Consider the following 72,089-nt stretch of genomic DNA (forward strand, 5'->3'; position numbering starts at 1 on the left):
CATATTTGATGATATCTTGATATTAAATCTGTAACACCCCGAATTTTCTACTAATACAATGTTGATTATTATTTATTTTTATATATTTATTTTAGTTAATTTAAAGGGATTTTTATAAAATATTTTAAAGGTTTGTAATAATTTAAATTATTTATGAAAATTTTTATAAAATTCTGTCTTTTACGCCGAAACGGGCTGTTCCAAAAGTGGAACGGGCCGTTCCAACAAAGAAAATATACTATTTTTGAAGCAGCAGAACGGGCCGTTCCAAAAGTGAAACGGGCCGTTCCAAAGTAGAAAAGAGGCCAATTTTAATTTCTCCAGAATAGGCCGTTCCCAAAGGGAAACGACCCGTTCCGAAATTCTAAAAATACCTAGAAAGTTAAGTTGGAAAAGGGGCGTTCTACTTATGGTCAATCAGTGTTAACATGGACTCCAGAACGGGCCATTCTGCTTTTTGAAAATGGGTCGTTTTGATTTTAGAACGGGCCATTCCAGTTGAAAATTTTGCATATATTCGAAGGATCCGGAACGGGCCGTTCCGAATTCAGTACGGGCCATTCCGGGTACACTAGGATGCCTATAAATAGGAGGCATGGGGGGTGAAAAATTACAACTGAGAAGGGTGAAAAATTTTAGAGAGAGAAGAAAGAACTAAAGAAAGAGAGAGAGAGAGAGAAAAAGAAAGAGAGAGAAAGAGAGAAAGAGAAATAAAGAGAGGGAAAGAAAGAGGGAATCCAAAGGAGGAGGTCCTGTCCAAGTTCCAGCTCCTGCTTATCCAGGTAAGGGGGGAGTGAGAAACCTCGCTCGGGGGTGTGGGGATAATTGTTGGATAGTTTGATTGTCGGATTGGCCCCCAATCCCTTACCTGTTGTTCTGTTTTACTTTCTGTTTGCTCTACTTTGTTCCTTGTTGGAAGTAATAAATGAATATGTAATTAATGTTAAAAATAAATAAGTTTTAATATGAATAAGAATGCTCTCTGTGAATTCCTGTGCGGACCTTATGAGGAGTATTTATGACATGACCATGTGAAATATGCACAAATAACATGAGACATAAGAATGGACTATTGAGAAAAACTATGATTATGAGACTATGAAAAATGATGACATGATGTATTAAATGAAATTTTGTAATAAGTTAAATGTTGAGTCAATAAAATAATGAATATATGACATGCATCATATACATATATTACTCCAGGTGTGCCGTTGAGGCCGTATACCAGTGATGCTAACAAGGTGTACCTTAGGGTCACCCACGACTAACAAGGTGTACCTTAGGGTCACCCACTATGTAACATGCTAACAAGGTGTACCTTAGGGTCACTAGTGATGTAACCAGGTGTACCTTAGGGTCACCAGTGATGAATTGTGAAATTTCCTTATGGCACCACATGCATGCATTTATGAGTCGAGTCCATGATATCATTGCATGATAAATGAGTGTACATGTAATATTAATTATGTATGTTGTTTCCATGTGACTTATATTTGTTGTGTGTGTGTGTACTATCTAACCTTTATTTCTTCATCTGAAACTGAGTGAGATGTTTCTCACTCCTTTGTTGTTCTTGTATATGTTTAAATTATGTTGCAGGCGATCATCATCATGAAGATGTTGGTGATGAGGCTTAAGGCTTCAGTTGGGCATGCTCTGATAGGATGTGACATCGGGGCATAACTAGCTTAATCTAATATGTTATTGTTTTAATAACTTTAGTTTATTTTCTTTTGTAATTTCTAGCGAAGAAATAACGTAAATAAAGTTTATAATCTTTCTTTTGTAATTTTAAACGTTCTTGATAAAAAGACCAAAATGTGTATCTTTGTCATATTATTTTTATTATATGATTTGAAAGTTATAATTTAATTCCTAACTAGGAGGCACTGTCACCTTTGCTGGAATTAATCTTTATTTTCCTTTATATGATTTCTTGAGTTTTGATACTGATATGTTGACTTCTTATGATTTATGAGTTACGAATGTGAATCTTCTACCTTATGATATGAGACAATTATTTTATCCATGAAAGATGTTATCAAACTATGAAAGGTTTTATTTACTCAAAAAGAAAAAAAAATTATTGTTTACACTTATTGTGTATTAATGTTGGGGTAGAGGGTGTCACAAAATTTATTTTGAAAAATATGATACCTCCTCTAAGTTGATCTATTAAATCATCTATTCTAGTTAAAGGGTACTTATTATTCATTATTACCTTATTTAATTGTCTATAATCTACACACAATCTAGAACCTCCATCTTTCTTTTTAACTAACAAGACTATGACTTTTCATGGTGATACATTAAATCTAATAAATTTCTCCTCTAAAAATTATCTAATTGTTTATTAAGTTCATCCATATCTAACAATGACTTTCTATAAGGTTGTATTAAAATGGTCTAGTACAAGGCATTAAATATATGCAACATACCAATTATATAAAAGCTTATATTACTTAAAAAAATGTTTTATTTTTATTATTATATACCAATTATATAAAAGCTTATATTACCAAACACAAAATATTATTATTATTATTTTTATAGAACTCATTAGTCTTATTCAAATAATCTCATAGTTTGTTTAAAACATATTTATTACCTAAAAACAATAGAATTACTTATAGATAAATATATAGATAAGAAAATTCTAAAACCTAGGGCATTGCAATCTTCATCCATGACTTCAAAAACTTGACAACAACTTCAAAAATGAAAGAGGAAGGAGAGAATGTAGTGCCACCTTCAAGTCAAGAGATAAGCTAAGAAGTGATGTTTTTTTTTTTTTCCAATAGGAGGAGTTCCTTGATGAAAGAAGTTAAAGAGTCACACTCTTACGAGAGAACTCTAAGACCTTTTGAGAGAAGAAAATCAACTTTCTTATTCAACATCAAAAAGTGACAAAATTACATGGAGGATACACCTATATATAGGCTACGATAACTTGTGATGCAAGTTAAGTAAATTATGACAAAATAGACCATAGTTTAGTTGTACTCAAGCTAATTGATCATGTTTTTCCAAATTTGAATTTGAAATTTGAAATTTGAATTTAGGCTCCATAATTATTAGATCCACACTAGCCATTGAAAAAAAAAATATGTGCTAAGGTGTGGTAGGTGTGATGGAGGTGTGGTGGGAGTAAGAAAGGGGGTGTAGAAGCAAACATTTAAAAAGTATTAAGTGTGGAACATGTGATTAGTTGGGGTTGTGTATAACAAATATGATGATGTAGAGAGCTCAAAAGTGGACATTCACTCTTCCAAAGGATATGTTTCTCCCTCTTTTGACTAAAACAAGCTCAATTAGTACATTTTCCAAATTACTAGTTATACCCTCCTAAAGGAAAAATACAAGAAAATAAATTCCTATTTTAATTGACCCAAAATACAAGGTCAAAATAAAATAAAGAAGTATTTACAAGAAAGAAGGTATGGACTACAATTAAGTAATCCAAAGCTCAACATGAGTTTGAGTCTTCCTCCTTGATACCTAACACACTCTTGGTTTTTTTGTACTTGACCATTGGGCATGATTCCATCATCCCCTCCCTCTTCAAGAGAATTTGTCCTAAAATTATAAGTCTCCTCTTCTTCTTCAACACCTACAATAGAAAGTATATTACAAGTATTAGAGGTATTGTTTTCTTGATAATGATGAAAAAGGTCTAACTTATTTATCCCCTTTATTTGTAAGGTGGACCAATCCTTTATGATTTTTATTTTCTTAAGGTCCTCTTGAACCCCTTTGAAACTAATTATAAGATCTACATCTCTATCTAAACCAAAACTATATTTTTCTAGTTTTTCAAAAAGATGTTTTCCCCTAAATCTACAAAAACATGCCTAAGGTATCCTATATAATCACCTAAGCTCCTATAAAAATTAAACTATCTGCAACAAAATTTCCTTGCCTTCCTAAACTATCTACAAACATCCTATCTTTGTGTGAGTTATATTTAATTGGTAAGGTCGTTGTGCATGAATTTCTTATCAAATTGTCATGCTAGTCTTCTAAAAAAAAAAAATGACAAGCTTCCATGGGAATCACATCACACAAAAGTCTATCTTCAGAAATCTCAATGGAAAACTTGATTTTTACTTATTGGTCGACTACTATATCCTTGTTCCCATTTAACCCTTTCTCAAAAATCAAAAAATACAATCAAAAGTTTCAACATTACTCGAACAAGAATTTTCCAGTAATTTCTAGATGATTAGCACGCTAGCGTTGACCACCACTTCTTACATAAGCAAGAAGTAATCAACAAGCAACAAAAAAATCAAACAAACTAAGGAATCAAATCTAGCAAACAAACAAATCAAATAGAGTGGACAAAGAACATAGCAAGCACATAATACACTTAGAGTACACACAAAATTGCGTAATCATGACACATAACACATAATTCCGGTTTGAATCATCTTAACTTTGATACCACTAAATATAACACCTTTTATCCCATACATAATATATTTTCTTAAAACTATTTAAATTGTGTACTTTATTTTAATAAAATGACATAACTTATTTTTTCATTTGTTATCACGACATTAATCTTTCGACATATTAATTGACAATTTTCTTACTTTGTAAAAATATTCTTTAGTTGAATAAAAAAGTTATACCAATTTTATCCTTCACATTTTCTAAATCAAATATTAATACAATTTTTTGCCTTCAAATCCAATTTTTTAATTGTTGAGTGTTAGAGAATCGGAACATTATTAGTGAGATAACAAACATTACTATAAATTAAACTTCACTAAAGTCCGATACATCACCTATCCCTTGCCATTCGAAGAATAAAAGGTTCGGTCTTATTCTTTTCCTCCCATATATTTTTACACTGTTTTATTTTTTGAGAAAAAAGTAATTTAATTTAATTATTTATTATATTTGTTATAAAAAAATTATTAAAAGTATAATGTTTAACGTAAATTTTTATACTTACATACGGTGTCAATGGATGGTGATTCATATATATATATATATATATATATATATATATATATATTACATTTTTAATAATATTTATTATTAATATTATTGAATTGAAGATCTCCGGTTTAACTTGATTTCATTTAAGAATGTTTTATTAATTACGTTGTTGAATTTAATATTAGTTTAATATCATTTTAAAAAATTAAAGTAAGAATACAATCATGAAAACATCTTATATTCTATTCATGCACGTTATTGAACTTTTAAATTAATAAAAAAAATTCAGAATTTCAATTAATATAAATAATATTTTTTTTAACTTTTTAATAACATTTATCATTAATATTATTGAGTCAAAGATTTCCAATTGAAATTGATTTCATTTAAAAAAAATTATATTTTTTTGAATTACATGAAATTAAATATAACTAGTATGATGCATGGGTCATTAATTTAAAATAAAATTTATATAATAATAAATATAATAAAAAAATAATTTTTTTTATTAGTTTCATGTTTTAATGTATATTGTATTTATATTTTAAAACTATTGTTATGATTGTTTTATAATAATAGAAAAAATTGATTATATGTACTATCTGCATCGCCGCGCCGAGCTCGAGCTCGGCAATTGCGGAGAACGACCTCGGACACACATCGCATGACGTCAGCTCAGCGCTTAAATAGATCATAACTGATCTCAGGAGATCTCGGTCTAGACGAGATCCGCTATCTAATCATATCATATCTTATCTAAGGCCCAAGGCCCAACGCAACCCTAACTCACACTAAGGTACGTGCATTACTTATACGAGACTTATACTCATACAAACCCTAATTTTGGCATCGGAGTCTCTTTTGCAGGTACCACCCTCATCTTGGAACATCAAGCGTACCAGCGAAGGAGACTCACCAATCTTACTCGGAGGATCATCTCTATGGCAGATTTTCGGTAAGAACATTTGGCGCCCACCGTGAGGCCGATCAAGACAACTCTTATCGACCACACTTATGGTATTCACTAGAAGCCATAGCAGATGTGCAACAGACGACGCAGATCATACAACTACCATGGATAACGAAGCCACATTGAGGAGACTGATCGACCAGGTTGAACAAATGCGGCAACAACACGACGCCGATCTGCGAAACATGCGTGCCCAGCACGAAACCGACCTAGCGGCGATGAGGACCACCAATGAAGCTGAGCTAGCGGCACTACGTGCCAAAAACGAGCGAATTCGCGCTCAGCTCCCTCGACGCCCCTCTGATCATCAGCCTCAGCCGAGTCATTTGCACGAGGAAAAAGGCAATTCGGTTTCTCAACTGCCAGCCGCGACTAGGGTTCCAACCCCCAGACCTGCTTCACATCGGTCTCATATGCCGATGCACAGGTCGGCACAGGATGTCAGCAACATCCCTGCCTTTTGGGTGGAAGCCTCTCCACATCGACCGTTACGACGACACGACAGACCCGGATGAGCAGATCGACATGTACACCACACAGGTAAACCTCTATACTAATGAGGATGCTATACTGTGCAGGGTCTTTCCGACCTCACTGAAGGGGGCCGCGCTCAACTGGTACACCCAGCTTCTCGCTGAGTCAATCGACAGCTTCACCACTCTGGTGAGGCGGTTCATAGCGCAGTATGCAATGAGCCGACCTCACCACATCACTTCGGCCGCCCTGGCCAGCCTCAGACAGAACGACGAACCACTTCGGGCGTTCATGGAGCAATTTGCAGCCACCTCGGTTAAGATCAGAAATCTGAACCCCGAGGTCGCCCTACATGCCATGCTTATGGCACTCAAGCTTGGGCCCTTCGTCGACAGCCTATGCCGTGAGGCTCCTCACGACATGGACGAGCTTCGCGCCCGGGCAGCGGGCTACATCCAGATGGAGGAGCACTCCGCTTTCCGTGACCAGGTTTGTGGCAAAGGACCAATGAAGCCAGAACAGGGCCACAAAGACAAAATCAAGGTTAACAACGATAGCCAGTTCAAGAAGCCGGCTAGGGCAAACAGAGGGGGGAGATATGACTTCTACACTCCCCTGAATGCGCCCCGCGTACACATACTGGAGGAAGCCAGCAACAACAACCTGCTCACTCTGCCATCACCAGGTCACACCCCCAACAATGCCGACAAATCCAAGCACTGTCGGTACCACAAAAATCACGGTCACACCACTGAGGAGTGCCGCTCACTACGGGACCGTATTGAAGAGCTCATCCAGGCGGGCCACCTCGGCCAATATGTCCAGCGACAATAGGGTCACCGAGGAGGCTGTGGTGGACGAGGACGAGGCAGAGGCCGTGGTTCAGGAACTCGCACGGACCAACCCTCTAGCTCTCAGCAGTATGCGGGCAGAGCAGTGCAAGCTGAGGTAAGCCAAGAAACAGGATCAGCTCCCCTACGGGGAGTTATCAATACAATTGTAGGTGGCTTCGCAGGCGGAGGTGCCACCAGTTCAGCCTAGAAGAGACACCTGCGCAATATCAACAGTGTCCATTCCGCTACCTCGGTTTCGCACCAAAGTTCACTGCCAATCACCTTCACCGACAGCGACTATGTCAGCGTTAGTCCCAACCAGGATGACCCCGTTGTCATAGCAGTGGAGGTAGCTAATTGGGAGGTGCACAAGACACTGATAGACCAAGGGAGCTCGGCAGACGTCTTGTATTGGCCGACCTTCCTCAGGTTAGATATCCCCCACTCTCTCATCCAGCCTCACACAGAGCCCCTAGTCAGTTTTGTAGGAGAGCGAGTACACACTCGAGGATACGTAGACCTGCTGACCACCTTCAGAACCTCTCCGGACACAAGGAGAATCATGGTCCGATACCTCCTGGTGGAAGCCAACACCTCCTATAACATCATCATTGGGAGGCCGACGTTGAATTAGCTTGGTGCAGTAGTGTCCACTCCACACCTCACCATGAAGTTCCCAGGAAGCGACGGAAAGATCATCTTCGTCAAAGCAAATCAGAAGACAGCTCGGTAGTGCTACGCCGAGAGCCTGAAGATATCCTCGACCAGCGAGCAAAGTAAGAGGGATCCCCCCACCGTGGCTCACATCACCCACGTGGAAATCACCGATCTCGATCCGAGATCCGACTCCCATGATGAGAGGCCAAGCCCCATCGACGAGCTTGACGACCTCCAGATCAGGAAACTTCCCGAACAATGCACAAAACTTAGTAGACAGTTGAGCCCGAACTTGCGGCAACAGCTCGAAGCTGAGATTCTCCAGAATGCAAACCTTTTTGCCTGGTCCAGCGCCGACATGCCAGGTATCGACGCTGACTTCATATGTCACAGGTTAGCAATCCACAAGGAAGCAAAGCCAGTCGCCCAGAGGAAGAGGAAGTTCGGCGGTGAAAGGCCAGAGGCCATCATCACCGAGACACAAAAACTATTGAACGCTAGCTTCATCCGTGAGGTCAGATACACCACATGGCTGGCAAATGTGGTCCTGGTGAAGAAGAGCTCGGGGAAGTGGCGCATGTGCGTCGATTACACCGACTTGAACAAAGCATGTCCCAAAGACTCATACCCCTTGCCGAGCATTGACAGGTTGGTTGACGGACCATCCGGGCACGCCCTCCTCAGTTTCCTCGATGCCTACTCCGGGTACAACCAGATAATGATGTACCCACCTAACGAGGTACATACGTCCTTCATCACCGACCACGCCAACTACTGCTACCGGGTGATGCCCTTCAGCCTCAAAAACGCGAGGGCAACCTACCAACGATTGATGGATAAGGTTTTCCACCAACAGATCAGGAGGAACATGGAAGTCTACGTCGACGACATGGTAGTCAAGACCACTTCAGCGACTGACCATGCTGCCGACCTCGCCGAAGTATTTGCCCAGGTGAGGAAGCACAACATGCGCCTCAACTCGGAGAAGTGCATCTTCGGTGTCTAGGGAGGCAAGTTCCTCGGTTTCATGATTACCAGCAGAGGAATCGAGGCCAACCCCGAAAAGTGTAAAGCCATCATCCAGATGTAAAGTCCGCAAACGGTGAAAGAGGTCCAACGCCTGGCCGGACGGTTAGTCTCACTGTCCCGTTTCATCCCCAAACTCGCGGAGAAGCCAGGGCCAATCTTCAGTCTGCTAAAGAAGCCAAAGGACTTCCAGTGGACAGATCAGTGCGAAGAAGCTTTCCAAAGCTTCAAAACCTTCCTCACAACTCCACCAATCCTACAGAGGCCGGATCACAAAGCCCACCTCCTCCTCTACTTGGTCGTGGCAGAAAGCGCTATCGGCGCAGTAATAGTACAAGAGCACCAAAAAGTGCAAACTCCAATCTACTTCATCAGCCGAGTCCTCCAAGACGCTGAGAAGCGATACCAAATGATTGAGAAGCTGGCACTAGCGCTTGTCACCGCAGCCCGGTGCCTCTGACCCTACTTCTAGAGTCACCAGGTGGTAGTCAAAACCGACTACCCCATCAAGCAAATTCTGCGGAAGCCCGAGCTCGCCGGACGAATGATTGCCTGGTCAGTAGAACTGTCTGAGTTTGGCATCCAGTACGAAAGTCGCGGACCTCTAAAAGCTCAATGCATGGCCGACTTCGTAGCCAAGCTCACGCCCACTACCGCCGAGGAACCCCAGGTATGGACTTTTCACGTTGACAAGTCCTCCAACTCTAAGGGTAGTGGTGCAGGTATCATATTGGAAGGGCCAAACCAAGTCACTGTGGAGCAGTCCCTCAAGTTTAGCTTCAAGGTGACCAACAACCAGGCGGAGTATGAGGCACTCCTCGCAGGACTACGGCTAGCCCGCGACCTCGGAGCTCGAAAGGTGAGCTGCAACAGCGACTCAAAACTCATGGTGGAGCAGCTCAGCGGGACGTACCAGGCAATGGACACCCTTCTGCAGTGGTACTTCCATGTCGCATCCCAGCAGATCTCGTCCTTCGACGATTTCACTATACAGCATGTGCCGCGAGAACAAAATACCCGAGATGACCTCCTATCAAAGCTCGCCAGCACCAAAAGGCCTGGACAGCACCGAACTATCATCCAGGAAACCTTACACTCACCCATCTTGGACGATAAAGTCGTCAATGTCAATGACAACGAGGACCTGGGGTGGATGACAAGCATCTGGAACTACCTGAAAGAAGGGACCTTGCCCAAAGATAAGGACGAAGCTCGGAAGATGAGGATGAGATCGGCTAAATTCGTCATCATCGGGGATGAGTTATTCAAACGTGGTGTTTCCACTCCACTACTCAAGTGCCTGACTGCGTCTCAGGCAGCCTACGTTATTAAGGAAATTCATTAGGGGATATGCGGCATGCATTCCGGAGCACGCTCAATGGCGACCAAAGTACTCCGAGCTGGGTACTACTGGCCCACTCTGAAGTCGGATTGCCAAAGCCACATCCAAAAATGCAAAGAGTGCCAGCAGTTCGGCAACACACACCGTCAACCACCCGAAGCTCTCCACCACATGATGTCGGCGTGGCCTTTCTCCCAGTGGGGAATGGACATCCTCGGGCCATTCCCCCCTGCGAAAGGTCAACTGAAATTCCTCCTGGTGGCAATCGATTACTTCACCAAGTGGATTGAGGCATGCCCACTCACCAAGATCACTACTGAGAACGTACAAAGATTCACCTGGAGGAACATTATTTGCAGATTCGGAATCCCTCACACCCTCGTTACTTACAACGGCCGACAGTTCATCGCACAGGGATTCGAGGACTTCCTCTGAGAGCTCGGTATCAAACATCTTCCGACCTTGGTAGAACACCCCCAAACCAATGGCCAAGCTGAAGCAGCCAACAAGGTCATCCTGCGGGAACTCAAGAAGCGGCTGGGAAGCGCCAAAGGATAGTGGCCCGACGAACTCCCCAGCATCCTCTGGGCATATCATTGCACCCCCCAGTCAACCACGCAAGAAACGCCTTACAGGCTGACTTACGGAGCTGACGCAATGATCCCAGTGGAAGTCGGAGAGACATCCCACCGACGTCAAGTTTTTGATAGCAAGCAGAACGCTCAAGAGTTGGAAGCTGACCTCGACTTGGTTGACGAGCTTAGAGACGAAGCTCAAATCCACGAAGAAGCATGCAAGCTCCGAGCTTCTCGAAGATACAACACCCGAGTACGAACTCGTTCTTTCCGAGTTGGTGACTTGGTGTGGCGATTGCTAGGCGAAGCCCGAAAAGACACGTCAGATGGGAAACTTGCTCCCACTTGGGGTGGCCCATTCCGAGTTACAGAAGACTTGGGAAATGGAGCGTACCGATTAGAAGAACTCGACGGAAAACCTATACCGCGAACTTGGAATGCTACGCATCTCAAGTACTACTTCAACTGAATTTTGTACAAATGAGTTGTGCACTCTTTTCCCGCCTCAGTCTTTTGTCCCAAAAAATAGAAAAATGGGTTTTGGTTGAGAGGGTTTTTAACGAGGCACACTGACATTATCAATAAAATAACTCATTCTATTCAACTCATGTTGTTCTCGCATTATTTTATGTTTTGTGCTAAATCTGAGGTCGAGTTCGAACCTCGGTATGATTAAGGTCGAGTTTGAACCTTCACAAAAATTACTTAACGAAAAAATCTGAGGTCGAGTTCGAACCTCGGTATGATTAAGGTCGAGTTCGAACCTTCACAAACGTTACTTAACGAAAAAATCTGAGGTCGAGTTCGAACCTCGGTATGATTAAGGTCGAGTTCGAACCTTCACAAAAATTACTTAAAGAAAAATCTGAGGTCGAGTTCGAACCTTCACAAACGTTACTTAACGAAAAATTTGAGGTCGAGTTCGAACCTCGGTATGATTAAGGTCAAGTTCGAACCTTCACAAACGTTACCTAACGAGAGACCGAGGTCGCGTTCGAACCTCGGAATGATCAACTCAAGGTGAAGTATCACCAAGCATAGAAGCATACAACAGACATCGAACGTGTGTCTCAAAACGCGCAAACAACAAAAATCAAGCCTAAACACAAAGGCAAAGAAAAGTGCAAATGCAAATAGCCAAAGAAAAATATACATATACAAGCAATGTTTCACAGTTCCACACTTGAATTCAAAATAGGAAAATAAAGCAGAAAAAATATAGCTAAGCTATTACAAAATTGGCCTACACAAAGGCATTCTCGCTGGAGCTTTCCTCGACATCGTCTTCCTTGACAAGCTTCCCGAAGCGGATGACTTTCTCCACATGCATGGCAGAAAAGTCAGATCCTGGCGCGAGGAGCCTGGCCTGGCGAGCCGCCTTGAGGAAACCCCGCTTATGCTCAATCAGAATCGAGCGCTCGGTCTCCTCAAGCTTATTCCCCAGCGCCGCCCTCTCCGCCTCCAACTTCGCGAGGTCTGTTCTCAGGGCGGCGATCTCCTCTTCCCTGCCACCGAGAATGACCTCATCGCGGAGACGCTCCTCAACCGCCACCACAAGCTCGCCCCTCAGAAAGGTCACCTCGTCCTCTAAAGAGCGAACCCAGCCCCGGGAAGACGTCACCTCATCTTCCAAGCTCCGCACCCGACCTCGGGACGACGCGACGAGCCCTTGCAGCTCGCCCACCTGAGAAGCATAATTCTCGTTGGAGCACAGGGCAATCCCCAACGATTTCTGCACCCTGGCGAGATCTGCCTTCGCTGATTGAAGCTCGGCACCCTGCATCTTTGCCTCGCCAAGGGCGGCACTCAGCACCTTATTCTCCTCCTTTAGGACCTTGTTCTCGTCCTTTAGAGGCTGAACTCGGTTCCTCAACCTAACCAGCTCCTCCTGTTGTGTACCACTTATGCTTCCAGTGGTCCGCAATCGTCATAGTTCTCTGCAGAAAAACTTGGGCAGCGTTGAAGCTTTCCACAGGCCCAGCCCCGTCGATCAGCCCCTGGTCATCTAAGGTCAGCGAACCTCGAGGGAAGAACTTCTCGGCGGTCACCCCAGCGCTCCACAGCGAGTTCACGTCGGCCGACACACTCACATGGTCCAGTCGCACCTGGGATAGGCCCTTCCCGAAGCGGTGAGCTATGTACTGGCTCCGGGAAGCCCCCTGCGACGATCCTGACAGCGCCGCCGAGGTGGCAGGCGTGGCTGCAGGGACCTCAGGACTCGGCCCCTTACCGCGTGCCTTAACAGAAGCAGAAACGGGCTTCTCCTGCTCGGCGACAGGGGGGTCCACGTCTGACATCTCCAACCTCGGAGGCATCTGGACCTCAGCAGCGCCCCCTTCCTGCAACAACCGACCGCATGTCAAGAAACAAGAGACTAACATAAGATAGACAAAAAAGCAAAAGGCGAGGTACTCACCTTGGAAGCCTGGGCGACCTGCTCAGTAACCAGGACCTCCACCTCGGCAGCTATCCCTGCCTGCAAAGAGAGACAAAACTTCAACAAATCAAGCCAAATCAACATAGAAGATAAATTAAAACACAAAACACCTACCTCGGCAAAGGGAACAGCTTGCTCAGCAGTCCCTACAACAGCCACATGGGGAGCCTCCCCAAGCGGAGGGCTCCTAGTGAGATCGACTGCATCAGCATCTGCAGCCTTGGAGGTCACCTCCTCCATTCTGCGAGGGGCAGAGGTCCCCCCGACCTCTTTCTCGCCCCTCTTTCTTTTTCGGTTGACCTTTAAGGGGGACATTTCCTCCTCCTGAGGCTCGGGAACCTCGAGCTCAACAATGTTGTAGCGGTGCTTCAGCTCCTTCCACTTATTCTTGCCCATTATGCCTGAAAACACAAAAAGCAAAACACATCAGCAAAAGAGGGTTTTGCAAACCCTAACAATCTAAAGAGGACGAAATACTCACTCTCTAGGCCCCTCTCCTTGTATGCTGAGTTTGCAAGCGACAGAACGAGCTTGCAATCCAGCGGACGAGGAAGCGCTGCGAGGTTCTCGACGGCGGCCGCCTCCGAAGCCGTCAGCTTCAATTGGCCCACCCCATGAAACCTAGACGGTTTGGGGCACCAATAGAAAGGGAATTTCGGCAGCCCGCCGAAGTAAAATGCCCTATCCTCCAATGGGTCGACATTCACAAGAGCAACTCAGAAAAACTCTTGTTTGAAGTTTTTGTATGACTGGGAGTAGAGAGTAAACAGACCCTCATCCCTACTCCCACTCAGAGACAGTATGTCGTATGGCGGAACGCCTATCTTCAACTGGTAAAAATGAAGAAAGACGGGAAGGGACACCTCTATCCCTAAAGCTGAACACAGGACTTGAAAAACCCTCAAAAAACCCCAACTATTGGGGTGCAACTGGCAAGGGGCTGAGTTGACAAAGTTCAAAAAATCACACTCGAACTGAGTGAAGGGGAGGCAGACACCTAAATCCCTAAAAAAAATGGTACATATAGAAGTGGGGAGTGTCGGTAGACTTCCCCATGTACACACCCTCACCAGCCTGACAAGGTTCAAGCCGGATCATCTGGGTTATGGAAGGGTCACAAACCCTGCACGATTTCAAGATCCCATTAACCTCAAGAAAGGACCGAAAAACGCTTTGGACCCCCGCCATCTCACACCGAACCCAGTCGTACCCAGGAACACCTGGAACGAGGTCCGCTGGCAGCGCCACCTCCTTCTTTTTCCCGGCGGCAGCCGTTCCGGTAGCCGCCGCCTTGCCCCGCGCTTTGCCTTTACCTTTGGCAGGCGCGGAGGAACCATCACCACTTCCACCAGCCATTAAAGAAACAGAAAGACTCGAAGAAGGTTGGGAAAGAAGGAAAAAGAAAATTGTAGAAAGGAAGTACCTGGTACTCCTCCTCAGAAAATAGCCCTAACAACGACTGGGTTACCGGAAGCGATGACAGAGACTGTGAAAATGGAGACGAAAGACGAACGGAAGCAAGAAGGCAAAGAGAATTATCGTACTCAAGAAGCCAAAGCAAGAAAAATGAGTAAAGTGAAAAGGGAAGAGGGGCGAGAGAGAGAAAAAGGTCCTTCCCAAATCCAAAATGGTCACGCCTCGTGTCAGCCTAGGGGCAAGTCTGACGTCACATTAATGAAAAACCATTTATGACAAATATGAACCATCATTGCATAACCGTCATTCCCCTTAACGCACCACTTGCACGTTTCCGGGAAACGAACAGTTGTGACATATGGCACCTCAACAACCAGGCGTGCGCGAAAGGTTGCTGCTCCCTGACGAGCTCGGTTTTAAACTCCTCGACCTACGGTCTTCGAAGCTCGGGGGGCTAATGTACTATCTGCATCGCCGCGCCGAGCTCGAGCTCGGCAATTGCGGAGAACGACCTCGGACGCACATCGCATGACGTTAGCTAAGCGCTTAATTAGATCATAATTGATCTCAGGAGATCGCGGTCTAGACGAGATCCGCTATCCAATCATATCATATCTTATCTAAGGCCCAAGGCCCAATGCAACCCTAACTCACACTAAGGTACGTGCATTACTATACGAGACTCATACTCATACAAACCCTAACTTTGACATCGAAGTCTCTTTTGCAGGTACCACCCCCATCTTGGAACATCAAGCGTACCAGTGAAGGAGGCTCACCAATCTTACTCGGAGGATCATCTCTACGGCAGATTTCCGATAAAAACATTATATAACAGTTATAAATTAATGTATATAATAACAAGTTTATATAACTAATATATATGATATTTGAGAGAATTATTAAATAATGTTATCTTCAACATTTAATCTTTGATAATGAAGATTTTGAGACCATAGAAGTTAGTTAATTTACAATTTTACTTACATTTGTGAATATGTGTTGCTTTCTACATTGCGGTATGTAATATTTGGTCTATGTTTCATTCTTCGAAACTTCATTACGTGATAATGAAAATATCATTTTTATACAATTAATGATTTATATATTTTGAAGCATTAAATCATAAAATTATATAATTTATACTATTAATAATTAATATTGTCTTAAGTATTTGTTTTGTTATTAAAAAATTGATAAACTAAATGTAAAGTTATAATTTATTTGAATATATAAGATAAAATAAAAAGATTAATTTAAATTGTAAAATTACCTTTAAATTGTATCATAAAATATTAACCTTTTAATTTATTATAAACATTTCAATGTTGTTAATTTGATCAAATATTTGTATTTCAGTAATGCTCATTGATGAATTATGAAAACTTTTAGCTTCCTTTGAATCCCATTAGGGACAATGTATGATATTAAATTAAGTACGTTTTTTTTTAATGCCTATGAGAGTAATGAAAGGTAAACATATGATATTCAAAAAATACTTTAATAGATAGAATGAAAAAAAAAAGCTATTTATAAATTATGACAAAAAGAATTTAAAAATTTAGAACTTATACTAAATGCTACCACGAACTCATGAATGATTTAGCTCATTTTGAAATTGAAACTTACCTTCTATATATATATATTTATTTGCATTCGAATAAAAGACTTTATGCTTTTTTATTATTGAAACGACTGTATTTATTATTTTTATTATTAATTTTTGTGCGTTTCAATTTTGTGACGTTTATCAATTGATAACACTGTTTTAAAAATTCAAGAGCCATTCCAGGCTTTAGTGTTAAAATTCCAAGGAAGACGTTACGAGATTTAGGATTTAGGCTTTAAACCTTTTTTTTTTTTAAATATTTTTTTAATTTTAGTTTTTAAAATTTAAATCAATAACTAGAGAAATAGATACTTCTGTCAATAGTACTATTAAAAAAAAAGTGGTGTCAAATATATTGAATTGACTTGACCTAACTTGATCTGTATGGGTCAAATGTTATTTTAGGTTAAGTTACTCTAACTTACATCTTTTGTTTTAGTTGTCATTTTTTGACTCAACTTAACCCAACGTTTTCTACGAATTTTTCATAAAAATTCGTATGAAAAATCGCATATAATAAAATAAATTCTAGTAGTGTATGTTATGAACTTTTAAATTAATAAAAAAAATATTTAAGAATTTAAATTAATATTAATAACATATTTTAAAACTTTTTAACAACATTATTATTAATTAAATCTTATATATTAAACACTAATCTCTATCTTGTATGAGTAGTTTTAGATACTTTTCTTCAATGAGAGAATTTGTAGAGATTTTTTTTTCAAATATTTAAGAATTAAATATTAATGTTTTAAAATAAATTATTAATAACTAAAAATATATTTTTTTATAAAGACAAATTATTTATAATAAATGTAAAATATAATTTATATATTTAAAAATATTTATACATACTAATTTTAAATACAATTTATATATTTAAACATAATATTTATTTTTATATATTATCATTATAACTTTGAATCATATTATATATAATAAATATATATGTGAAAATACTAGTATTATTGAATATAAGAATTTTTGTTTAATTTGATATCATTCAAAAAAATATTTATACTTTTAGGTAGATTATTAAATTAAATATTAATTTAATTTCGATTAAAAGAATTAAATGTAAGGTGGGCATTTGGGGGAGAAAGGAGAATATTTCAAAAATATTAATAACTTGAAATATATATATATATATATATATATATGTGTGTGTTTTTTTTCTATTTTAATTTAATATTTTAAAAGTAAAAATACACGCTATAGTATTTAATTTAATTTTTATAGATAATATTAATAGTTAGTTCTTGATAAACACATATCATTATGAATTAAAGTGTAAAATATTTGCAGTTTTTATATAATGTTAATAAAAATAATTAATATTTAATTTGATGTATCACGGAATAACTGTAACGCCCATTTTATATAATATTAAATATATATATATATATATATATATATATATATATATATATATATTATACATTATTAACACAACTATATTATTAATAATATTTTACAGAAAAATAAAGAAAATTTTATGAACTTGTTTACGTATTGTTAACTTATATTTACATCATGTACATTTCTAAACTATTTATAGTAATGTATTTATTTACAAACTTTTTTTTTCTCACACTCTTACTACAATATTTACATGTTAGGTTGATACATGTTTACTATTAGATTAATGTGATTGGCTGGGGTAGAAAAAAAGTAACTACTATTTGGCCATCTACAATTATAGGATATTGTTGGGTTGGTGAAAACACAAATGACGATACTCCAATGCCTTGAAAGGTAACAACATTTGTAGTGACGTCCATACTCCAAGTGGTACCCGAAAAATGGTAGTGAAAGGGTCTGGTATGGTTGGCAGGTCCATCTATTTTCCATTATAAATAATTCAATTTTTTTTATTAGAAGGAGAAAAAAATAAGGAGTGAGAATAATTATCCAATAAATATAAATAAATAAATTGAATGTACAAAATTATTTATAACCAATATTATATATATATATATATATATATGAATATATATTTTAGATTTTTATGTTATATTAAAATTTGAATTTATTTTAGTAGTGACTAATCAGGATAAATGAGTATAATAATATCAACCAACAAAAGAATATTTCATCTTAAGTCCTTATTCATTTCAATCCCCAAAGTCAAACTTTCGACTACAAATTAATTCAAACTTTATTTCTTACGGTCATAGAATAACATTTATCTTTATAATGCGTATGAAGAAATAACAACAAGATGAACTTAGGATATTTTAACAAAATTATATTATAGTTAATATTAATATAAAAATAATTAAGCTAAATAAGTTTGAGCATTTTTAATTATTTTAAATTTATAATATAGTTTACGTAAATGAAATATCTTAAAAAATATTAATCAAGTAAATGACAGTGATAAATATCATAAAAGAATTAAATAACATAAACTAGCAACACCTTGTTAATTATTTAGAGTAAAAAGTATCATAAATTAAGCAAGTAAATGAGGTTAGAGATACTTCACTATTATTAAATATAGACAACATAAAATAAATATAAACATATATGAAATAAAAATTTAAAAGAGATAAAAGTCTTCCCCATACCTTAATAGAAAAGTAGAATTATTTTAGAAAAAATTTAAAACTGCCTACAAGAATTCTTTTTTCCTCATTTATCTTCTTCTTACTCTTTCTTTCTCTTCCTTCACGTTCCCACTCTCTCTTTTTATCTTTGTTTTTACCTTCTGATGGTCCCCCTCCCTCATCCTATATATAGATTAGATTTTTTATTTTTACTTTTATTTATCTATTTATTTTAAACTTAGTTAGAATATAACTAAGCATTAACTCTTTAGTTAGTAGGAGATAAGCCTTATCTTTAAAAGATAAGGTCTGTGCAGATTTTTATCTATTGTAATTATTTTTATTTTTTTCCGGATTTTTTTAGAGTTTTTTTCTCTTTATTTTACACTTTCATAATATATTTAAAATAATTTAATATAATTACTTATGTTAAATATTTGAAATTTTAACAATTTTAAATAAATATATATATATCATAATAATTAAAACATTATTCTAAAAAAATTATAATAAAATTGAATAGTAAATATTTTTATTTTAACCTGCCGGAAAAAAAAATTATAAGATATTCAAAATAAAACATCTGTATTTATCCATTTATTTTAAATATGGTAACTAAAATTTAAAAATTATTATTTTAAAAATAAGATAATGTTAAGAAAATTTATAATACTGTATCAAAATTTTTAAAATATTACATTAACTAATATTTCGAAGGTCAATTCTTATTAATATTATTGAATCAAATATTTTCAGTTTAAAAGTAATATTATTTAATAATTTTTAAGGTCTAAAATTAATATGTTAGTATAAAATAAATAATGTTAGTTTCATGAATTTTTTCTCTCGTACATTACACAGATTTATATTCTAGTATATAAGTAATATTAAACTTGACATTTTACTGATAGTGTATTGTCTATTTTTCTCATATTTTTAGAAACGCATCAATGAATTCAACAATATATTCTTCTGGTTCTTTCATATATGATATATATTTATCATTTCTCTTTGGATGTATATTAAGCATTCAAGAAATATATATGCACTGCCCACAAAATGTATACAAAATCAATTAAAAAATAGGTGATTAAAACACGTAGTCTCGTCTACATGAAAGCTTCTAAAATGGACAATAAATTGGAATAAAAAAATCAGAATTTAAGAGACACGGATGATTATAATTTAGTTAAGTAATCACTAAGATAAAAAAAAAAAAAAAAATCTGCACAGTTAATTATCTGCATGCATTCCCTAACTCTCATACATGCATAGAATTAATTGTAATGAATCGGTTTTTACTGAATGGAATTGGAAAAGATTACTCATCCTTTCAATCACCAACCTTTAATCACACTTTTCCTTTCCAATGCCACTATATATAGTGTTTTAACCATAACCCTCATTTCATAATCCATTGAGTTCCACTCATTCAACTCACAACATGGCTTCTTACCACAAAATTCTCTTTGTTTTCTTAACACTCACATTCTCAACACTATGCTTCTGTAGAAAATTCCCTAATGATACAATGAAAGGTGGTTTCAGTGTGCAACTCATTCACCGAGATTCTCCAAACTCTCCATTCTACAACCCTACCGAAACCCCTTTTCAGCAACTTCACAAGGCTTTTCAACGCTCCTTTCATCGAGTGAACCACTTTTATCCAAAATCAAAAGCTTCCCAAGAGACACCACAATCTGTGATAAGCTCCAACCAAGGAGAATACTTAGTGAAGTATTCTATTGGAACACCACCTTTTGAAGTGATTGGAATTGCTGACACGGGGAGTGACCTTGTTTGGTCACAGTGCAAGCCCTGCGATCAGTGTTACAACCAAAAGAGTCCATTGTTTGACCCTTCAAAATCCTCAACTTACAAACCTGTGTCTTGCTATTCTAGGGTTTGTGGATTGGTTGGTGAAACCTCTTGCCACTCTGATAGTGATTCCAGTTGCGAGTACACTATTTCATATGGTGATGGATCGCATTCAGAAGGAACTCTTGCCTTTGACACACTCACGTTGGACTCTACTACAGGTTTGGAATGGACTTTGCTTGATGTTTCATTTGCTTGTATTGTTATTATTTATTTATTTGTTTTTGAAGAGATCTTAAGAGTCTAGTTTAAGAATTACATGAAATTTTTATTAAAACTATGATATTTATTTGGAATTATGATGATTGGATGCATTAATAATGAAGAATATTGGATGTTTATAATTTTTTCGCTTAAAATTGTTAATTGATGTATTTTGGAGTCACAGGAAGATTTCTGATCAACCATGGTTAAATTCTGATATAACACTAATGGCATAAAAAATTTGCTTTGGGATTAGAAGTATCATATCATTCATTGATTTACAATATGATACATGTACCCATAACATTTGTACTAAGTATAATTATTCTAAAATAATTTTCTCAATTGAGCTATCATGTCGTTATTTTATATTGTTTCCTCAAAATATCCATATATGATATTACGGGAAATGTCTTAGACTAAAGGAAATTCTCATATATTTTATAAGGTTGCAGTTGTTTAATTTATATTAGTGTTTTTTTTCTATATATTTTCATATATTTAGACTCATGCCAAATATTTCTTCTTAGTTTACAAATACAAGATCACAATTGGATGCTTTAAATATATTATATTTTTATAATGTTATAAACCTTTTATTTGTTGATGTCTTTAGAAGTTAAACTTTGCACAATTTTTATATTTATTTTCAAATAATTTTTATTAATAGAAAATTTTAATGTAAATCAGAGTTATTAGGATCACAATTAGACTCATTCAAGCTATTTTATATTTTAATACTTTTTTTCTCTTAAATTTGTTAATACAAGTAGTCTTTAAATAGGCTTTAATTTTTTTTTTCATAATTTTTATGAATTTCATTTATTTAATGGCTAATTTTTTAATTTTAGGTTCTGCTATCGGATTTCTCAAGATTCCCATTGGCTGCGGTGTAAACAATGCCGGTACATTTGATTCTCAAGGGTCAGGCATAGTTGGTCTAGGAGGTGGTGTTGTTTCACTTATCACCCAAATAGGTCCTTCAATTGATTTCAAATTCTCCTATTGCTTGGTACCAATGTCTGAATCCAAAACCACAAGTAAATTAAACTTCGGAAAAAATGCTGTGGTGGCTGGTCCTGGAACAGTGTCTACTCCAATCATAACTGGTTCTGTTGAAACATTCTATTATCTAAGATTGGAGGGAATGAGTGTTGGAACAAAAAGGATTGAGCTTTTAGATGATTCAACAATCTCAAATGTCACTGACGGTAACATAATAATCGATTCAGGGACCACTCTTACCTTATTGCCACAAAGTTTTTACTCCAAATTGGAGTCAGCAGTGGCATCACGTATCATCTTAGAACGTGTTAATAGCACAAACGAAATTTTAAGCCTTTGTTACAAGTCTACACCAAATAGTGTGATTGAGGTTCCACCTGTTACAGCACATTTTACTGGTGCTGACGTTGTGTTGAACTCTTTGAACACTTTTGTTAGTGTTTCTGAGGAAGTATCATGCTTTGCTTTTGCACCCATTGCAACAGGTTCAATATTTGGAAACATAGCTCAGATAAACCACTTGGTTGGATATGATTTTGTGAAGAAGACTGTGTCCTTTAAGCCCACTGATTGCACCAAGATCTAATTAATATCCAAATGTGTTAAATAAAGAATACTTACTGTTATGCTTTGAGTTGAATATATATATATATACTTTCATAATTTGGGGCATTTTGTCACTGTTATGCGTGGGAGAGTTTTATTTTAATCATCAAATATCTGTTATCAAATGTGTTCGAGTTCAAATGCATTGCAAATATTGTGATTCATACTATATTATATATATATATATATATATATATATATATATATATATTAAATTTAAGACTATTGCAGTATCATTTTGAATTGTGTAATGAAATTGAGTTAAATACTACTCAAGTGTAGATTTGTATTGAGAAAAAAATTGGTTCAAATCAACTTGACTTAAATATTTTAATGTGCCAAATGAAAAGTATGATTAAATGGCACTTTTTATGCGTGGTTTCCTTTTTCTATATATTTATTTTAATCATTAATTTTTCTTAAGTATAATTTTGGATATTAAATTAAATTCAAAAGGCATCTTCCTGCTAAAGATCCCACTCTTCATTCCATAATTGGTGTAGTACTAATTTTTGAACACTCAGAAAAATAATAGATGAAAGAGACTACTAATTTTATAAAATTATCTTTATATTATTAATTTTATTTGTTAAAATTGATAAAATTTTATAAAAGAACATTATTGACGTACCCAGATATATATACAGATATTAAAATATACCTTAATCTTTTCTATCTTTAAATATATTATTTAAAACACTTTTTAAAATAGAAAAATTCAAATGGAATTTAATATCTGGTGAAAAAAAATTCTCGTCCGGTGTTTAATCAAATTAAATATGAAAAAAAAATTATTTGAAAGATAAAAATTAAAAAAAGAAATTAAATGCTTAATATATGATATTAAGATAAAATTTACTACTCAGAATGATAATTCCTAAATATTCTCCCTTAAGAGAAAAAATCTTTATAACATTTCGAATAACATTAACTCCTACAAGTGTACGTCAAGAGTAAGATTTATAAATAGTCGTATATATTTTTACTTGTTTTTCTTTGTTGTCCACCGCTTTCACTATACCTCTTTTTTTTATTTTATTTTTATTTTATTTTTATTATTATTATTGTAAAAGATCATTTTGGATGCAAAATTGCTGGATGAGATAAAATGCTCATATTTAAAATAAAATAAATTTAATTTAATAATTTTGAAAAAAAATTATTGTGATAGTTAAAATAACCTTATATCTCACTTTAATTTTTTTTTCTTTTATAGTATTCAAAATATAATTTATATATTACAAATTTATTTATATTAAATTTAAATTATACAAAAATGTTATCATTATTCCCGTTGAAATTCATAAGGTAAAATCCACATATAAATAATGACAATAAAAATTTCATTTTTTTTACTCTCAATTAAATATTCTTAATGATTTATCTCTTTTATCCTATGCATGTGCATCCCAAGTATAATCTCGCAACTAGACTTTTTTTACCCGCAACTATTTCAACTTACATTTTTTTTTTGTAAATTTGATCTTATTATCTGTTTATCTCTTTCAAGTTACATTATTTATCTGTTTCTATCCCTAAATAATATTTCAATATTATTTGATTACCGTACAAGAATTCATGTATTAATTTGTTTGATATCATTCTTTTTAAAAAATTTACCTCTCTATTATTAATAAATATAATAAATAATTAAAGAATATAAATACAAAAACGACGTACGAATATCATTTTCAATTTAACATAAATTATTCCCAAAATAAAGTCATACACATAAATTTCGTTACCTAATTGAGGGAAGCTTAACATTAATTAAATGGGAAATGATTACACTTGAGCAAGGATTTATTAGACATTACTTTTTTTTTAAAATATTTAACCAGACACCTTTCTTTCTTTCTTTCTTTTTTTTTTTTTGTTTTTTTTCTTTTTTTTATCACATCATATTACTAGTACTTATCATAGTTATATTTTTCTTTTCTAATAATATTTGAGGTGTGTTAATATAAAAAAATTTAGGTAATTCAAAAGTATTTACACTCCCATAACATGGCGGTAAGTTTTTTAATTTACAAGAAAATATATATCTCTTTTATTTCATTTTGTTTGACGTTTAATTAACAAAATTTTAAAAAATATAATTAATATATATGATTTTATCAAATAATTATGCAATTGTGGAGAAAAGATATATACACTAGAAATGGATGGAGATTGAATAATATTAATAAAAAAAATTCACTTTTTTAAAATAACGAAGTAGTATTGTCATTACAAGGAGTGCAGGTGAATATACAAGAATATGAATACAAGGTATTTTTATATATTAATTCATATCACCGAGATTACATCTAGTTTTTGATCTAATTAGATCAAGTTCATCTATTTTTATACAAAGATACAAGTTTTTTTTTTTCAACTCACTTTTGACTCAAACTTAATTAAGTGTTCTTTGACTTGCCTTTTAAAATAATTACTGAAATATTCTCTAACATAAAGTCTATCTAAGTTTCAACAACCAAGTATTTTTTAACAGATAAGTCTCTCTCAGTTCAAAGTAATAACTCAGTTATATCTAGGTATGATAATAATGTTGTTTTGTCTTAGTTTCAAGATACGATACAATCAATATAATACAAAATTGATTTACAAAAAGAATGAATATGTTTAAATGAGAAATAACAACTCTACTTTGTAAATCATCATGCTTTCTTAAATAGATGTCTTAATGAAGATGACCATTGAAAATATTTGATCATCGATCTCTCACATGATTGTTTTGCTTATCTTCATCTTTTTTCTTTGTGTAAAGTGTAACACCCAATTTTTCATAAAATATAATATAAGTGTTTTATTAATAATTTTTATATATTTTTTATTTTATTAGTAAAGGTTGCTAAATATTTGTTTTAAATATTTAATTAATATATTTTAGAATATAATATATAGAGATTTTATTAAAGGTTGTTATAATATTTATTAAAAGGGAAGGAAATTCGCAACTGTGGTGAAGTGTTTTAACTAAAGAAGGATTAAGGGAATGTTTAGGTTTTTAAAGAATATTTTTCTGATCAAACCCTCTTATGCCTCTATTTTCACGTTCTTTGACGCTTGCGTGCTTTAAAGAGAACACATTGGAAGAGCAATGAGAATGGATCACCGGAGAAGAGGAAGAAGATTAGGCTTGTACGTTGCATCACTCCAGGTAAGGGAGGAGTACAAACACTCATTTTTAGGGATTGGGTGTATGCATGAATGGTAGAAGGATTGACCCCAATACCATAAGTTTTCTGTTTGATGAGATGTTATGTGCATTTGATGTGATTTATTGAGTATATTTTGAATATATAATTTATTTGATGATCAGATATTTTTAGTGTAATTAATTGAGTGCTCTATAGAAAGAGGTTAGAACCTTAAGGAGAGAAATTTGTTAAATTTAAGGGGTAAAAGTTGTAAATGATAAAATTGGTGAATTTCTAGATGTAAAATGAGTTCTAGGATATTATACTTTGTATGATTGATCGTGGAAACGTTAATTTCAAGATCTAGGAATTTTGATGTTGATGATTGGGCGTTGGATCGCACGCGATGTCGGGCTTGAGTGCTCAAATTCGGGCATGCCTTCATGTGTATGAAGGCCTTGTCTAAACGTGTTGGCACCAGGTGGGAAAATGTCCACACCGAGCGCAAGATAAATTTGGTGCTCTCTATCTCGGCTTAAAGCTGGGCTTTTAAGTTGGGCTTGAATTAAGCCAAACTTGTTATTTTTAAGCGCTGGCGTAATTACGGGCTTGTTATTTTTAAGCTGAGCGTAATTAAGTCGAGCTTGTTATTTTTAAGCCGAACGTAATTATTAAGCTGGGCATGAGTTGACTAGAATGCTCTCTTTCTTGGCTTAAAGTCGGGTAAAATGCTCTCTTTCTTGGCTTAAAGTCGGGCATGGGTTCCCAAGCTTGACGTACGTAGATTATCAGGAGATTCCTTTATGATGTTTTATGATGTTTTAAATGCTCTCTTTAAAATGCTCTCTTTCTTGGCTTAAAGTCGGGCATGGGTTCCCAAGCTTGACGTACGTAGATTATCAGGAGATTCCTCCTCGCTACGTTGGAGGCACCTCAAAAGGTGGGATAACTGACCCCAAGATTTAACGCGGCTGCATACACAAGGTAGGATTCGAACCTCTAACCTTGCTTAAGCATGGATCAACCCCTACTGCTGAACCACACGCTTGGGGTTTAGTGATGAATATGTATATATGTATATATGCATTTATGCTTGATGAATGATGATTTTCTATCTGAATGGATGATATGATGATCATGATGTATTTATATAAAAGCATTGATGGATGATAATTGGTGTGAATGAGTATAGATGTTTATGAATGATGATGATATGATGATCATGATGAAGTATACAGAAGCATTTCCATGGTTGTGATATGCATCATAATTGCATAATTCTGTGGTTTTGGCCATGGCGGGAACCTATTGGTGTTCTAATGGTAACACTTCTATTTTGGTAGCCTAAGGTTAACATGGGAATCAGGTATCAACTGTATATTCTTGATGATGATGGCTGGTGATGGAATCATATACTTGGAAATGCAAGAGGTGACACACTCAAAGATCCAAGAGGAGTGGGCTAGACATGGAAGATTGGGCCTGTCAAGGCCCAATGGGCCTTATGGGCTTGGAAGGCCCAAACCAAGTTTCAACATGGGCCTATCTTGTTATTAACATTCTTATAATATTTTTGTTAGCATAGTTTGAATATATTTTGGTCTTGTATTTTGGACCACATAGAGTAGCATTTTAGGTTTTAGGCTAGTTGGGCCTAGTTTTGGGCTTCATGGGCCTTTGGGCTTTTGGTACCCAATATTGGGCTCATTTTTATTCTTGTAATTTGTCCTTTCCATTGTAATTGTTTGACCAATGTAATTAGGTCATTAGAATAGGAAAATACAAGGAATACTAAAGTATGCTAATTAGGTTAAATTAGGTTTAATTTGGAAGTTATTTAAGTTAAATTTGAGTCACATGTTTAGCACCATGGGTGGCTGAACATGTGCCACTCAAATTAACCCTAAATGACTCTCAAATCACACCTAAATGCACCTTGGTACCTAAATTTTCAGACTTACACATGTGCACCAAAGTTTGAATTCAAATTTCAAATTTGAATTCAAACTTTAGGCGCCATTTTGTGAGGCTTTAGTTTAGGCACCTATGGGTCACAATTCCGTGCATACTTAAGCCATTCTTTCACCTTTTGTATTCACTTTTGAGAATAATGAAATTTGAGAGCTTATTCAGCCAAATTTCGTTCAAGAGTCACCATGAGAGAGAGCTACACTTTTAGGAACCCTATTAGGTTTCCTCCTCTTTGAAGTGAGCTTTCCCTTGCACCTTAAGCTTGGATGCTTCCATCCAAGGCTTAAGCCTCTTCTATATCCGAGATTCTTCCTCCAACAAGTGTTCATCATTGTGGTTTCCATCTCCTTGAAGAAGATCCGTGCCTAGAAGAAGATAAGGAGGAGCTCATATTCACTTCTTCTTCCTTCTTTCTATTAGCCGGGTACCCCATGCATTTAGATGTAGGTGCACATCGCATTGCATTTCTCTCTATGTGTTGATGAATGGAATTAATGTTATCTATAGTTGAAGTTATGTGTTATTATGATTATTATAGTTGAAATATGAATCCTAATTACTATAGTTTGAAACATAAGTTGTTGTTATTATATTTTGAAATATTAATTGTTAATTATTATATTTGTTTATTGTGAAGGGATGAGATGCCGAAGGTTGCAGCCCATTCTTTAGAGTGAGATTATTCTCACTCCCTATTTGTTGTTGATGTGTCTTTTGTATGTTTTGCAAATGAGGGTCCTCAATCTTGAGAGGAGCAGAGAGAGGTCTAGGTGTGTGTGGAACTCTGATGCCAATGTGACACTGAGGATTGGAGTAGTTTAGGAAATATATTACTTATTTGTCATTTCAGTATCATTGAATTACAATTTGTTTACTACTACTCGATTTATTTACTTTTCAATGGTATGAATTATTCTATTTGTGATTTCTATGAGGATGTATTTGAGATTTTCACGAGTTTAAATTGTTTTCATTCTTGAGGGTAGATGGATGTCAAAGAAAGAAGTGTTCATTAGTGCATTAAATGCCTACATTAAATGTATTTCACCAAATTGTCACTTCTTATTTGATCAAGAAGATTACTTATCACCTTTTACAAACCAAATGGGTGGAACCATGCGCGAGGATCTTTTGCCTTTTCCTGAAACAAAGTATGTTTTTTGTTCCTTTTAGCTGAATATAAATATTGAGAAAGTTTTTTTTTATTCGATTTGTTAAGGAATTATATAGAGACAAATGATTCTTTTATTAGACATCATAATGATATGAAATTAAAATGTGTGTATGTTAGACTAAGTACTTTGTCTGGCTAGACAACTCAATCATCTTAGTGTCTTATTCTTCTTAATACTTTATTCGTAAAACTTTTCTCTAAAGAAATATCTATGTTTATTGACATAAAACTTGAGGTTCTAAGGAGTCTTAAGATTATCTTTTGACTAATAGTAACTTTCCTAGTATATTCTTGACCCTTTTAGATTCTCACCAATAAAATGTATTGCAAAAGAAAAAAAAATTAAATAAACAAAAGAATGAATTAATAAAAATTTAGAGTATAATAAGAAAAAAAAAATTAATGTTACATTGATGTCATGACAATCAAATTGAAATTGAATAAATACGTATTGTTAAAACATTAAATAAAATGAATCAGAAAGAGTAATTAATAACGCTTGATTAGTTAATCTATACTTCTACATTAATAATTAAAAAGATTTTCTTATTTATTGTTTTATAACAGAGACACATAGTGACTTTGTTTTTTGGTGATCACTTGACAAAAATATTATTTCTAGTCTTAAACTACCAGCCTTGACTCACTCATCCATCACCAGTGTATATAATGCCTAAAACATAACGCCCTTTCCATCCACTCCCCTTAATTCAATCCAAAACATGGCTACTTACGCCAATGTTATCTTTGTTTTCTTAACACTCACATTATCAATCCTTTGCTTGTGTGGATTAGCCCTAACTGATGAGGCACACAAAGGTGGCTTCAGTCTACAACTCATTCACAGAGACTCCCCACAATCACCATTTTATGACCCCACCGAAACCCCATTTCAGCAACTTCACAACGCTTTGCAACGCTCTTTTAAACGCGTGAACCATTTCTACCCAAACAAAAAACGTCCCCAAAAGACACCACAGTCTGTGATGTCACTCAGCCATGGAGAATACCTCATGAAGTACTCCATTGGAACGCCGCCGTTTGAAGTGATGGGCATTGCCGACACGGGGAGTGACCTTGTTTGGTTGCAATGCAAGCCTTGCGAAAAGTGTTACAACCAAACCGATCCACTGTTCGATCCTTCCAAGTCTTCAACGTACCAACCCATCTATTGCCATTCCAAGGTGCGTGAATCACTAAGCCAAAACGGTGAAGCCTCGTGCCATTCCGGTACTGATCCCAATTGCGAGTACAGTATTGCATACGGTGATGGATCATATTCAAATGGAACTCTTGCATTTGAAACACTCACTTTGAGCTCTACTACAGGTTAGGACCCAATTAATCCACCTGATAGGATATTTCAATTTGCATGTTTCTTCTTTTAAATTTTAAGACATAGCAACGAATGTCTTTAATGGTATGTTTGGATGAGAAATTTTACAAATTCAAGAAATTTTAAATTCTTGATATTTGAATTACTTTGATTTCAATTTCTATCATTCTTAAAATATTTTGTTTGGATAAGTCACTTCAAATTTCTCAAATTTTAAATTGTTGGGTTGGATATGATAATTTGATTCCACCATGGTAAAATTGATTTTAAAAATATATTTATATTTTGATATTTTTAAATTAAATTTTATAAAAATAAATATTAGCTAATTTTTAAATATTTATAATAATATTTAAAATTAATATTAGATAATATTTAATAATTTTAAAAATATTTTTGAATATTCAATAATTAAAAACTTGAAGAAATAAGAGATAAGATAAAATATATAAGTGAAATAAGAAAGAAAATATGAGGAATTTCAAATTCTTACTTTTTTTGGGAGAATTTGAAATTCTATTATTTCAAGAAATTTTACAAATACTTAAATTTCAAATTCCTTATAAATTCTCCATCCAAACAAGATATTTCACCTCAAAGAATTTGAAATTATTCAAATGAATAAATTAATCCATTTAAATTCCCCATCTAAATACATTATAAGGGTCTTTTAGTTAAGGGTTTATTTGGTTTGAAGCAAGGGAAATGCTGGTACGGGTTTTAATGGTAGGGAGTTTTGTTTAGTTCGGATAAGGGAAAATGATAGATTTAATAAAGAGGAGAAGAGGTAATCCAATATATAATTTAAGGATAAAATTTATGTATAGGTTTTTTTAAGTGTATTTAATATTATTTTTTAATCAAAATTAAGGATTTACTTTATATATATATATATATATATATATATATATATATATTAAATATAACTGTATATTATCAAAGTAAAATGAGTGCATGGTGGTCGATAACAAATCAATATGAACCATGTCTTTCTAAAGTAAATATGTGATAGTTGGTAGTAAGTCGATTTGAACCCTGTCTTTTCGAGATGAGAGTGTGGTGGTTAGTAGTAACCCAATATGAACCCCTTTTTTTCAAGACATGTGTGTATGATAGTCAATAGTGGACCGATTTGAACCATGTCATTTCAAGGTGAGGGTGTGGTGGTCAATAATGATCCCAATTTTGATTAGAGAACAACATCAATTACACATAAAGAACTGTACCTAAATTTTGTCAATTGTTTAAATTTTTTATAGTTAAATATAAAAAAATTTCTATTAAGTCAATTTTATTTAATACTTTTAATCTAAAGATAGCCTTAAAATAATAAATGAAAATATTATCTACAATAAATGTGATTAGAGATATCTTAATAGATGTAATATATTTTTTTCTTCATGATATGGTGAAAATTATATGCATGTTTCTATATTTCTTAATTAATGTGAAATAAATGATTTTAAAAACGAACAATTATTTTCATATGGTTTTGTGCTTATTTAATTATTAGAAGCTTTTTTATTTAATGCCTATTATTTATTTTTTGTTTTTATTTATTTTTTATTCATATCAATTAATGTTTTGATTAATGAATATTAATTTTTTTTTTCTATATTTTTTTCAGGTTCCTCCGTTGCGTTTCCCAAAATACCAATTGGTTGTGGTGTGAATAATGGTGGTAAATTTGACCCTAAAGGTTCTGGTATAGTTGGACTAGGAAAGGGTAGTATTTCACTTATCACCAAAATAGGCCCTTCAATTGATTTCAAATTCTCCTATTGCTTGTTACCAAATTTTGAATCCAAAACCACAAGTAAATTAAATTTCGGAAAAAATGCTGTGGTGGCTGGTCCGGGGACAGTTTCTACCCCAATAAAACATGATCCAGTTGATACTTTTTATGTCCTTAAACTGGAGGGAATAAGTGTTGGGTCCAAAAGAATAGAGCTTGTAGATGATTCAACATCCAATGATGATAATGGCAACATAATAATCGACACAGGAACAACATTAACCTTTTTGCCAGCAAAGTTTTACGCCAAATTGGAGTCAGAAGTGGCTGCACAAATCAAATTAGAACGTGTTCATAATCCAGAACACATTTTAACCCTTTGTTACAAGTCTCCACCAAAAAAAGTAATTGTGGCTCCACCTATTACAGCACATTTTACTGGTGCGGACGTTGTGTTGAATCCTTTAAACACTTTTGTTAGTGTTTCTCATGACGTAATATGCTTTGCTTTTGCACCAGTAGAAACCAATTCCATCTTTGGAAACATGGCGCAGATGAACTATTTGATTGGATATGATTTGGTGAAGAAGACTGTGTCCTTTAAGCCCATTGATTGCACCAAGATGTAATATTGAAATGTATTCCTTGTTTAGTTAAACAAACTACCGTGTTAAATAATTGAATTTATATGCTAAGTTAATTCTATATATTCTGTGATAATAGCGAATGAAAGGATGACGAGATGGTGAGAGACTAGGGTTGTTAAAAATACCGCAAATTCCCTTCACGCTTAGAAGAAAATTCTAGAAATATTGTGAACTTCTGGAATATATATACATGATTCTAGAATACTAATCTGATTGTAATGGAACATTGTAGAAACATGTGAAATATTTTTTGATATAATCGCCACATATATGGTGGTGAAAGAAGCCTTTATATATAGGCAAGAGATGTAATCGTCAGTGTGAAGCAAATATATAATAAGCATTTCCATAAGCTAAAAGCTACATTACGATGGAATAGGGAAGTGAAGTGAAAGAACTTGCTTCCTTTTTCTTCTTCAAGCTCACGGATCTTCTTCCTTGATGAAGAATTCTGGACTTGAATGCGGTTTAGAGGGCAAAGAAGAGTGTATTCCTAAGCTAAGATGGAAGCATCCAAGATAGAAACTCAAAAGAATGCCCACGGACAAGACTTAGAAACGTAGGATTCCTAAGGCTAAGACTATGGACTCTTTGGGTTGACTTTGAAAGAGACTTGGATGAAGTGAATTTTTAGAAATCTCATTAATGATTAATGTTCAAAGTACTGAAATGTGAAGAGAAAAGTCCAATTTATAGGCTAAGGAAGCAAGCATAATGGTGTCAACTCAAGGAGCACAATTGGCGCCAAATATTTGAATTTCAAATGGGATTTGAAATTCAAATTTCTTGGCAGCCTCACGTGCACATCCAAGAGCTGATTCCATGTGCATTAAGGTTGCATTTAGAGTTAATTTGATGTTGATTTGGGTGGTCCATGTGCATCACCTTGTGGGTTAGCCCATGTACACCAAATGCAACTCAAATTACTCCTAAATGTAACCTTAATTTTAGCTAACTTTTCCTAATTAAACTTTTCCTTTATATTCCTATTCTAATGGCCTAAATACAATGGCCAACCTATCACAAACATTAAGAAATAATAAAAGAAAAAAAATGAGCTTAATATTAGATACCAAAAGCCCAAAGGCCCATAAAGCCCAAGAATAGGTCCAATAAGTCTATAGCCCAAAAATGCTAATCTATGTGATCCAAAATACAACACCAAAAGATATGAAATCTATACTAATATAATATATACACATAGAAGAAAATGAATGTCTCAAGGTGTGACCCATGTGAGAAGCAACTTAGGCCATCCAAGCCCATCAAGCCTATTGGGCTCTGACTAACCCAAATCTTCATGTCTATTCCATTCCTCTTGGATCATTCAAGATATCACCTTTTGCCCTCCTAGGCATAATTCCATCACATTAGCTCCTCCAAAAACATTCACATTCACGTTCCAGTTAATTTGCTATTCAAATAAATTCTACTATACAATTTATTTGTTTTTTTAGTATTCTTCTATTTCAAAAAAAAAATCTAACTATATTTCACCTTTCTTTTAAAATGTTTTCTTAACTTATGGTCATTATTAATCAATCATCATCTAATTCAATCTTTATTATTACGAAAGAGAATTATGATTTTTGAAGCGTCAAAATGAAGACATCGTTTTACTCTCAAGATTTATCAGACATTATAGAAGATGAGTTATTATTTTAAAAGATATATGAACTCTTATTTCAATTCAGAGAAAGAAGTTGAAGAAAAAAAAAAGAAGGATTCAAGGACATTATTTACTCTTCAACAAGTAGTTGATGACACAATATTTTCAAGAATAATAGGTGTCACAAGTGCAAAGAAAACATGAGACACATTATAAGAGGAGTTTCAAGGAAGTAGTGAAGTATACAGTATTAAACTTCAATATCTAAGTTGTGAGTTTGAGTTAATAAAATGAAAGAGTCTAAGGCTATAAAATATTATTATTCTATGATAAAAGAATTATTTAGTCAAATGAGAGCATATGACAAAAATATTTTTGACAAAGAAATTGAGAAAATTCTAATTTCTATTCCTCATAAATATGATTTGTTAGTCCCTTAGCCTGAATTAACTTAAGAGGGGGGGGGGGGGTGAATTAAGTTTACTAAATTTCCTCTTATAAAATTTTTTTCCAATTACTTCTTTATCAATTTATTTCCTTAGACAAATTTGAAGGAATGAATGATGATGCAAACTACACAATTATAATTAATAACAAGAAATTAAAAGTGTAGGGAAAGAAGAATTGCAAACTTGATTTTATACTAGTTTGGCCAATCCTGCCTACATCCAGTCCTCAAGTCTCCCACTTGAGATTTCCACTACTCTTGTAAACCTTACAAGAATTGAATCCTCCAACACCTCGGAACTCCCTTTCCTTGTGTTGAGATTCAAACACCAACAAGGAGAAAAACCCTTTCTCCTTTACAGATCAACAGATCAACAGGGTATTACAGAATGACTCTCTTTAAAGAGTAGATATTACACTTTCTAAGAACTTGATGAACTCTTTAGATAATTTTTTGCAAATGATTTTTGGCCAAATAGTATTTGTAAATGATTTTCACAATAGAGTTCGTCTTCTTTCTCTGAAAAATTATAGGTATTTATAGACAATTGTATCTCGAGTTATGTCTTTTCATGAAGATTTGTAACTCTCTATAATTTTTCAGAAAATAGGCTCTGGTAATCGATTACAAGTCTTGGTAATCGATTACAACGGTTTAAGTTCAAAATGTTTGAAACGTTGTATAGTTCAAATTCGAATTTTGAAATTTCTCTTCTGGTAATCGATTACAGTCAGTGGTAAATCGATTACCAGAGAGCATTTTAACATTTTGAAAGGTTTTCTTTCTCTGGTAATCGATTACAGCAAGTGGTAATCGATTACCAGAAACATGTCACTTGTTTTGGCTTATGAAAACCTAAGATATAAAGAGCTTCTATTTTCCAATTAAAAATATTTTTATTTAATCTTTTGAATACTCTTTTTGCTTTCTTTTCAAACAACTTATTCTTATATTCAAAAGTATTAAGTTTAGGTTTTCTTGAAATTCTTATTTTAATGGCCAAGTCAAATTTGCAAATTCTAAAAGTTCATTTTACATACTAAGCTAAGCAGTCAAGACTTATCTAGTTATTACTTGAGATCTTGCTTCTTGATCAGCTTGCTTTAACTTGACATTTATTTTCTTCAATGCTTTGGCATCATCAAAACTTTGTGCATATTTTCTTCCACATTCTCCCCCTTTTTGATGATGACAATTCACTGTAAAGGGAAAGAAAATAAAACAATATATTTCGATCACTCCCCCTTAAACTCCCCCTTAGTAAAACATTGATTGAAGTTCCTTTTATTTTATAAAAGGAGTTGTACTTATGTTTCGAAAAAGATTGTAGAGATCAATGTTTATACTTTTAAAACATAAGTGTCAAGTTGGGCATCAAGAATATTTTTGTCAAAATATTTTAGACAAACTTAGCCCACAGTAATGTTAGAAAGAAAATAAACATTTTCTTTTCCTTTGCAGTCTTATCTCTCCCCCTTTGGCAACATCAAAAAGTCAAGTAGAGGATTAAGATAAGTGTTGTATTTTTCCTTTTGTGATCCTTATCCTTACTCTCCCCCTTTGGCAACATCAAAAAGAATATAATAACAAAATAATCCAAAGGTAAAGATCAAGCCAAATTGAAGTCAAAGGAAAAATTTAACTCGCCCATCATGGACATTTCAAAGTCACTTGCATATCATTAGAAAACTCTTTGCACAAGTGATCATTTGTACTTTCAAAAATAAATCATCAACATAAATTTGCACCTTAAGAATATCATTCATTTTTCTTTTGATAAATTAATGCTGTATCAACCTTTCCTATTGTAAATTCTTTTTCCAAAAGAAATTTACTAAGTCTTTCATACCATGCCCTAGGAGCTTGTTTTAATCCATATATAACCTTTTTCAACTTAAAGACATGGTTTGGAAATTATAAGATTTCAAATCTAGATGGTTGTTCAACATATACTTCTTCTTGAATAAAATCATTTAGAAATGCACTTTTGACATCCATTTGATATAGTTTGAAATTCATTATAGATGCATAGGCTATTAACATTCTAATGGTTTCTAGTCTTGCTACAAGTGCATATGTTTCTTCATAATCTATGTCTTCTTCTTGATTATATCCTTTAGCAACTAGTCTAGCTTTGTTTCTTATAATTATAACATGTTCATTATTTTTATGTTCAACAAGACATTTTTGTGAATCAAAAGATATAGAGAAACCTTTATCACATGATTGACTCACACTTGATAAACTATGTTTAAGACCATTCATAAGTAAGACAATTTCTATGGAGGTTGAGAAGTTTGTACCAATTCTTCCAATGCCAAGTATTTTTCCTTTGTTGTTGTCTCCTATCACGTGCTTGAAACATTTACTATCAATGTACCAAGTTTGGTCTTTGGAGTCCTTCAAGAAAAAGAATGAATTGATTTTGGTACCCAAGCTTTCTTTGGGTCCTTAATGTTAGTAATAACAGAAGAACCTTTAGGAATCCATACCATATTCTTGAGATTGTTAAAATTCTTTCTAATATAGCAAGTTGAAGAATTATGACCTTTCTTTCCACAATAAAAACATGTTGTGAATGGAGAACTAGTAACTTGTGTGGGAACAAAGAAATTTTTGTATTTCTTTTGTTGTTTTTGAGGATTATATCCTAATCCTTCCTTATCAAATACACATTTTTGTTTTCCTAATATTATATCCAAATTATTTCTTCCACTAGTAAATTTTGCAAGAGTGTTTCTTAGGTTACTAATTTCTTCTTTAAATCTATTGCATGTTGAACATGGATGATTTATTTTATTTGTTTCTAAATTATGTTTAATCTCTTGATTTTCTTCTTTAGAATTTATTATACTAATTTCAGTTTTAAGATCATCTAATTCATTATTTAATTTCGAAATCTCTTTTTCCAAGTTAGAAATTGTTTTCTTATATGATGATACTAATTTTGCAAGTTTAAAAGATTCCTTGTGTAAATCATTAAATGCATCTTGCAATTCATCAAAGGTAATAGAGATATCATTGTTAGACGATGTTACCTCTTCTTCGCTTTCGTAATCTTTGGCCATGAGTCCCAAATTTATAACTTCATTTTCTGAATCACTTGTAGAGTTCATATCATTTTCTTCCCAAGTGATATATACTTTCTTGCTTTTCTTATCCTTGAAGTTTTTGTTGTTTGACTTCTCCATCTTCTTTTTGTAAATTGGACATTCCAATTTTAAGTGACCCAGTTGATTGCATTCATAGCATCTTGGAGTTGAAGAAGATTCTTCTCCTTTATTCTTTATGTTGAAATTGAATTTTCTTCTATTTCCTCTATTCCTTAGAAATTTGTGGAATCTTTTTACAAAGAGATTGAAATCTTCATCATCATCATCATCATCTTTCTCAATGTTGTCATCTTTTTCATTTTCTTCATGAGAGGATGAAGATGCTTTAAGTGCTAGACTTTTCTTCTTTTTGTCACTATTTTCATTTTGACTTAGTCTCATCAATTCCATTTCATGCTCTTGAAGTTTTCCAAATAGAGATGCAAGAGACATGGTTGTTAGATCTTTTGATTCAGCAATTGCAGTCACTTTCGGTTGCCATTCCCTACTCAAACATCTCAAAACTTTGTTAATAAGATCTTCATTAGGAAATACTTTTCCTAGAGATGCAAGATGATTAACTATATGTGTAAATCTCTTTTGCATGTCTTGTATGCTTTCATTTTGATTCATTCTAAATAATTCATATTCATGAGTGAGAGTGTTTATCCTAGATCTTTTTACATCATTAGTACCTTCATGTGTTACTTCAAGTGTATCCCACATTTCTTTAGCACTTTTACAATTTGAAATTCTAAAATATTCATCAATTCCTAAAGCAGAAGTGATTATATTTTTGGCTTTTAAGTTATATTGAACCTTTCTTCTGTCATCTTCACTCCATTGATCTTTGGGCAAATTTTTAATTTCATTGCCTACTACAATAGAGGGAATGAAAGGTCCATTTTCAATAGCATCCCATATTTTTAAATCTATGGCTTCTATAAAAATTTGCATCCTAGATTTCCAATAATGATAACCTTCACCATTGAATATAGGGGGTCTATAAATAGAGTTTCTCTCGGGAAATAAAAAATTTGATGAGGCCATGTTTATTCTTGAAGCTTTTAAGCCTTATACAAGAAACCTGCTCTGATACCACTTGTTAGTCCCTTAGCCTCAATTAACTTAAGAAAGGGGGGGGGGGGGTGAATTAAGTTTACTAAATTTCCTCTTATAATTTTTTTTTCCAATTACTTCTTTATCAATTTATTTCCTTAGACAAATTTGAAGGAATGAATGATGATGCAAACTACACAATTATAATTAATAACAAGAAATTAAAAGTGTAGGGAAATAAGAATTGCAAACTTGATTTTATACTGGTTCGGCCAATCCTGCCTACATCCAGTCCTCAAGTCTCCCACTTGATATTTTCACTACTCTTGTAAACCTTACAAGAATTGAATCCTCCAACACCTCAGAACTCCATTTCCTTGTGTTGAGATTCAAACACCAACAAGGAGAAAAACCCTTTCTCCTTTACAGATCAACAGATCAACAGGGTATTACAGAATGACTCTCTTTAAAGAGTAGATATTACACTTTCTAAGAACTTGATGAACTCTTTAGATAATTGTTTGCAAATGATTTTTGGCCAAATAGTTTTTGTAAATGATTTTCACAATAGAGTTCGTCTCCTTTCTCTGAAAAATTATAGGTATTTATAGACAATTGTATCTTGAGTTATGTCTTTTCATGAAGAGTTGTAACTCTCTATAATTTTTCAGAAAATAGGCTCTGGTAATCGATTACAAGTCTTGGTAATCGATTACAACGGTTTAAGTTCAAAATGTTTGAAATGTTGTATAGTTCAAATTCGAATTTTGAAATTTCTCTTCTGGTAATCGATTACAGTCAGTGGTAAATCGATTACCAGAGAACATTTTAACATTTTGAAAGGTTTTCTTTCTCTGGTAATCGATTACAGCAAGTGGTAATCGATTACCAGAAACATGTCACTTGTTTTGGCTTATGAAAACCTAAGATATAAAGAGCTTCTATTTTCCAGTTAAAAATATTTTTATTTAATCTTTTGAATACTCTTTTTGCTTTCTTTTCAAACAACTTATTCTTATATTCAAAAGTATTAAGTTTAAGTTTTCTTGAAATTCTTATTTTAATGGCCAAGTCAAATTTGCAAATTCTAAAAGTTCATTTTACATACTAAGCTAAGAAATCAAGACTTATCTAGTTATTACTTGAGATCTTGCTTCTTGATCAGCTTTCTTTAACTTGACCTTTATTTTCTTCAATGCTTTGGCATCATCAAAACTTTGTGCATATTTTCTTCCACATGATTAATCAGAATTGCGATTTGAACTAAAAATTTGTCTACCTTATCAATGACAAAACTAATGGACTTTCTTGAAGTTTACAAGCAAAGATTGAAAAGGTGTGAGGAAGATGATCAAAAATTAATGTCTTTTAATCAAAGCTCAAATTATGGTTTTAGAATAAAAAACATGGAAGAAATAAAAATAGTGTGGAAATTTCTAGAAACAAAAAAAATTCTAGAAGTTTCTTTAAGACCAATCAAGAAAAATATCTTGATGTGGCATCTATAAGAAGATAAATCACTTGGAAAAAGATTATTGACATCGTAGAAAGCCCCAATGTCAACATAACAAGAAATTTGGACACAAGGAGAAAAATTGTCGCAATAAAATCAAGAAAATTTTGTTGATGATCAAGACAATAAACATCTTTTCTATGCTACTCGATATTTTAACAATGAAACAACAGGAATATGGTACTTGGATATTGGGTGTAGTAATCACATGGCTAATGATCTGAATACCTTTAAAGAAATTGATGCTTTTGTCAAAGTTCAAGTATGATTGGAAAATGGAGCCATGGTGGAGTCAAAAGGTAAAGGTATTGTCATTTTGAAAACTAAGAAAGGTACGAGACTCATTAATGATGTCCTACACTTGTTCCTAATCTTAAAGAAAATATCTTGAGAATTGGCTAATGATGGAGAAAGGCTAGCTATGCTTTTACTTTAAAGGATATATAGCCCAAGTCAAAGTATAGAAAGGAAATAGAGGATTTCCCATAAATTTCAAATATGCTACACACGTTGCCATGAAAGTGCAAGTGCAAGATGATGATTCATGTCTACAACACTAAAGATTTAGCCATTTCAACACTTTAAAGGAAAAATGCTTACACTTCACTAATCAAGGATTTAGAACTTGCAAGAGTCAACCAACACTATATATCAAGAAATAGGATCAGTATGATCTTATTGTCTCCCTATATATATGTTGATGATCTTATCTACATAGGAAACAACATGGAGGTGAGAAATTTGAGATGATTAACCTTGGCTTGATGACTTGCTTCCTTGGAATAGAAGGTGAGACAAAAAAAAAGAAGGAATTCTTATCTCTTAAAACTTTGTTGAAGAAGTTCAAAATGTACAATTATAAACATGTTGTTACTCCACTAGTGGTAAATGAGAAGCTACAAAAAGATGATGGAGCATCAGAAGCAGATGCATCACACTAGAGGAGTTTGATCATAAGTTTTCTATATCTAATAACCACATGTGTGAGACCCCTTTCTCTCCTTTTTCCTCTTTCACTTTCCCTCACTCATTCTCTTCACTCTCCCATCTTCTCAACTCTCCCTTTTTCTCTATAGCTGAAGTTGTGGACTCCTAGAGACGGAGATTCTCGAACGCAAGCCGTGTGGAGCTAGCTGGAAGCCGAATTCCTTCTCCATTTCTTCTCCTTCTCCATTGTCTTCTTCCCGGAGCTCGGAAATCCTTGTGCCGAGGTAAGGGAAGTTAGTTTTACTGCGTTTTTGGCTGAAATGAGTCTAGGAACTCATTGTGATTGCTGATGATTGATGGTTCTTGGCTGATTTGGTGAAAAAGGGGTTTTTAGAGAATTTCGGGGTTTGAAGAAATTTTGGGGTTTTTAATGAATTGTGTTTGTATGTTAGAAATGAGGCGTTTTTATTGATATTTGATGAGAATGGAAGCTTTTGGATGGTTTGCATGTTGGATTCCTAGTGTTTTTCGCAGGTTTTGATGAGATTTTCGAAGTAGGTAAGGGTTCCTGTTTGAATTTGCGCTGGGCTCAGTTCTTCGCGCCGGGCTCGAATTGAAAAGGGGAATTTCTGGGGTGAACCGCGCCGGGCTCGGGTAGAACCACGCCGGGCGAAATAGACATCTGTAGGTCTCTGGTTGGGAATTGAGCCGGGCGCGATTTTTAACGCGCCGGGCGAGCATTTGATTTTCAGAATTTGACTTTATATTCTTCATGAAAGTTGTAGCCTTGGATGTTAGCTTTCCAATGGCGTTGCAATCACCCAAAAAAGAGTTTTAGAACTCTAGATATGGCTATTTTAGTGAAGAGGGGTCGAGCTGATAGCTTTGTTTATAGTTGTTGCGGTTTTATCGTTTTTAACAAGGTAGATGAAGAAATTAGGACTTGGTGTCTTCATGAGAGTTGTAGTAAATCTTCTTATCTTTCATATGAGATGAGGATGTGTATGGTAGGAGTAATATAACTCCTGATGCGCTATTTTCTGTGAAGGCTTCCATTTCACTTTCAGTTATTTGGTTAAGTTGAAAGTTATTTAGGTGTGTAGGTGTACTCTTGTTGTTTGGGTGAGTAATTTGACAAGATAGATGAGTTGTAAACAAGATGGTTGGGTCGTATTATGTGTTGATCATGCTGTTTTAAGCTGTTAATGATGAATGTTGTTGAGCTGAGTGATGATATTGATGTGCTGCGCTGAGCGCGGCCCTTGTCGCGCTGGGCGTGAGACTCCTTGGGAGTCTCTGCCTTGAGGGCGCTGGGCGAAATTTGGTTGCGCTGGGCGCGAGACCATGGGAGGTCTCTACCTTGCCTGCGCTGGGTGCGGGTTGGGGCATGCCGGGCGTGTGAGAGTCCTTGGAGTCTCTGCCTGGCCTGCGCTGGGCACAATTGGGTATTGCGCCAGGCACGAGAGAGCTTTGGACTCTCTGGCTAAGTCTCGCCGGGCGCAGGCACGCTTGCGCCGGGCGCGCTGGCCCTTGGAGCCCTCTGGTTGTGCCACACCAGGCGCGACTGTAGACCCCTAAAATTGTTCGGGTCGGAAATAAGACTCGAAGACTCTCAAAGATCAAAGGAAAGTCAGCCAGAAGGACTCCCAGAAGACCATAGGATGACTATCTGTAGGTTTAGAGGTCTTAGAGTAGCCAAAAATAAGAAAGTGGGAGGTTTGGAGCTCAATACGGCCTCCTTGGAGTTCAGTACGGCCGTACTGCACATTTTGTACTACAATACGGCCGTACTGAAACCAATACGGCCGTATTGAAGTTTCTGTATTTCAATACGGCCGTACTGAATTCAATACGGCCGTATTGAAGTACAAAAACTCAATACGGGCCGTATTGATCCCAGGGGCCGTACTGCGCCTCATCCCTATAAATAGGACGTCATTTGGACGTCATTTGGCACTTTTACACACAGTTTTGACTCCCTCCTTGAGTATTCTGGGGTTTTTGAGCAGTGTTCTGCCCTAGAAATCTCTCTGGGAGTCGATCCGACGAAGTTCTTGAGTCACGAGCCATTTGCTTGAGTCTCGAACTTAGTCGAAGGGAAATCTTTTGGATTTCCATAGTAAAAATTATTTTTTAGGAAGGAGCGAGCGAGCTTGTAGAGGGAGGGAGCGCCAAAAAGCCTCCTAAACTTCATTGATATATAAAAAGCACGCTTCAAGAGGTTTCTTCTCTAAAAATCCCTTCTTTTACCGCTTTCTGATTGTTGCATATTTAAATTCGTCATCATGTAGATATTTAATATATAATCTTTTATAATAAATAGGGGTAATTTAGTAATTTTACGTTATTATTTAATAAATAATCCGTCATAGGGAACCCGAAAGGGGCGTTGTGGGGTGCTAACACCTTCCCCGCACGTAACCGACTCCCTTACCCAACTCTGGTTGTAATGGCCAAAGTTGATTTATAAAATCAATTGCCTTAAATCTTTTTCCAATGTTTTGAGTAAAATATTGGTGGCGACTCCAAGAACCCTACCTTTTGCGAAAACTACTAATCCATGGAGGGTCCCGCTTGGGATTAACATGGATTGGTGAATCATTTTAATAAAATTGTTAGTTCGACAAGGTCTCAGTTTGAGAATAAGTCGTTCTAACAATCCACCACTTTCCAAAACTTTAAAACGAGTCATGACCATCGTCGCGAATGCCAAGGTCCGTTTCGGCGGGGTGGCGACAGATGGCGACTTCACTGGGGAAGCCTCGAGAGTCAGTCCCATTTAGTGATGGATTCTTTTCAAAATAATAGTTTAAAATTACTTTATTACCCCTTACTTGTATGATAACATGCTTTATCTATTTGGCTTTAATAACTGTTGTATGTTTAAATTTCCGCAATTGTTTGAAATAAAAACTGTACACAAACCTTTGCACACAATAGTTCCCTCTATACCCGGGGGCATGAGTGGAAAGCCATAGGGAGTGGATGTTAGTACGGTCGGTTGTCGAATGGGTCTATAGGTGCCCGTAGACCGTTGTCGGAAAGCATCACTCAAGGTGATAACCATGAACTCAAGTCCGACAGTGCGTTGGAACTTTCCATCGACTTACGACGAGAGGAATTGGGTCCCTATAATGGGGGCACCTTGGGGGCCTCAGACCAGTGAGAACAGTTAGAACCACCTTGAATATGCACTTTTCTGCAGGATACCCCTACCTCGTGATTCGCTCGTGACTGTTCGTGGATGAGTGAATTGTTTGTGCATTGTTTATGTGACATTGTTTGAGCATACATTGCATTCTTTAAACATACAACATTCCTTTTTAAAATAAAAATAAATAGGAATAAGAATCTTCCATTACATGGTGTTAACATCTACCTTCATCACATTCATATAGGTAGTTTCCCTTTTCACCCAAAAATACAAAAAACAAAATACCCAAAAAAAAGAAAAAAGGGTTATTTATCCAAACCAAGCAATATCATGCATCATCTTAGGGACATCCTAAAAACATGATAATGCTTAGTTGAATAAACACAATGCATGCATGTTCAATGCCATCATCTCATATCATGCATTCTTATCAAAGATCATGGAGGGATCTAGTTTTTCATTTCATACATCCCTCCTAGTAATTCATTAAAAAAAAAAAAACATTAATAAAAAGAAAGGATCAATCGATGCGTATGTTCAAAGATGGATCGCACGCCATTTGTTATTAATTGTAAGCCAACAACCGCGCCAAGCGAGCGCACATCAACTCCGTTGTTGGTAATCAAGACGAATAAAGGGGAAGGTCCGACACCGTTAAGGATCACTGCTTCAAGACCTTTTCCCTACGAATCAAATAAGGCTGTGCCAAGGATATACGACATCCTTTCTTCTGCCGACAGCGATATCTCTAACATCGCTGGACTTGGGGGCATGACTAGGAGTGGCAGGATCTACACTCCCGAAGATCTTCATGATAAAGCTCCCAAGAATAAAGGGAAAGAAAAAGAAGAGAAAACCGAGGAAAACAAAGAATCCGAGGAGGAGACAGACAAGCTGTTAAAGTATATCCGACAGAGCGAGTACTCCATCATGGATCAACTTCATAAGACGCCAGCAAAGATTACTCTGTTGTCGTTGATCCTATGCTCCGAACCGCATCGGCGAGCTCTGTTGAAAGTCTTGAACGAGGCATACGTGTCGCACACTATCTCCCAAGACAAGTTTGAGGGGATTGTTAGTCACATCACGGCTAGTGATCACCTCTCTTTCACCGATGAAGAAATCCCCGCTGAGGGACCAAACCACAACAAGCCCTTGCACATCTCTGTAAAGTGCAAGGAGTATCACATCGCTAAAGTCTTGGTAGATAATGGATCTTCCTTGACGTGATGCCAAAAAGAACATTCGATCAAATGGCAATCAAGGGAGTCCAAATGCGCCCGAGCAACATGATCGTCCGAGCTTTCGACGGTTCTAAAAGAGAAGTGGTGGGAGAAGTCAATCTCCCAATCCAAATTGGACCCACCATCTTCAAACGTCGAATTTCAAGTGATGGACATTACTCCCGCGTACAGCTGTCTCCTCGGCCGACCTTGGATTCATGATGCGAAAGCTGTTCCTTCTACGCTCCACCAGAAAGTCAAATTCATAGTGGGTGACAAGCTGGTGACTGTACAAGCTGAAGATGACATACTCATCAGTAAGCCATCCACCATACCTTACGTGGATGCAGCAGAGGAAGCTTTAGAAACCGCCTTCCAAGCATTGGAGATTGCCAATGTCGAAACATTTCCCCGAGAAATGAAGAAGGTAGCCTCCATGCTCACCAAGAACGGATACTTGCCAGGACAAGGACTTGGCAAGGATTCCCAAGGAATTCCCGAGCTACCTATTATCAAGGATAATCCGGGGAAACAAGGGTTAGGATACAACCCTAATAAAGATCAAAGGACGAAGAGGAACCAAGATCCTTCTCGACGTTCTTTAAGCCAGATCTTTAGGAAGGCCGGTTCACAAGCGTCAAGGCCGGTCGTCGTCATCAAGTGCTCTTCTCCTTTCGATAGGGACATATAGACCTGATGACTATTAGAGATTACTCCTCGGGGACAGCCCGACCCCCGAGCCTCGATAGGGCACATGTTTCCATTATGATTATAATAAAATCATTCTTTATTATTTCTTACTGCTTCTCTTCTTGCTTATAATAAAATTCTAGACCACATTATTTTAACCCTGTTTGAATAAGCATGAATGAGGTTAAGATTGTCTTAATAACAATAAACCCGCATCATTTTTATGTGGAAGTGTGCATGACAACTTAGAGCACCTTTCCTTGGCCTCGACAAGTGCCATCATGGATAAAAAGAAAATCCTTTAAAAACAAGAATCATAAAAACAAAAAAGCTCGGCAGGAAACCCAAAAAGGGGGCTGCGCAAAAATAAGAGCAAAAGACCCGCTAGGAATCCCACGAAAGGGTGACCTAGGCAAAAGTTAGGGTTGCAAAAATAAATAAAAAACAAAGGTCCGCTAAAACGCCACAAAAGGGTGTTTTAGGCAAAAATAAGGACAATCAAAAAGCGAAAAGAAATCCATGATGGTACCATGAGCCAAATTCAAAAAAGAAAGGCTCAAGGGAAGCTATCCAAGTTGTCAAATCACAACATCAATAAACAAGACTCTTTTAACTTCATAAGTGTTTAATCAAACAAGCCTAAACACATAAGCCTACCTTGGCCAGCCATTCTTACAAAAACCATTTTTCAAAATAAAAATAAAACCCCTCTAAAACACAAACTTTCAAAAAAAATATATCTTTCCTTTCTTTTCTCTCTTGTCCCAAACGATTTTAGGATAATCTAGTGGAAACATGGAGATATAGTGGTCAATAGGAGGGTTGACATGTCTTCTAAAGGAAGGGAAGGATCACTTGGTTGATGACACCAATCTCGATATAACACGCATCATTCCTCGGTTACAGAAATCGGCATCGCACAGCCCGTCTGGAGGAATGGCAAAATTCAAACAGAGAAACGCATCGGTTAATTCTTTTGAAAAATGAATCAAATAGAATTAGGTGCATCATACCACATACATGCATACAGATGATAGGTGTACTGGAAGATCACTTATTCTCTGTTTATTGAAAAAAAAAAAATAAAAAAAAAATAAAAAAAAAAACTCAATACGGCCGTATTCCATTCAATACGGGCGTATTGAAGCTAGGGTTAAGGCAACCCTTCAGCTTCAATACGGGCGTATTGAGCCGAATACGCCCGCATTGACCTTAACGGTCACACCAATACGGGCGTATTGAGATCAATACGGCCCGTATTGGTTCACAAATTTGCACAATAACGGCCATGTCAGTACGACCGTATTGAATTCAATACGGGCCGTACTGACGTGAGATCTTCTATAAATAGCCCATTTTCTCCTCATTTCTGCACAGCATTCTTCCCTCCTCTGCATATCTTCTTTGTGAGTGAGTCCAAGGTCTTCAAAAGTTCAGAGAAATGGCTGAATCGTCTAGAAAGAGACAAAGGGTCCCCGCCCAACGAGAAAGGACCGCGAAGCATTTAGAGAAATTGGAGCTTTTCGAGTCGTTTGTCTTCAAGCCATCAAGAGTGCTAGACTTGAACATCCTCCAAGCGATGGAGTGGGAAGACGAGGTCCTAGGCTATATCAACGCCATAGGATGGGGGTTCCTCCTTAGCCCTCATTCCAAGATCTTCCCGACAGCGACAAAGGAGTTCTTGGCTACTGTCGACGTCACACAGTCGACGAACAGCTTCGGAGAGACGGTCTACTCGGTAGACTTTTGGATGAACGGGGGGTACCGTTCTTTGTCATTGGACGAGTTCAACGTCCAAGCCGGCTTTTTCACACGAGCTGCTCAACTGGAGTATAGGGATGCCATTTGCGAGTATCCGGATGGTCTGACCCAAAATGAGATGTGGAGAGAGATCACAGGTCAGACGGACTACCACGCCGGAGTGAAGGGTACTCGGCTCCCTACCGCACTCCGAATCTGCCACAAACTAATCACAGGCTCCATTCATGCAAGGCAGAAGAGCCCAGAGTCGGTGACACGACAGGACTTGCTGGCCCTATATTGCATGGTCACTAGTCAGAAGGCCAACCCCGGATTCTTCTTCCTTGAGCACATAAAGAATCTGGGGGCAAGAGAGGGAAGCGAAGCCCGGCGAGGATACATTCTGGTTTCCACGCTCCTCTCGACACTCGCCGAGGCTTGGGGATGTCCCGACGGCATAGATGCGGTGGATTTGGCGCCTAAACCCATTGGTGCTCCCACCTTACTCAACATGAAGATGATTGTCAAGGTAGGGAGGCAATACGTGCGGGCCACCGACGACTTCAGCGAGCTCTTCGCAGATATTGAGCTCCTGGGTGACGAAGACCCGCAGCCAGAGGCCGGCACCTCGCAGCAGGACAGGGCCTACTTCGATGCCCGCTTCGACGCCTTACAGCGGAGCATCGATAGTCGATTCGATACCGCTCAGCATAGCATCGGCACCTTGCAGCAGAGTTTCGACACTCGATTTGATGCTGCTCAGCATGGTATCGATGCCCTCAGACAGGAGTTTGACAGCCTCCACAGGACCCGCCGGCAGAGGAGTGAAGACCGGCTACCTTTTTCTCGCTTTTTGTGTATTTGCTTGATTGGGCTTTGCCCCACTTTTTAATCATCTTTGTACAAATTCATTCTATTAATGAAATTTGTCATTTTGAATTCAAATTCTTTAGCACCTTTCTGTATAGAAAAAGCCAAAATCAATAAAAAAAGGCAAAATACTGAAAAAGCCAAAAACAACACAAAAGGCAAAAATACTGAAAAAGTCAAAATAATACTCACACAGAATAACTGAGCCTGGAGAGGCTTGCCGAAATAATACTCGTACAGAATAACTGAGCCTGGAGAGGCTTGCCAAAATAATACTCATACAAAATAACTGAGCCTGGAGAGGCTTGCCGAAATAATACTCCCCAAGGGACATCTCAGCTTGCGCTCTTGGGCTGAACAGAAAATACTCTCTCAGAATAACTGAGCCTGGAGAGGCTTGCCGAAATAATACTCTCTCAGAATAATTGAGCCTGGAGAGGCTCGCCGAAATAATACTCCCCAGAGATATCTCAGCTTCCACTCACGGGCCAAATTCCCCAGTGAAAGCTATCAAACCAAGATCAGCAAGATTCCCCAAGGAGGGCTTGATCGTCTAAACAGAATATCCGAGTCGAAAGGACTATGACCTCCTCAGTGGAGGATAGCTTTCCAACTCAAGCGATGAGTGAAGCTAAGCCTGAAGAGGCTTTCTAAATAATACTCTGGGATATATAAACTTTAAATCCCCACTCGCCTACTCAGAGGCACCCCTTCAAGAAAAATCACAAAAGACAAATAATCATTCCCCAAGTGGAATCCGGCTCTCAGCCAAACATCAAACGTCAAGATAATCCGCCTAACAGAAGAGGCCAATCAAGATCATCACAATAGAATCCCCCAGCGGATAACAGCCTACACAGAGGCAACAAGATCAGAAAACCAAAAAGAGTCACCCGAATAAGGATAACCGGGATACTCCACCATCGTCGAAAGGACGTTAGCCAATCATAAGGCATCGCTCACATCAGAAAGAGCATCTTCGTGTCTACACCCCAAGGAAACAGAAATTCCTCAATGGGTACCAACTACGCAATGGAAAGTTGGGACACAAGAACCTATGAGTAACTGCACATCCCCTAGACGGATCCCTGCGTTATCCAGCCCTCAGTGGCACAAAAATCAAAAACAATCCTCGAAACAGCATCGTGGACTGTGGAGACAAAATCATCACAAATCCCTGGAGAGGGCAAACTCACGCTACCCCGAGGTTGTCAAGAACACGGAGGTATGCAACTGCCAGTGTCGTCAAGAACACGCTGGTATAGCCTGGAGAGGCGGTACTCGGCTACCCCGAAGTTGTCAAGAACACGGAGGTATGCAACTACCACGAGGTTGTCAAGAACACGTTGGTATAGCCTGGAGAGGCGGTACTCGGCTACCCCGAGGTTGTCAAGAACACGGAGGTATGCAACTACCACGAGGTTGTCAAGAACACGTTGGTATAGCCTGGAGAGGCGGTACTCGGCTACCCCGAGGTTGTCAAGAACACGGAGGTATGCAACTACCACGAGGTTGTCAAGAACACGTTGGTATAGCCTGGAGAGGCGGTACTCAGCTACCCCGAGGTTGTCAAGAACACGGAGGTATGCATGAGCCTGGAGAGGCGACGACTAATACTCACCCTGGAGAGGGCAAACTCAACCTGGAGAGGCTACTCAACAATTTTCCCACCTGAAGACACTACAAGTCGGAAGGATGGCTTATTCCCCGGACAATTGGGTCAACTCCTTTACTTATCAAACGGTACACCAAAAGGCCGTTTGACTAAGTAAAGGGGGGGCAGCTGTAGACCCCTAAAATTGTCTGGGTCGGAAATAAGACTCGAAGACTCTCAAAGATCAAAGGAAAGTCAGCCAGAAGGACTCCCAGAAGACCATAGGATGACTATCTGTAGGTTTAGAGGTCTTAGAGTAGCCAAAAATAAGAAAGTGGGAGGTTTGGAGCTCAATACGGCCTCCTTGGAGTTCAGTACGGCCGTACTGCACATTTTGTACTACAATACGGCCGTACTGAAACCAATACGGCCGTATTGAAGTTTCTGTATTTCAATACGGCCGTACTGAATTCAATACGGCCGTATTGAAGTACAAAAACTCAATACGGGCCGTATTGATCCCAGGGGCCGTACTGCGCCTCATCCTTATAAATAGGACGTCATTTGGACGTCATTTGGCACTTTTACACACAGTTTTGACTCCCTCCTTGAGTATTCTGGGGTTTTTGAGCAGTGTTCTGCCCTAGAAATCTCTCTGGGAGTCGATCAGACGAAGTTCTTGAGTCACGAGCCATTTGCTTGAGTCTCGAACTTAGTCGAAGGGAAATCTTTTGGATTTCCATAGTAAAAATTATTTTTTAGGAAGGAGCGAGCGAGCTTGTAGAGGGAGGGAGCGCCAAAAAGCCTCCTAAACTTCATTGATATATACAAAGCACGCTTCAAGAGGTTTCTTCTCTAAAAATCCCTTCTTTTACCGCTTTCTGATTGTTGCATATTTAAATTCGTCATCATGTAGATATTTAATATATAATCGTTTATAATAAATAGGGGTAATTTAGTAATTTTACGCTATTATTTAATAAATAATCCGTCATAGGGAACCCGAAAGGGGCGTTGTGGGGTGCTAACACCTTCCCCGCACGTAACCGACTCCCTTACCCAACTCTGGTTGTAATGGCCAAAGTTGATTTATAAAATCAATTGCCTTAAATCTTTTTCCAATGTTTTGAGTAAAATATTGGTGGCGACTCCAAGAACCCTACCTTTTGCGAAAACTACTAATCCATGGAGGGTCCCGCTTGGGATTAACATGGATTGGTGAATCATTTTAATAAAATTGTTAGTTCGACAAGGTCTCAGTTTGAGAATAAGTCGCTCTAACAATCCACCACTTTCCAAAACTTTAAAACGAGTCATGACCATCGTCGCGAATGCCAAGGTCCGTTTCGGCGGGTGGCGACAACGACCATGAGTGCGCCGGGCGCGTATGAGGATGTGAAGTTATATGCTGAATTGCTGATAATATTGTTTTATGCTGAACTAAGCCGAAATTGAGGAACATGATGCGATGACTAGCTGAAATTGCTGTTTGAGGATGTTGAGCTGTGTTAAGTGTATATTGCTGTAAGATGCTCAGAAGTGCTGTAAGACGATAGGCGGTACTATTAAGTTGAGCCGTGCTGAATGTTGTTTATGATGATTAATGTTGTCAATGCCGTGTGATGAAAAGTTGTGTTGTGCGGTATGTTGTTAATGATGTAACACTGAGTTGTGATATGTGATGCTAATGCTAAACTTTATTGTTTGAGTCGAGCTGAATTATATGCTGATAGTTGTTGAATTATGCTGAAATTGCTGAGTTGAGATGTAATTGATAAATATGTTGTGCTGACTAGATGTAAATGCTGAAAAATGATGTTAAGCTGTAATAGATGTATCTCGCTATGCTGAGCTGGGCTGTTATTGAAGATTTTAAATGCTGATTTATAATATGGCTATGCTCTAGAATGATGAGCCGAGTCGTGAGTAGTAAGCTGTGTTGAATACTACTTAGCTGTGCTGTATGCTGATTTTGGTGTTGTGCTGTTCTGTGAGCTGTTTTGCTGTGCTGTTTATTGCTGAGTTGTATGCTGTGTTTAGCCACTATTGTGGTGCTGTTATAGCCGCTATGTCGGTGCTGTTAGCCACTATTGTGGTGCTGTTATAGCCGCTAAGTCGGTGCTGTTATAGCCGCTAAGTCGGTGTTGTGCTCCGTGCTGATAGGAGTTGTTGTAGGCCGTAAGGCTAAGCTGTGGTAGGAGATCTCCGAGCTGATATGCGTGACGACGCATTGTGTGTTTACTACTATTTATCGATGTGTACTGTTGTTTACGGTTGTTATTGCTAATTGATGTTCGGATAGCGGTAGCTGTTTACTATTCTTAAATTTATATATTTGTATGTTGTTTCTTTTCACTAGCTTACCCTTGTTGTTTCCATGTGGTTTGGACTGCGATGATCATACTACGTATGGGAGCAGAGTAGGGATAGGATGGTTGCTTACGGCAGGTCTGCAGCTGGCAGATAGAGCTTGATTCTTGTGGATGTCTTGGTGTTTTAGCTACTAGGTGTAGTAGCGATTGATGTATTTTGTACATTTGAATCTAGTCAGACTTGGGCCATGTATATATGTATATTCTAGACACTATATATATACACTTGTTCCTTCTGTCTGGTTTTCAAGTGTACTGTGTAGTGTGTAGTGACCAGCCGGGTCGTTACACTTTAGTGGTATCAGAGCAGTTCGAGTCTAGTGGACACTCTTTGGGGGTGGTTCCTTTAGGCTTTTGTTGTGCTGAGCTCTGTGTTGTGCTGTCTTGCTGTGCTGTCTTGCTGTGTTGTTTGTTGTGCTGATTGCTGTGTTGTTTTGTTGTGCTGTTGATGGTTGTTTGGTTTAGTTATTATGTACTGAAGATGCTGTTACTTCTGTAGACAATGACTATAACCAATGAGCTGATAGCCCGTGCCATAGAGATGATGGCTATGGCTATGCAGCAGCAAAATGCTTATTTTGCTAAGATGAACGCTGATAGAGCTGCAGCTGGTGTAGCAAGGCCCTTGGGGTCGTAGGAGAGCCGGGATCTAGCTGAGTTCCGGAAATGCCGTCCTCCTCAGTTCAAGGGAGATGCAGACCCAGAGGTAGCTGACCACTAGATTTGTGAGCTGGAGAAGATCTTCACTGTGTTGGGACGTTCTCAAGAGAGGAGGCTGGCATATGTTGTCTACATGTTGGTTGGGGAGGCTGAGCATTGGTGGAGAGGTACTCACCATATGCTTACTGCTAGAGGAGGAGCTGTTGATTTCAGCTGGCCAAGTTGAATCATTGCTGAGAGATGGGGCAGAGTGTGTCTTCTGCTTGCTGCTATGAGTATTGAGACCGAGAGGGTCATTGCTGAGATTGATGTGGTGCGGGATTTTGTTGAGGTGTTCCTGGATGAGGTGCCTGGGTTGCCTCCTGTTAGGGAGATGGAGTTTAACATTGACTTGGTTCCAGGTGCGGGGCCAGTGTCAGTGGCAGGTGGAGGACATGCTAGAGAAGCAGTTGGTACGACCGAGTGTATCGCTGTGGGGTGCTCCCGTGTTGTTGGTGAAGAAGAAAGAAGGAGGTAATCGACTGTGTGTTGATTTCTGGCAGTTCAATAAGTTGACCATTAAGAACAAATATCCACTTCCCCGGATAGATGACTTAATGGATCAACTGAGGGGAGCATCAGTATTTTTCAAGATTGACTTGAGGTCAGGCTATCACCAGATCAGGACGAAAGAGGGTGACATACCGAAGACTGCTTTCAAGACTAGGTATGGTCACTACGAGTATGTTGTGATGTTGTTTGGCGTGACCAAGCCCCTGCTGTGTTCATGGATTACATGAACAGGATCTTCCGGCCGTTCTTGGATAAATTCGTTGTGGTGTTCATTGATGACATCCTGATATATTCAAGGACACCGAAGGAGCATGGAGAGCACTTGGGGTTGGTTCTGGAGATTTTGGAAGTGAAGCAGCTGTATGCTAAGCTTTCAAAATGAGAGTTCTGGTTGGATGAGGTGAAGTCCTTGGGACATGTGATCTCAGCTGAGGGGATTGTTGTTGATCCGGCTAAGGTGGAGTCGGTGTTGCAGTGGGAGCGTCCAAAAACCGTCACTGACATTCAGAGTTTTGTGGGTTTGGCAGGTTACTATAGGAGGTTCATTGAGGGATTCTCCAAGATAGTAGCGCCTCTAACCCAACTGACAAGGAAGGAGCAGCCATTCATTTGGACCAATGCCTGTGAGCGGAGTTTTGATGAGCTGAAGAAGAGGTTGACTACTTCTCATGTGCTGGTGTTGCCGGATTCTGGTGAGCCTTTTGATGTGTACTGTGACGCTTCTCACCAGGGTCTTGGGTGTGTGCTGATGCAGAACAGGAAAGTGGTGGCATATGCTTCAAGGCAGCTGAAGAATCATGAGAGGAATTATCCCACTCATGACTTGGAGTTAGCAGCGGTGGTGGTTGCCTTGAAGATATGGAGACATTATTTGTATGGTGCTCGGTTCAGTGTCTTTAGTGATCACAAGAGTCTGAAGTCCTTGTTTGATCAGAAGGAGCTGAACATGAGGCAGAAGCGGTGGATGGAGTTTCTGAAGGATCATGATTTCCAGTTGATGTATCATTCTGGTAAGGCCAATGTTGTGGCGGACGCGTTGAGTAGGAAATCCATCCACATGTCTAGTATGAGGGTGAGAGAGCTGGAGATGGTAGAGGAGTTCAGAGATCTGAACCTCTGTGTGGAGTTAGCTCAGGATCACATTAGTTGTGGGATGATTACTATAACTAGTGAGTTCTTGAGGCAGGTTGAACAGAAGCAGTTGCAGGATGTTGAGCTGGTGAAACTTCTTGGTTTGCTGGGAACTGAGAAGGCTGTTGGTTTTGAGCTGGGGGGAGGTCCTACCGCTGGTTGAGTTCACGTATAATAATAGCTTTCATGCTAGTATTGGGTTGGGGCCGTTTGAAGCCTTATATGGCGGAAGATGTAGGACTCCTCTGTGCTGGTATCAAGATGGTAAGTCAGTGGTTGTGGGACTGGAGCTAATCCTACAGACTACTGAAGAGGTGAAGCTGATTCAAGAGATGATGAGGACGGTTCAGAGTAGGCAGAAGTCATATGTTGATCAAAGGCGTAAGCCTTTGGAGTTTGCTGAAGGGGAACATGTGTTTCTGAAGGTGACCCCGACTTATGGTGTGGGTAGAGCATTGAGAGCAAGGAAGTTAACACCTGGGTTGGATGGTCCCTATCAGATCTTACAACGTGTGGGTCCGCCCTTTCAAACCTACACGATGTATTTCATGTATCCCAGTTGAGGAAGTATGTTCATGACCTTGGTCATGTGGTGGAGCTGGATGATGTGCGGGTGAAGGAGAATCTGACGTTTGATGAGTTGTCAGTAGCTGTGGTTGATCATAAGCTGAGGGAGCTGAGGGGCAAGTCCATTGCTCTGGTGAAGGTGTTGTGGGATGCAGCTACTGGTGAGGCTACTTGGGAGGTTGAGCAGTAGTGCAGGGAGCGATATCCTTTTCATTTCCCAAGTAAGAATGTTTTCGGGGACGAAAACTCTTGTTGTTGGGGAGGTTGTGAGACCCCTTTCTCTCCTTTTTCCTCCTTCACTTTCCCTCACTCATTCTCTTCACTCTCCCATCTTCTCAACTCTCCCTTTTTCTCTATAGCTGAAGTTGTGGACTCCTAGAGACGGAGATTCTCGAACGCAAGCTGTGTGGAGCTAGCCGGAAGCCGAATTCCTTCTCCATTTCTTCTCCTTCTCCATTGTCTTCTTCCCGGAGCTCGGAAATCCTTGTGCCGAGGTAAGGGAAGTTAGTTTTACTGCGTTTTTGGCTGAAATGAGTCTAGGAACTCATTGTGATTGCTGATGATTGATGGTTCTTGGCTGATTTGGTGAAAAAGGGGTTTTTAGGGAATTTCGGGGTTTGAAGAAATTTTGGGGTTTTTAATGAATTGTGTTTGCATGTTGGAAATGAGGCGTTTTTATTGATATTTGATGAGAATGGAAGCTTTTGGATCGTTTGCATGTTGGATTCTTAGTGTTTTTCGCAGGTTTTGATGAGATTTTCGAAGTAGGTAAGGGTTCCTGTTTGAATTTGCGCTGGGCTCAGTTCTTCGCGCCGGGCTCGAATTGAAAAGGGGAATTTCTGGGGTGAATCGCGCCGGGCTCGGGTAGAACCACGCCGGGCGCAATAGACATCTGTAGGTCTCTAGTTGGGAATTGAGCCGGGCGCGATTTTTAACGCGCCGGGCGAGAATTTGATTTTCAGAATTTGACTTTATATTCTTCATAAAAGTTGTAGCATTGAATGTTAGCTTTCCAATGGCGCTGCAATCACCCAAAAAGGAGTTTTAGAACTCTAGATATGACTGTTTTAGTGAAGAGGGGTCGAGCTGATAGCTTTGTTTATAGTTGTTGCGGTTTTATCGTTTTTAACAAGGTAGATGAAGAAATTAGGACTTCGTGTCTTCATGAGAGTTGTAGTAAATCTTCTTATCTTTCATATGAGATGAGGATGAGTATGGTAGGAGTAATATAACTCCTGATGCTCTGTTTTCTGTGAAGGCTGCCATTTCACTTTCAGTGATTTGGTTAAGTTGAAAGTTGTTTAGGTGCGTAGGTGTACTCTTGTTGTTTGGGTGAGTAATTTGACAAGATAGATGAGTTGTAAACAAGATGGTTGGGTCGTATTATGTGTTGATCATGCTGTTTTAAGCTGTTAATGATGAATGTTGTTGAGCTGAGTGATGATATTGATGTGCTGCGCTGAGCGCGGCCCTTGTCGCGCTGGGCGTGAGACTCCTTGGGAGTCTCTGCCTCGAGGGCGCTGGGCGCAATTTGGTTGCGCTGGGCGCGAGACCAAGGGAGGTCTCTACCTTGCCTGCGCTGGGTGCGGGTTGGGGCATGCCGGGCGTGTGAGACTCCTTGGAGTCTCTGCCTGGCCTGCGCTGGGCACAATTGGGTATTGCGCCAGGCACGAGAGAGCTTTGGACTCTCTGGCTAAGTCTCGCCGGGCGCAGGCACGCTTGCGCCGGGCGCGCTGGCCCTTGGAGCCCTCTGGTTGTGCCACGCCAGGCGCGACCATGAGTGCGCCGGGCGCGTATGAGGATGTGAAGTTATATGCTGAATTGCTGATAATATTGTTTTATGCTGAACTAAGCCGAAATTGAGGAACATGATGCGATGACTAGATGAAATTGCTATTTGAGGATGTTGAGCTGTGTTAGGTGTATATTGCTGTAAGATGCTTAGAAGTGCTGTAAGACGATAGGCGGTACTATTAAGTTGAGCCGTGCTGAATGTTGTTTATGCTGATTAATGTTGCCAATGCCGTGTGATGAAAAGTTGTGTTGTGCGGTATGTTGTTAATGATGTAACACTGAGTTGTGATATGTGATGCTAATGCTAAACTTTATTGTTTGAGTCGAGCTGAATTATATGCTGATAGTTGTTGAATTATGCTGAAATTGCTGAGTTGAGATGTAATTGATAAATATGTTGTGCTGACTAGATGTAAATGATGAAAAATGATGTTAAGCTGTAATAGATGTATCTCGCTATGCTGAGCTGGGCTGTTATTGAAGATTTTAAATGCTGATTTATAATATGGCTGTGCTCTAGAATGATGAGCCGAGTCATGAGTAGTAAGCTGTGTTGAATACTACTTAGCTGTGTTGTATGCTGATTTTGGTGTTGTGCTGTGCTGTGAGCTGTTTTGCTGTGTTGTTTATTGCTGAGTTGTATGCTGTGTTTAGCCACTATTGTGGTGCTGTTATAGCCGCTATGTCAGTGCTGTTAGCCACTATTGTGGTGCTGTTATAGCTGCTAAGTCGGTGTTGTTATAACCGCTAAGTCGGTGTTGTGCTCCGTGCTGATAGGAGCTGTTGTAGGTCGTAAGGCTAAGCTGTGTTAGGAGATCTCCGAGCTGATATGCGTGACGACGCATTATGTGTTTACTACTATTTATCGATGTGTACTGTTGTTTACAGTTGTTATTGCTAATTGATGTTCGGATAGCGGTAGCTGTTTACTATTCTTAAATTTATATATTTGTATGTTGTTTCTTTTCACTAGCTTACCCTTGTTGTTTCCATGTGGTTTGGACTGTGATGATCATACTACGTATGGGAGCAGAGCAGGGATAGGATGGTTGCTTACGGCAGGTCTGCAGCTGGTAGATAGAGCTTGATTCTTGTGGATGTCTTGGTGTTTTAGCTACTAGGTGTAGTAGCGATTGATGTATTTTGTACATTTGAATCTAGTCAGACTTGGGCCATGTATATATGTATATTCTAGACACTATATATATACACTTGTTCCTTCTGTCTGGTTTTCAGGTGTACTGTGTAGTGTGTAGTGACTAGCCGGGTCGTTACAACATGACCCAACATTATGTATGCCACAAGTCTTCTATCAAGGTTCTGTCGCAACCCGAAAATTTCCGATCTTGTGACTAATGGTTTAAACATCCTTTTAAAGATCTCATCAATTAAGGAATGCCCGGACACCAGACTAATCCTTAATCAATGGTTTTGAAAATAGGTTCTATGGAGTCGCCACCAATGTTTTTCTCAAAACATTGGAAAAAGAAAAGATTTTTAAAAGATTCAATAATGGCCTTGATAACCAGAATTGGGTTCGGGGGTCGGTTACGTGTAAGGAAGGTATTAAGCACCCTTACAACGCCCTAAATCGGTACCCTATGATGAAGTTAATGCGATAAGAAATAATAAATTAAATATTATATCCCCTTTTATTGATGATTATTTACATGATTTAAAATTTAAATTAACAATTGACTCTAAAATATCTACATGATTGCTCTTATTATAAACAACATTTATCAAATATAAGAAATAAAATAGATAGAAGAAAATTGATTTGAATACCTCTTGAACGAGCTCTATTAATCTTCAAAGATGGAGATTTGGGTGCTTTTTGGCAACCCTTCACACTACAATGCCTCACAAAAATCTCAAGAAATACAAAAAGAAAGGGGAAGAGAGAAAAAGAGAGAAATTTCGAGCTATAGGAAGTTTGGACGAAATTTCGGAGTCCGAAAAAATGAGCTCCAGCTGTCTATTTATAGACTTCGGGAAGGGGGTCCAGAACGGCCCGTTCCAAAATCGGAACGGCCGTTCTGGATATGGCCGTTATGGGTTAATTTGGACCCTGGAACGGCCCGTTCTGAAACTGGAATGGCCCGTTCTGAAACTGGAACGGCCCGTTCCGGGGAACCAGAACGGCCCGTTTTGATTTCGGAACGGCCCGTTCTGGGGTCCAAATTAAGCACACACAGTTGGTCTGGAACGGCCTTGGAACGGCCCGTTCCAGATGTAGGAACGACCCGTTTCAGACCCGTTCCAAATGAGCTTTTACCCCTGTCGCCACCCGCCGAAACGGACCTTGGCATTCGCGACGATGGTCGGATTCTTTTTAAGTTTTGAAAAATGATGGATTGTTAGAACGACTTATTCTCAAACTGAGACCTCATCGAACTAACAATTTTATTAAGTGATTCACCAATCCATGTTAATCCCAAGCGGGACCCTCCATGGATTAGTGGTTTTCGCAAAGTAGGGTTCTTGGAGTCGCCACCAATGTTTTACTCAAAACATTGGAAAAAGGGATAAGGCAATTGATTTCACAAATCAACTTTGGCCATTACAACCAGAGTCGGGTAAGGGAGTCGGTTACGTGTGAGGAAGGTGTTAGCACCCCACAACGCCCCTTTTGGGTTCCCTATGACGGATTATTTCATAAATAATAGTGTAAAATTACTAAATTACCCCTATTTATTATAAACGGCTATGAATAAGATATCTACATGATGAATAAATTAAACATGCGATGCAACAATCAGAAAGCAGTAAAAGGAAGGATTTTGAAGAAGAAACCTTTGAAGCGTGCTTTTATATATTCAAATGTTAGGAGGCTTTTTGGCGCTCCCTCCCACTACACGCTCGCTCACTCCTTCCCTAAAAATTAATCTTTACTATGGAAATCAAAAAGATTTCCCTTCGACTAGTTCGAATTCTCAAGCTAAATGCTCAGAACTCAAGAACTTCGTCGGATCGGCTCTCGGAGAGAATTCTAGGGCAGAACACTGCTCAAAAACCCCAGAATACTCAAGAAGAGAGTCCAAGAAGTGTGGAAAAGTGTCAAATGACGTCCAAATGACGTCTTATTTATAGGGGTGAGGCGCAGTACGGACCCTGGTGTCAATACGGCCCGTATTGAAGTTTTGAACTTCAATACGGCCGTATTGAATTCAATACGACCGTATTGAGGTTCAAAAACATCAATACGGCCGTATTGGTTTCAGTACGGCCGTATTGCAGTTCAAAAATGCAATACGGGCCGTACTGAGCTCCAAAGAGGCCGTATTGAGCTCCACTCCTCTCACTTTCTTATTTTTTAGCTACTCTAAGACCTCTAAACCTACAGATAGTCATCCTATGGTCTTCTGGGAGTCCTTCTGGCTGACTTTCCATTGATCTTTGAGAGTCTTCGAGTCTTATTTCCGACCCGGACAATTTTAGGGGTCTACAGCTGCCCCCCCTTTACTTAGTCAAACGGCTTTTTAGTGTACCGGTTGACAAGTAAAGGAGTTGACCCAATTGTCCGGGGAAAAGGCCATCCTTCCGACTTGTAGTGTCTTCCGGTGGAAAATTGCTGAGTAGCCTCTCCAGGTTGAGTACCGCCTCTCCAGGCTTTGCTTCGCTCGTCGCCCGAGCCGGAAGCTGCATACCTCCGTGCTTTTGGTCACTTCGGTAGCGTGAGTACCGCCTCTCCAGGCTCAACTTCACTCGACGCCCGAGCTGGAAGTTGTATACCTCCGTGTTTTCGAACACTTTGGCAATGTGAGTACCGCCTCTCCAGGCCTTGCTTCGCTCGCCGCCCGAGCTGGAAGCTGCATACCTCCGTGCTTCTGAACACTTTGGTAGCGTGAGTACCGCCTCTCCAGGCTTAGCTTCGCTTGCCGCCCAAGCTGGAAGCTGTGAGTACCGCCTCTCCAGGCTCAACTTCACTCGACGCCCGAGCTGGAAGTTGTGAGTACCGCCTCTCCAGGCTTTGCTTCGCTCGCCGCCCGAGCCGGAAGCTGCATACCTCCGTGTTCTTGACAACCTCGGGGTAGCTGAGTACCGCCTCTCCAGGCTATATCAGCGTGTTCTTGACGACACTGGCAGTTGCATACCTCTGTGTTCTTGACAACCTCGGGGTAGCTGAGTACCGCCTCTCCAGGCTATACCAGCGTGTTCTTGACGACACTGGCAGTTGCATACCTCTGTGTTCTTGACAACCTCGGGGTAGCTGAGTACCGCCTCTCCAGGCTATACCAGCGTGTTCTTGACGACACTGGCAGTTGCATACCTCCGTGTTCTTGACAACCTCGGGGTAGCTGAGTACCGCCTCTCCAGGCTATACCAGCGTGTTCTTGACGACACTGGCAGTTGCATACCTCCGTGTTCTTGACAACCTCGGGGTAGCGTGAGTTTGCCCTCTCCAGGGATTTGTGATGATTTTGTCTCCACAGTCCACGATGCTGCTTCGACGGTTGTTTTCGATTTTGGTGCCGTTGAGGGCTTGGTAACGCAGGGATCCGTCTAGGGGATGTGCAGTTACTCATGGGTTCTTGTGTCCCAACTTTTCATTGCGTAGTTGGTGCCCACTGGGGAATTTATGATTCCTTGGGGATGCAGACACATAGATGCTCTTTCTGATGTGAGCGATGCCTTATGATTGGCTGACGTCCTTTCGACGTTGGTGGAGTATCCCGGTTATCCTTATTCGGGTGACTCTTTTGATTTTCCGGTTTTGTTGCCTCTGCGTAGGCTTTTATCCACTGGGGGATTCTGTCGTTTTGATCTTGATTGGCCTCTTCTGTTAGGCGGATCATCTTGACGTTCAATGATTGGCTGAATGCCGAATTCCGCTTGGGGAATGATTATTGATTTTTTTGATTTTCTCTTTTTGAAGGAGTGCCTCTAAGTAGGCGAATGATCTTGATGTTTGGTGTTCGGCTGAGTGCCGGATTCCGCTTGGGGAATGGTTATTGATCTTTTTGATTTTTCTCTTTTTTGAAGGAGTGCCTCTGAGTAGGCGAATGATCTTGATGTTCGGTGTTCGGCTGAGTGCCGGATTCCGCTTGGGGAATGGTTATTGATCTTTTTGATTTTTCTCTTTTTTGAAGGGGTGCCTCTGAGTAGGCGAATGATCTTGATGTTCGGTGTTCGGCTGAGTGCCGGATTCCGCTTGGGGAACGGTTATTGATGTTTTTGATTTTTTGCTTTTTGAAAGGGTGCCTCTGAGTAGGCGAATGGGGATTGAAGATCTTATGTATCCCAGAGTATTATTTAGAAAGCCTCTTCAGGCTTAGCTTCACTCGTCGCTCGAGTTGGAAAGCTATCTTCCACTGAGGAAGTCAAAGTCCTTTGACTCGGATATTCTGTTCAGATGATCATGCTTCCATTGGGGAATCTTGCTGATCTTGTTTTGATAGCTCTTACTGGGGATTTGATCCACGAGAGTGAGCTGAGAAGTCTCTGGGGAGTATTATTTCGACAAGCCTCTCCAGGCTCAGTTATTCTGTACAATTGGGGAGTATTATTTCGGCAAGCCTCTCCAGGCTCAATTATTCTGTATATTTGTTGGATTTTCTGAATTTTGCCTTTTTTCGTTGATTTCGGCTTTTTCTGTTGGAGGGATCTCAAACACACTCACGGATGAAGTATGCAGAGGAATGAAGATGTTGTAATGAATGAGAATGGGCCAATACGGGCCGTATTGAATTCAATACGCCCGTATTGGTGTGGACGTTATGGCCAATGCTGCCGTATTCATTTCGGTACGCCCGTATTGGGTTGAAAATTTGTTCATAACCCTGATTTTAGTACGGGTGTACTGAACATGATACGGGCGCATTGTTTTTTCTGAAGTTTATATTTTTTGTTTTTTTGTTTTTTTTTGTTTTTTTGTTTTTTTTTTTTTTTTTTGTTTGTTTTTTCAATAAACAGAGAATAAGTGATCTTCCAGTACACCTATCATCTGTATGCATGTATGCAGTATGATGCACCTAATTCTATTTGATTTATTTTTTTAAAAGAATTAACCGATGCGTTTCTTTGTTTAGACCTTGCCATTCCTCTAGACGGGCTGTGCGCTGCCGATTTCTGTAACCGAGGAATGATGCGTGTTATGGGCGTCATCAACCAAGTGATCCTTTCCTTCCTTTAGAAAACGTGTCAACCCTCCTATTGACCACTATATCTCCATGTTTCCACTAGATTATTCTAAAATCGTTTGGGACAAGAGAGAAAAGAAAGGAAAGATATTTTTGTTCTGAAGTTTGTGTTTTAGAGGGGATTTATTTTTCAAAAATGGTTTTTGTAAGAATGGTTGTCCAAGGTAGGCTTATGTGTTTAAGCTTGTTTGATTAAACACTTATGAAGTTAAGAAAATCTTGTTATTGACGTTGTGATTTTGACAACTTAGATAGCTTCCCTTGAACCTTTCTTTTTGAATTCGGTTCATGGTACCATCATGGGTTTATTTTCGCTTTTTGATTGTCCTTATTTTTGCCTAAAACACCCTTTTGTGGCGTTTTAGCGGACCTTTGTTTTTATTTATTTTTGCAACCCTAACTTTTGCCTAGGTCACCTTTTCATGGGATTCCTAGCGGGTCTTTTGCTCTTATTTTTGCGCAGCCCCCTTTTTGGGTTTCCTGCCGAGCTTTCTTTTATTTTAAAAGATTTCTTTTTATACATGATGGCACTTGTCGAGGCCAAGGGAAGGTGCTCCAAGTTGTCACACACACTTCCACATAAAAATGATGCGGGTTTATTATTATTAAGACGATCTTAACCTCATTCATGTTTATTCAAACAGGGTTAAAAATAATGCGGTTTAGAAATTTATTATAAGCAAGAAGAGAAGCAGTAAGAAATGATAAAGAATGATTTTATTATAATCATAATGGAAACATGTGCCCTATCGAGGCTCGGGGGTCGGGCTGTCCCCGAGGAGTAATCTCTAATAGTCATCAGGTCTATACATCCCTATCAGAAGGAGAAAAGCACTTGATGACGACGACCGGCCTTGACGCTTGTGAACCGGCCTTCCTAAAGATCTGGCTTAAAGAACGTCGAGAAGGATCTTGATTCCTCTTCGTCCTTTGATCTTTATTAGGGTTGTATCCTAACCCTTGTTTCCCCGGATTATCCTTGATAGTAGGTAGCTCGGGAATTCCTTGGGAATCCTTGCCAAGTCCTTGTCCCGGCAAGTATCCGTTCTTGGTGAGCATATGGGCTACCTTCTTCATTTCTCGGGAAAACGTTTCAACATTGGCAATCTCCAATGCTTGGAAGGCGGTCTCTAGAGCTTCCTCCGCTGCATCCACGTAAGGTATGGTGGATGGTTTGCTGATGAGTATATCGTCTTCAGCTTGTACAGTCACCAGCTTGTCACCCACAATGAATTTGACTTTCTGGTGGAGCGTAGAGGGAACAACTTTTGCATCATGAATCCAAGGTCGGCCGAGGAGACAGCTGTATGCGGGAGTAATGTCCATCACTTGAAATTCGACGTTTGAAGATGGTGGGTCCAATTTGGATTGGGAGATTGACTTCTCCCACCACTTCTCTTTTAGAACCGTCGAAAGCTCGGACGATCATGTTGCTCGGGCGCATTTGGACTCCCTTGATTGCCATTTGATCGAATGTTCTTTTTGGCATCACGTTCAAGGAAGATCCATTATCTACCAAGACTTTAGCGATGTGATACTCCTTGCACTTTACAGAGATGTGCAAGGGCTTGTTGTGGTTCGGTCCCTCAGCGGGGATTTCTTCATCGGTGAAAGTGAGGTGATCATTAGCCGTGATGTGACTAACAATCCCCTCAAATTTGTCTTGGGAGATAGTGTGCGACACATATGCCTCGTTCAAGACTTTCAACAGAGTTTGCCGATGCGGTTCGGAGCATAGGATCAACGACAACAGAGTAATCTTTGCTGGCGTTCTATGAAGTTGATCCACGATGGAGTACTCGCTCTGTCGGATAAATTTTAACAACTCATCAGTCTCCTCCTCGGATTCTTTATTTTCCTCGGTTTTCTCCTTTTCTTTTCCTTTATTCTTGGGAGCTTTATCGTGAAGATCTTCGGGAGTGTAGATCCTGCCACTCCTAATCATGCCCCCAAGTCCAGCGATGTTAGAGATATCGCTGTCGGCAGAAGAATGGATGTCGTATATCTATGGCACAGCCTTATTTGATTCGTAAGGGAAAGGCCTTGGAGCAGTGATCCTTAATGGTGTTGGACCTTCCCCTTTATTCGTCTTGATTACCAACAACGGAGTTGATGTGCGTTCGCTTGGCACGGTTGTTGGCTTACACTTAATAACAAACGGCGTGCGATCCATTCTGAACATACGCATCGCTTAATCCTTTCTTTTTATTAATGTTTATTAATGAATTACTAGGAGGGATGTGTGAAATGCAAACCTAGATCCCTCCATGATCTTCGATAAGAATGCATGATATGAGATGATGGCGTTGAATATGCATGCATTGTGTTTATTCAACTAAGCATTATCATGTTTTCGGGATGTTCCTAAGATGATGCATGATATTGCTTGGTTTGGATAAATAACCCTTTTTCTTTTTTGGGTATTTTGTTTTTTGTATTTTTTTGGGTGAAAAGGGAAACTACCTATATGAATGTGATGAAGGTAGATGTTAACACCATGTAATGGAAGATTCTTATTCCTATTTATTCTTATTTTAAAAGGGAATGTTGTATGTTTAAAGAATGCAATGTATGCTCAAACAATGTCACATAAACAATGCACAAACAATTCACTCATCCACGAACAGTCACGAGCGAATCACGAGGTAGGGGTATCCTGCAGAAAAGTGCATATTCAAGGAGGTTCTAACTGTTCTCACTGGTCTGAGGCCCCCAAGGTGCCCCCATTATAGGGACTCAATTCCTCTCGTCGTAAGTCGATGGAAAGTTCCAACGCACTGTCGGACTTGAGTTCATGGTTATCACCTTGAGTGATGTTTTCCGACAACGGTCTACGGGCACCTATAAACCCATTCGACAACCGGCCGTACTAACATCCACTCCCTATGGCTTTCCACTCATGCCCCCGGGTATAGAGGGAACTGTTGTGTGCAAAGGTTCGTGTGCAGTTTGTATTTCAAACAATTGCGAGAATTTAAAAATACAACAGTTATTAAAGCCAAATAGATAAAGCATGTTATCATACAAGTAAGGGGTAATAAAGTAATTTTAAACTATTATTTTGAAAAGAATCCATCACTAAATGGGATTGACTCTCGAGGCTTCCCCAGCGGAGTCGCCATCTGTCGCCACCCGCCGAAACGGACCTTGGCATTCGCGACGATGGTCGGATTCTTTTTAAGTTTTGAAAAATGATGGAATGTTAGAACGACTTATTCTCAAACTGAGACCTCATCGAACTAACAATTTTATTAAGTGATTCACCAATCCATGTTAATCCCAAGCGGGACCCTCCATGGATTAGTGGTTTTCGCAAAGTAGGGTTCTTGGAGTCGCCACCAATGTTTTACTCAAAACATTGGAAAAAGGGATAAGGCAATTGATTTCACAAATCAACTTTGGCCATTACAACCAGAGTCGGGTAAGGGAGTCGGTTACGTGTGAGGAAGGTGTTAGCACCCCACAACGCCCCTTTTGGGTTCCCTATGACGGATTATTTCATAAATAATAGTGTAAAATTACTAAATTACCCCTATTTATTATAAACGGCTATGAATAAGATATCTACATGATGAATAAATTAAACATGCGATGCAACAATCAGAAAGCAGTAAAAGGAAGGATTTTGAAGAAGAAACCTTTGAAGCGTGCTTTTATATATTCAAATGTTAGGAGGCTTTTTGGCGCTCCCTCCCACTACACGCTCGCTCACTCCTTCCCTAAAAATTAATCTTTACTATGGAAATCAAAAAGATTTCCCTTCGACTAGTTCGAATTCTCAAGCTAAATGCTCAGAACTCAAGAACTTCGTCGGATCGGCTCTCGGAGAGAATTCTAGGGCAGAACACTGCTCAAAAACCCCAGAATACTCAAGAAGAGAGTCCAAGAAGTGTGGAAAAGTGTCAAATGACGTCCAAATGACGTCTTATTTATAGGGGTGAGGCGCAGTACGGACCCTGGTGTCAATACGGCCCGTATTGAAGTTTTGAACTTCAATACGGCCGTATTGAATTCAATACGACCGTATTGAGGTTCAAAAACATCAATACGGCCGTATTGGTTTCAGTAGGCCGTATTGCAGTTCAAAAATGCAATACGGGCCGTACTGAGCTCCAAAGAGGCCGTATTGAGCTCCACTCCTCTCACTTTCTTATTTTTTAGCTACTCTAAGACCTCTAAACCTACAGATAGTCATCCTATGGTCTTCTGGGAGTCCTTCTGGCTGACTTTCCATTGATCTTTGAGAGTCTTCGAGTCTTATTTCCGACCCGGACAATTTTAGGGGTCTACAACCCCTTTTTGGAGGAGTTTGGAACGGCCCGTTCCAATCTCGGAACAGCCCGTTCCAAATTAGGATGTTTTGGCTTTTTGGGAACCTCGGAACGGCCCGTTCTGATTTTGGAACGGCCCGTTCCGGGCCCATAAAAATATTTAATTTGTGCTTTTGGGCTCTCTGAAGTCCTGTCTTCTCGTTGGCATGCTTCGGGAGCTCCTTCCCTTCGTAACAGAGATCCATGTCCTTGTTTGTGTGCCCCCCGGACGAAATTGGGTGTCTACAGGTTCTTGTAGAAGCCAAGTTAGATCCACTATGGAGCATGAAAAAGAATTCTAAAATATCTGCAAGGCACAAATGAGTTTGGTATATGGTACAAAATCATGACTAATTCAAAAATGATTGGCTACACCAACAATGATTGGACAATATATAGATGACATAAAGAGTATGTCAAGATATGCCTTCTCACTAAGATCGAGATTTTTCTCTTAGGCATCAAAGAAGCAAACAACAATAGAAAATCAACAATACAAAGTAGAGTATGTAGTAGTGGTTTAAACCACGAATCAAGCAATATGACTATTGTAAATACTTGAAGAAATGAGTGAACAACAAGATGAGTTAACTACTGTCTACTACAACAACAAAATGGCAATAGTAATGGCAAAGAATCCAATCCATGAACAAAGAATAAGACAATTGAACAAGGAAAACTAAACAAATTCATCTTAAATACTACACAATAGAAGATCAAATAGGAGACATGTTTGAAATCCTACGAATTATATATGCTTGGAATTACAAAAATTTGCATCAAGGAGGAGTGTGAAAAATGTTGCAAATTCTTGGATGCTTTTGCTTAGAAGAAATTTTTAGAAATATTGTGAACTTTTGTAATACATGAATCTAGAATAAAAATTTGATTGTAATGAAAAATTGTACAACCATATAAAATATTTTTTTTAATATTAACTATGACATACTGATGGAATCATACTTGGGAATGCAAGAGGTGACACACTCAAAGATCCAAGTGGAGTGGGCTAGACATGGAAGATTGGGCCAGTCTAGGCCCAACAGGCCCTATGGGCTTGGAAGGCCCAAACCAAGTTTCAACATGGGCTTATCTTGTTTTTAACATTCTTATTATATTCATGTTAGTATAGGTATCATATATTTTGGTCTTGTATTTTGGACCACATAGAGTAGCATTTTAGGTTATAGGCTAGTTGGGCCTAGTTTTGGGCTTCATGGGCCTTTGGGCTTTTGGTACCCAATATTGGGCTCATTATTTTCCTTGTAATATTTCCTATTGATTGTATTTATTAGACCATTGTATTTTGGTCATTAGTTTAGGGTTTAAGGAGGTTTAATAGTTCATTTGAATTAGGACAAATTAGGTCAAATTTAGGATGAATTTAAGTTGCATTTAGGTCACACTTTTGGCACCACCTTGGTTGCACAAGTGTGACACCGAAATGCAACCCTAAATTCACTCTAAATTCAACCTAATCTATCATTTAGCACTACATGACCGGTCATGAGCATGTGACACAAGGTTTGAATTCAAATTTGAATTTGAATTCAAATCTTGGCGCCAACATGTGACCAATCATGTGGCGCCAAGTGTGCTCCTCAATTTCGGATGCTATATGATTCCCTCCTCTCATCTTTTGTACTCACTTTGAATATTGAATGAAATTTGAGAGCCTTTGGCCGAGTTTCCCCTTTCAAAGTCACCTTAGAGTTCATCTTCAAAACCTTAGGATTTCACCTTAGAATCCTCCTCTTTGAAGTGTACTCTCCATTGATGCTTGAGCTTGGATGCTTCCCTCCTAGTTCTAGGTTGAGTGCATCCGTGAGTTCTTAAGTTTCTAAGTGTCTTGAGTTGAAGAATCAAGCCTCCATTGAAGAAGATCCGGCCTAAGCAAATCCGTGGAGAAGATCATCCATCACTTCTCCTAGGTTTGCTATCATTTTTGGTATCAGAGCAAGGTCTTCAAGGAGATAAGTTCTTCATCTTGTTTGGTCCGAATATTTTGTGTTCTTTGTGTTCTTATGTTTGTCTTAATTGAGTTTCAATTCGGATCTATATTTTGATGCTATTGAGTTCATAGATCCATTGTTGATTGTCTTGAATTTTCTTCCATAATCAACTTGTAGGAACTATTTGCTTTGTGCTAATTTTGAGTTCATCTTGAGTTCGTAGCTGGCAAAGTGTTCATGAGTGAAGAATCAAGTCTCCATTGAAGAAGATCCGGCCTAAGCAAATCCGTGGAGAAGATCATCCATCACTTCTCCTAGGTTTGCTATCATTTTTGGTATCAGAGCAAGGTCTTCAAGGAGATAAGTTCTTCATCTTGAGTTCGTAGCTGGCAAAGTGTTCATGAGTGAAGAATCAAGTCTCCATTGAAGAAGATCCGGCCTAAGCAAATCCGTGGAGAAGATCATCCATCACTTCTCCTAGGTTTGCTATCATTTTTGGTATCAAAGCAAGGTCTTCAAGGAGATAAGTTCTTCATCTTGTTTGGTCCGAATATTTTGTGTTCTTTGTGTTCTTATGTTTGTCTTAATTGAGTTTCAATTCGGATCTATATTTTGATGCTATTGAGTTCATAGATCCATTGTTGATTGTCTTGAATTTTCTTCCATAATCAACTTGTAGGAACTATTTGCTTTGTGCTAATTTTGAGTTCATCTTGAGTTCGTAGCTGGCAAAGTGTTCATGAGTGAAGAATCAAGTCTCCATTGAAGAAGATCCGGCCTAAGCAAATCCGTGGAGAAGATCATCCATCACTTCTCCTAGGTTTGCTATCATTTTGAGTTTATTTTGAGTCTCTCCATTCCTTGTATGTGTCCGTGATTGGACCTCATGCATTGCATTTAGATTTTGTTTTTAAATCTTTGTTTTTGTCTTAGAAGTTTGTGTTTAGTCCTTACTTGTTGCAAATTCCTTGAATAGCATGTTTAACCTAGTTTTATTTTGAGTTTTGTGTCCATATATTGCTTTCGGTTTACCTATTGTTCTTGCCTCCTATATGTGCTTTTTCTTTTGCCTTTTTGTGTTCATAACTTGCTATTAGTTCTAGTAAGTTTCCTTAGAGTTAGGTTTCCTTTGTGTTCTTAAGTTTTCAAATCACCTTCCATTAAAAATCTTCTAAAAAAAATTTTCAAGTGTAATCCTATTTCTAGTGCACTTTTTTTTGTGGATTCAAATTTAATAAAAAAAATTTAGAGGCTGAAAAACAGAGATAAAACAGAGCCTAAACAAAAGAAAAGACCTAAAGTTCAAAAGAAAAATAGTTCAAAAAGAATCCAAACCAAAACCTAAAACTAGTGCACTAGTTTATCATTCTCACTTGAAATTTGACCTAATTTTTTGGCTGATTTGTATTCTCGGTTTCTATAGCTTGGAATCTCTAAAAATTTTGAAACAAAAGGCAAATATACTCTCTGGACTCTTAATTTGATACTGGAAAAAGAAAGAATTAAAAAAAAAATAGAGAAAGAAAATTAAAAGGAAAAAGCCGAGAGGTATACAAGTTGAAAAACCTACTTGATTCCTTGTTATTATTTTGGCTACTACTTTTGCTATACTTGTCCAATTGTCTTCAAATTTTTTTTGTTTTGTTCATCTATTCTAGTACCTATCTAGGAACTCTTCTCTCTGAGTGCTAGCTTTTATTTGGAGTCTTAATTTCCAGTTTTACTTGTTGAACTTCTTTGAGTCTTGTCATATACACATATTACTCTTAATTTTGGTATAAGCTTTCCAAATTGTGCTTTGTTGCTTGTCTAGTTTTCTTTCAATAATTTCCTGTGCTGGAAGTGGCCTTAAATCCTTGCTCAAGGATCAAGCATTGCTCAACAAAGAGTAGGAAAAATTTTGGACACTATAATCACCAAATTTGACCTAATTTAGTGACCAAAATCATCCTAAATCTCCTTCACTTGAGTGACCAATTCCTTCACCTTGTGAGGCAGCCACCTTAACCTCTTTGTTGTGTTTCTTTTGCAGGTCCAGGAGCAGCATATTGAAGGATTAGTGGTGGATTAAACACTTGGTTAAGTGTTAGAAAAGTTGAACACAAAACCGCCACTAATTGGTCACCAAAGCCGCCACTTTATTGCTTTT

At 38.1% G+C, this 72,089-nt stretch overlaps 4 protein-coding genes across 4 annotated transcripts; all 4 read left to right on the forward strand.

The window, feature by feature from the left end:
• The first annotated feature begins 9,454 nt into the window (after positions 1-9,454).
• LOC145952389 (uncharacterized) lies at positions 9,455-10,255 on the forward strand. Its single transcript, XM_083064745.1, has one exon. It carries the CDS (start codon positions 9,455-9,457, stop codon positions 10,253-10,255), a length of 801 nt encoding a protein of 266 aa, XP_082920871.1.
• A 654-nt stretch (positions 10,256-10,909) lies between these two features.
• Positions 10,910-11,296, forward strand: LOC145952390 (uncharacterized). Its single transcript, XM_083064746.1, has one exon. It carries the CDS (start codon positions 10,910-10,912, stop codon positions 11,294-11,296), a length of 387 nt encoding a protein of 128 aa, XP_082920872.1.
• Positions 11,297-20,205: 8,909 nt separating this feature from the next.
• On the forward strand, positions 20,206-22,570 carry LOC109791619 (aspartic proteinase CDR1-like). Its single transcript, XM_020350930.3, has 2 exons — positions 20,206-20,903; positions 21,798-22,570. The coding sequence occupies exons 1-2, from the start codon at positions 20,286-20,288 to the stop codon at positions 22,512-22,514; spliced, it is 1,335 nt and encodes a 444-aa protein (XP_020206519.2). The 5' UTR covers positions 20,206-20,285; the 3' UTR covers positions 22,515-22,570.
• Positions 22,571-26,554: 3,984 nt separating this feature from the next.
• On the forward strand, positions 26,555-33,262 carry LOC109791622 (aspartic proteinase CDR1-like). Its single transcript, XM_020350935.3, has 2 exons — positions 26,555-30,151; positions 31,786-33,262. The coding sequence occupies exons 1-2, from the start codon at positions 29,545-29,547 to the stop codon at positions 32,520-32,522; spliced, it is 1,344 nt and encodes a 447-aa protein (XP_020206524.1). The 5' UTR covers positions 26,555-29,544; the 3' UTR covers positions 32,523-33,262.
• Positions 33,263-72,089: the final 38,827 nt, after the last annotated feature.

This window comes from Cajanus cajan, chromosome 10 (assembly GCF_000230855.2).
Source record: "Cajanus cajan strain Asha chromosome 10, NIPB_CcT2T_4, whole genome shotgun sequence".
Classification (NCBI taxonomy): Eukaryota; Viridiplantae; Streptophyta; class Magnoliopsida; order Fabales; family Fabaceae; genus Cajanus; species Cajanus cajan.

Coding starts and splice junctions, on each gene's coding strand:
- LOC109791619 (XM_020350930.3), top strand. CDS start 20,286: ATGGCTTCTTACCACAAAATTCTCTTTGTTTTCTTAACACTCACATTC. Junction 20,904..21,797: donor TGGAATGGACTTTGCTTGAT/GTTTCATTTGCT, acceptor GGATTTCTCAAG/ATTCCCATTGGCTGCGGTGT.
- LOC109791622 (XM_020350935.3), top strand. CDS start 29,545: ATGGCTACTTACGCCAATGTTATCTTTGTTTTCTTAACACTCACATTA. Junction 30,152..31,785: donor CACTTTGAGCTCTACTACAG/GTTAGGACCCAA, acceptor TATTTTTTTCAG/GTTCCTCCGTTGCGTTTCCC.
- LOC145952390 (XM_083064746.1), top strand. CDS start 10,910: ATGATCCCAGTGGAAGTCGGAGAGACATCCCACCGACGTCAAGTTTTT.
- LOC145952389 (XM_083064745.1), top strand. CDS start 9,455: ATGATTGCCTGGTCAGTAGAACTGTCTGAGTTTGGCATCCAGTACGAA.